The 71688-nt window shown below is 43.5% G+C and overlaps 3 protein-coding genes across 4 annotated transcripts; 2 read left to right on the top strand and 1 right to left on the bottom strand.

The window, feature by feature from the left end:
• The first annotated feature begins 4122 nt into the window (after positions 1-4122).
• On the top strand, positions 4123-16503 carry LOC308661835 (solute carrier family 25 member 36-A-like). Of its 2 annotated transcripts, none has more exons than XM_081317041.1 (7): positions 4123-4578; positions 12636-12807; positions 12938-13015; positions 13217-13317; positions 13515-13581; positions 14743-15026; positions 15126-16503. In XM_081317041.1, exons 1-7 carry the CDS (start codon positions 4518-4520, stop codon positions 15320-15322), a joined length of 960 nt encoding a protein of 319 aa, XP_081173167.1. In that variant the 5' UTR covers positions 4123-4517; the 3' UTR covers positions 15323-16503. The 2 variants fall into 2 exon arrangements, with proteins under 2 accessions (XP_081173167.1, XP_081173166.1); XM_081317040.1 differs by having other exon boundaries at positions 12631-12807.
• Positions 16504-18981: 2478 nt separating this feature from the next.
• CLSTN3 (calsyntenin 3) lies at positions 18982-60301 on the bottom strand (the record flags this gene model as incomplete). The annotated part of the gene is made up of 18 exons (XM_081317950.1): positions 18982-19373; positions 19454-19671; positions 22164-22299; positions 22413-22558; positions 25251-25421; positions 26643-26869; positions 28858-29006; positions 29188-29345; positions 29831-29887; positions 30718-30880; positions 30996-31108; positions 35094-35363; positions 37112-37297; positions 46517-46666; positions 47127-47335; positions 48170-48365; positions 54755-54877; positions 60217-60301. 18 exons carry the CDS (start codon positions 60299-60301, stop codon positions 19206-19208), a joined length of 2925 nt encoding a protein of 974 aa, XP_081174076.1. The 3' UTR covers positions 18982-19205.
• A 2065-nt stretch (positions 60302-62366) lies between these two features.
• RBP5 (retinol binding protein 5) lies at positions 62367-70029 on the top strand. Its single transcript, XM_081315595.1, has 4 exons — positions 62367-63138; positions 64200-64378; positions 66668-66769; positions 69481-70029. Exons 1-4 carry the CDS (start codon positions 63066-63068, stop codon positions 69532-69534), a joined length of 408 nt encoding a protein of 135 aa, XP_081171721.1. The 5' UTR covers positions 62367-63065; the 3' UTR covers positions 69535-70029.
• Positions 70030-71688: the final 1659 nt, after the last annotated feature.

Here is a 71688-nt window from a genome sequence, read left to right as displayed (position 1 = left end):
TATTCCTTCTGATTTTCCATTTGCATCCCCTTTCTTCAAATCTCAAGAATTGTATTATAATTATCAAAGCAAAAGTCTAATTTTCTCACAATGGTCATTGTGAGAAAGAGATGATTTGTCATTATTTTGGAGATTCCCCTAGGAATCCACTGTTTTAACATATATGCCCCTCTGATCTAAACAAAGGCACTTAGCCACAGACACAGCTTTATGTCCTTTTAATTTTAAGTGTCAACTATTAAGCAAATTTAGATTTGCTCAGCATTTCAAGTGTTTCAGAACATACTAGGTGCAATTCTAAAATAGTAATATCACATATTTGCTTAAGCAATTTATGGTAGGTGTAAAATATTTTGCTATCCGTTTGGAACTGGCCTCTAACTCTACTCCCTTGACCCTTTGAGTGACTGCTAGTTTATTTTGAAAGGGGCAGTTTCCATATGGCATGAATACACAACTTGGTGGTGTGTTGTTGCAAGCCATCTCCATGGAGAAGACATCTGACCTAATTTATATTTCTTTCCTACTTTTTGCAATTTTGGTATTTTGAAAGCAGAGGGCAGGAACCAAAGGACAGAAGAAAAAGGACTTCTTTTGAGTGGTTGCAGAGTAAAATATAGCTTTTAGCTCTTTGCAAGGAGTCACCTCCAAACTCTCTGCATGGTAGAATGGGAAGCCACTTCCCAGATCAGGTATATAGTTTTCCCCATGTGTAATACTGCTTATAAGGTCAGTTTTCATCCAGAAGGAAATCACTCTTGCCCTCAGCCCAGTTATTTAGGCCTAAAGTTAGCCGACAAGTCTTAGGAAGGGAGGCTTAGCCATATTAGAATAGAATTCGAATAGAATAGAGATGGAAGGTACCATGGAGGTCTTCTAGTCCAGTCCCCTACTCAAGCAGGAGAACCTATACCATTTCAGACAAATGACTGTCTAGTCCAGGGATAGGCAACCTTGGCTCTTTTATGACTCATGGACTTCAACTCCCAGAATTCCTGAGCCAGCAGTTGAAGTCCATGAGTCATAAAAGAGCTGAGGTTGCCAACCCCTCGTGATGGAGCACTCACAATTTCTGAAGGTAAGCTGTTCTACTCGTTAATTGTCCTCACTGTTAGGAAGTTTCTCCTTAATTCCAGGTTGCTTCTCTTTGGTCAGTTTACAACCATTGTTTCTTGTCTTGCCCTCTGGTGCTTTGGAGAATATTTTGACGCCCTCTTCTTTGTGGCAGCCTCTCAAATATTGGAAAACTGTTGCTCATTTCTTCTTTTCTTTACACTAGCCAAACCCAAGTCCTGCAGCCATTCTTTATATGTTTTAGTCTCAGGTCTTTGATCATCTTAGCTATCTTCTCTGAATTTTTTTCCAAGGTCTCAACATCTTTTTTGTAGTATGGTGACCAAAATTGGTTGCAGTATTCCAGGTATGGTCTTACTAGGGTCTTATAAAGCGGCAATAGTACTTCGCGTGATCTTGATTCTATGCCTCTGTTTATACAATTCAGAATCGTATTAGTTTTTTGGCTGCTGCTGCACACTGCTGGCTCACAGTTAAGTGATCGTCCACTAGGATTCCGAGGTCCCTCTCACAATTACTGTTTTTGAGCCAGGTCTCGCCTAATCTGTACTTGTACCTTTGATTTTTCCTGCCTAAATGTAAAACTTTGCTTTTCTCCGCATTAAAATTCATTTTGTTGGATAAGGCCCATTGTTCAAGTTTGTCAAGATCTTTTTGGATTCTGAGTTTGTCTTCTGGGGTGTTGGCTATTCCTGCAGTTTAGTGTCATCTGCAATTTGATGAGTTCCCCTTCTATTCCTTTATCCAGGGCTTTTTTTTGTCATAGAATGCTCAGAATGGAATTCCAGCACCTTTTTTGGATGGAACCTTGCAGGGTAGGCAAGGCAGGTTGTATGACATGTGTGAGTTCCAGCACCTTTTTCTTTTACAAAAAAAGCACTGCCTTTATCTAAGTCATTAATGAAGATATTGAAGAGTACTGGGCCTAAGTCAGAGCCTTGTGGTACCCCACTGCTTACTTCTCCATGTGGATGTAGTACCATTGAGGACTACTCGGTAAGTATGGTTTGTCAACCAGCTAGATTCATCTGATGGTGTTGTCATCTATCCCACCTTTTTCTACCTTACTAAGCAGAAGGTTGTGGTCTACTTTGTCAAATGCCTTACTGAAATCTATTAATCAGTCTCTGCAGACATTTTAAAGTTAATATTATAAACTTTATTAAATGTGCATTTTTTGTATTAAGTTATCCTCATTAACAGTATGAATGGAATAAAGTCAGCCTTATCTTTATGGTACACATGGTGGATATAAAACAGATAAATAGTAATCACTACTTTGAACTGTTAACAAACATCAGTTAGGCAGCTCCCTATTTGGGGAAATACTTTGAAAATGCACCAGAAATGGCCTTTCATAAATAATTGAGTCCATTAAAGGTCTTCACTTAGGTTTTCTCATTTTTGTTTACGCCTTTTGAGAGAACACGTTCAAATTTTGCAGAGTGGACTGGTGACACATGCATCAAACAATAAAGGTCCAATAGTAGAACTATACTATCCTCCAGAAATTCTACCCCAAACCCAACTGAAATCTTACCTCTCTCCTTGCTTCCCAGCCATAACGTTGACTTTATATTTAAACTGTAATATAGAAACTGTAATATAAAACATTAGAAACTCCTGACTTCTTGGCCTCTCCTCTCCAAAACAAATAAAAATCCCATCCTATCCCCCAAACCATCTTTACCGATTTGATATTAAATATATCTCCTAGAAAGATACTTTGGTCCCGCTCGTCCCCTTTACGTCAAACAGGTAAAGAGACCAGTCCAGCTCATAAAAAGGATGCCACCACCGTGAGTTCAAGGCGCCGTAAAGCAGTTTCAGCAGACGTTATGTTGCAATCAAGAGGCGGGGCTCCAGTCTCTGGACAACAGCTACCAATCAACACGCCCAAAAGAACCGGACCGTACCATTTAAGCAAGAAGAAAAAGGGAAGGGGGGGACGGGCTAGCTCAACCTGCCCCTCCCACCTTCAGCAACAGTGTCTCGCTGTAGCGGTGGCGCCATTTTTTTACTTTCAGTATGCATGCTGCTTAGCCTTGCTGGGAAATCCTTGTAAGGTCCAGCAGCCAGTGTGTGTAGAATAGGGGGTGCACCACGAGGAGGCTAATATATATATATTGCACCCCAAAATATATTGTATTTTGCTACGTCACACGAAATAAATGATGCAATAGCACTTTGGGATTATTATTTATTTTATTTTATTTTAATTCCATTTATATCCCGCCCTTCTCCGAAGAGTCAGGGCGGCTTACAAGCTTAGCAGTAGCCTTCATCCTATGTATATGCCTGCTTATTAGGGCTTTCACACACACCCCAAGCGGCATTATTACAAAGTCAGCTTAATTGCCCCCAACAATCTGGGTCCGTGAGGAAGGTACAACTAAGCACCGAGAACTTCCACTTTATTTGCCTCGGATCACCTGGTGGGGGGAAAAAAAGCAATTCCGCCCATCTGTGGCATTCCAAGCAGACCTGAATGGCGGCCCTCCTCCTCCCGGTGCCTCCATCTCTCCTTACTGTGGGGACCCCTGAGAGGTTGCCACAAAGAGGAAGGGGTCAACTGATTTTCCAAAGCACCAGAGGGCAGGACAAGAAACAACGGATGGAAACTAATCAAGAAGAGAAGAAGCAACCTGGAATTAAGGAGAAACTTCCTGACAGTGAGGGCAATTAGCCAGTGGAAGAGCTTGCCTCCAGAAATCGTGGGCGCTCCATCACTGGAGGTTTTTAAAGAAGAGACTGGACAGTCAACTTGTCTGAAATAGTATAGGTCAGGGGTAGGCAACCTTGGCTCTTTTATGACTCGTGGACTTCAACTCCCAGAATTCCTGAGCCAGCTATGCTGGCTCAGGAATTCTGGGAGTTGAAGTCCACGAGTCATGAAAGAGCCAAAGTTGCCTACCCCTGGTATAGGTTCTCCTGCTCGAGCAGCTGTATCCCGAGTGAGTAGAACAGGGGTCTTCAAACTCGGCCCTTTTATGACTCATGGACTTCAACTCCCAGAATTCCTCAGCCAGGCACACTGGCTGAGGAATTCTGGGAGTTGAAGTCCATGAGTCATAAAAGAGCCGAGTTTGAAGACCCCTGGAGTAGAAGAAGCCGCCCAGAGGAAGTGGAGCATAACTGCTGAAAAGCTCGCCGAGAGCTGCGATTTGCTCAGAGAGAAGGCGCCGTCCTGCGTCAAGCCGAGGCAAGGCGGGATTTACGACACTCCCTCGGCCCGCCCTCACGGCCAACCCGCGAGAAAAGTCACCGTTTACCGGCAGCATCGGACAAGGGCTTCCCGCAGGCTGCAGTGCCCTTCCCAAAAAGAGCCGGGCCTTGTCGGGCGCAGAGGAAAAAAAAAGACCGTATTGAAATCCAGGCTCCACCAGCCGTGCGTCAGAGAGAGGTGGACGGAATGAACCTTCGGCGGGAGCCCAGCCGGGCACATGGGCGCGAGTCGAGAGGGATGGCCCGCCACAGCACGACTCTGCATCTCGTGGCAGGCGGGTGAGTAAGCACAGCGAACGTCAGAGTACGACCCGTCGCGGAGATCATGCACGTGTGTGTGTGGCTCAGAAGCGTGCGCTGTTGGCTCAGCGGCATTTGCTGCAGCGGAGCGCAGGGGGCTGGGCCGGCCAGAGCAGCGTGTTCGGGTCCAGGCCAGAACACGTGCTTGCCAACTAGGTGACCCTTTTTCGGTCCCGGGCATCTCTTAATAAGCATGGCGGGGGTTTTGAACACCACTGTTAAATATTGCCAAAGCTGCGTGCCGTTGTGAACCAGTGACGAATGCATTTTTTAATAACGGCCAGAAAGTTGCACCAACTTTCGCCAGGTTATGCTAGCTAGAGGTATTTTTCCTTGGATAGCGTGCAAGTAGGTTCAAGGTTTGCAATGTATGGCAGTGAAAGCTGGACCATAAGAAAGGCTGAGCGCCAAAGAATTGAAGCCTTTGAACTCTGGTGCTGGAGAAGACTCCTGCGAGTCCCTTGGACTGCAAGGCGATCAAACCGGTCAGTCCTAGAGGAGATCAACCCTGACTGCTCTTTAGAAGGCCAGATCCTGAAGCTAAAACTCAAATACTTTGGCCACCTAATGAGAAGGAAGGACTCACTGGAGAAGAGCCTAATGCTGGGAAAGATTGAGGGCAAGAGAAGAAGGGGACGACAGAGAATGAGGTGGATGGATGGAGTCACTGAAGCAGTAGGCGTGAGCTTAAATGGACTCCAGAAGATGGTAGAGGACAGGAAAGCCTGGAGGAACGTTGTCCATAGGGTCGCGATGGGTCGGACACGACTTCGCAACTAACAACAACAACAACAAGGTTCAAGGATCAGTTGCTTTCTTACATCCGTTGCTGCTCAGCTTTCATTAGAGCTGACTTAGAATTTGCTGCACGCCAGCTTCTCTTTGGTGGGATGAGAGTTAAAAATGAGCCGGCAGCGACTCTGAAACGACTCCCAGAAATTGCGTCCCCCTCTACTCAAATGGCAGAATCAAAATGAATGTTACTGGTGGGAAACACTTCCGTAATTTTTGTTTTAGCCAGAGGTATCCTTTTTCATCCTGCTCTCCCAGCCGCATTTGGAGAAAGAGACCCGGATATACTTTGAACACGTGGGCAACTTTCCAAGTAGCCACCCCTTTCCCACTACTATTGAAATCAATAAAACAAATTTATTTTGCCCAATTTGGAGAAGGTTTAAAGCTACACCAGTAATGTGGGTGTGATTAAGGTCTAGACGAGATTGGCTATGAAGTCAGTATACACCTCCCTTGTGATTTCGGTGACTCTCCCGTGTTAACCTGTTCTTAACTTCCTGAAAGCAGTCGTTGGCAGCTCTGGCAGTTCTTCTCTGGCTGTTGATTTTTTATTTAAAAATTTAGAAATGCTGGGAATTGCTCTGAGGCTCAAGAAAAGCTCACCTAAGGCGAAGTACCAGGCATTGGAACCAGAAAAAAGGATGAGTCTCAGGTCAATGCAACTGGTTGGAGGAGACAGCTTTGAATTATTTCCTTTGAATTACTTCCTTTCGTTTTGCAGCATTGCTTAGAGCAGGGGTAGGCAACCTCGGCTCTTTTATGACTCATGGACTTCAACTCCCAGAATTCCTGAGTCAGCTGACTCAGGAATTCTGGGAGTTGAAGTCCATGAGTCATAAAAGAGCCGAGGTTGCCTACCCCTGGCTTAGAGCAATGCAATAAACCAGACATGTCAAACACAAGGCCCGGGGGCCGGATCTGGCCCGCGAAGTGGTTTCATGCGGCCCACAAAGCCATCTTGGAAACAGTGAGGGAACGGCCCCCACTGCCTTGGCCCTGGCCCTGGCCCAGAGACCCTCCTTCTGCCAGAGACCCTCAGATCTGTCCCACTCCTGCCCAGGCCCCTATAGGCACCCTTGATGCGAACGGTGTAGAGCTGGCCATGCCCACCCAGTAGGCCGTATGCACTCTAGCCACGCCCACCCAGTAGGCCACGCCCACCCTGGCCACGCCCACCCGGCCCCCTGAGGGCAACCGCAATGCTGACGCGGCCCTCAATGAAATTGAGTTTGACACCCCTGCAATAAACAATGAAAAGTAAGCTGTGAATGCTGTAAAAATGCTGAAAAAGAGGAGTAGATATCTGGAGAAATGTTAAAATATGGGGTAGTGTGTTGATGGAGGAGTTGACGTTTAATATGTATGTGGAAATTGCATCTGCTTGAGGATTAGAAAAATAACATTATTTTATCCCCTAGAATCAGTATTTTTCTACTCAAGACAACTTTACGTTTGTGGAATCTATTCTCAGAATTCTGGGAGTTGAAGTCTCCACATGGCTTAACAGAGTGAATATTAATTGCCATTCTTTGCAGCCTGAGTTCCCAGTATGAACTGCTAGAACAGGGGTGTCAAACTCAATTTCATTGAGGGCCACATCAGCATTGTGGTTCCCTTCAAGGGGCCGGGTGGGTATGGCCAGGATGGACGTGGCCTACTGGGTGGGCATGGCTAGAGTGCATATGACCTACTGGGTGGGCATGGCCAGCTCTACATCGTTCGCATCAAGGGTGCCTATGGGGGCCTGGGCAGGAGTGGGACAGATCTGAGGGTCTCTGGCAGAAGGAGGGTCTCTGAGCCAGGGCCAAGGCAGTGGGGGCCGTTCCCTCACTGTTTCCAGGATGGCTTCACGGGCCACATGAAACCACTTTGCGGGCCGGATTCGGCCCCCAGGCCTTGTGTTTGACATGTCTGTGCTAGAAAGTCTGTAGTGGTGAATCACGCTGTTACAATTTTCAAGCCACTGTTCTAGTCTGCTCTTCTGATCCACCATATTTCTCAGGGATTGGTAATTAATTTTCCCAAGGGACCATATAAGAAACTGGGACTGTTGTGAAGACTGCTGCCTGCTGCTCCCCCGCTCCCGATACCTGCCCACCCCCTGCTTCTGCCACCCACCTCCACAGGCCAAATGTAGCCCATGGTCTAATATTTCTGCTATTCTGGGGACAACATCCTTATTTAAGCTATCATGAGGACTGAAAAGATTCGATCCCCAAAGATAAGTTACTACTTTTAGCAGTAAAAACCAAACGTAAGCAGAGAGAACTTCTTGATAGCTTATTCATGTTTTCTGTCTTCTCACTAAATTTGCCATTTGAGCATAGGAAAGAGGAGGTGTGAGTAGGAAGAATCCAAAAAGCTATTCCAGCACTTTTAAGCAAAGAGTCCTCTAAATACAAATAATATTTTTCTGCTATAGAAATTACTCTGTCTAGTAGAAACTGTTACCATGGTGCCTATACTCATGCGCTACTATTTCTACTATTCATGACTGTGGTTCCCTAGTCTGATCTTACCTTGAAAAGCTGAGAAGGTTGTTGCCTTACAATTAGAGTTCCTTCTACACACATATCAACCTCTATTTCTTGTATTCCAGTTCTGCGGCCACATTTACTTTGCATTTGGACTGCACAAATCCCAACAATAGCTAGGTGGCATCCAAGAGACATAGGAAACTCATTCTTTGCAGTCATGTAGGTTGGATAGGCAAATGAACTTTTGGCAAAATATTGGGGGGTGGGAAATTGGATGGAACTTTTTGGCATAGCCCAACACATGTTCCAAGTGGCAATTAATGGCAGCTTTTCCTGTGGCTGATGACATTGGGCAGGATTGGAATTACTGTCACTTTCCTTTGTGTCATGCAATTCAGGTGGTCCTTGACTCACAACCTCAATTGGGATGAGAATTTCTATCACTAAGTGAGGTGGTTGTTAAGTGAGTGACATCCAATTTGTTTTTGTTTTTTTGCCATAGTCATTAAAAGAATCCTGTGGTCATTAAGCAAATCCAGTTTCCCCCATTGACATTGCTTGTCAGAAGCTGGCTGAGAAGATTGCAGGCAGTGATTACGTGAACCATCGAACCATGCGTGTTAGTTCCCAAGTGCCTGAATTTTGATCACGTGACCACAGAGATGCTACTATGGTCATAACTGCAAGGACCTGTCATAAATCACTTTTTCAGCACTATTGTAACTTTAGACAGTCACTAAACAAATGATCGCAAGTCGACAACTACTTATACAGCTATATGGAAAGGAGCACAGCAGAGCTCTACCGTGAAGGCATATTAAGGAGCACACTGTGGGGGAAGAATGATTTACACTGAAGTTGTTTCCTACAGCTATGGAGAAGGAAGCATGGCAAAGAGATTGTGGGGGCAGAGTCCATGGGTTCCATTTCTTCACTAATACCGTTAGTTGATTATACCTCTATTGAAGAGCTTCACTGGTATCTTGCTACTCTCTTTGCTTTGCACTGGCTGATATTGGGGAAAAAACAATTCAGTACTTCATAATTATAATTTCTCAATATAGCTTCCCATTATACTGAGGAAAAGAACAAAGAATGCTGTGAAACTTTATAGACTAATTAATGTGCTGCAGAATTCCTTCCCTGGAAATATTTAATCAGACACTATTGTAGATTCCATAGTAGTAGATTTCTGCACTAGATAGGGTGGGACTAGGTGATCTTTAAGGTCACTTCTATCCCTTACTTTATGATTTCTTGATGGTTTTGATGGTTTGGTATAGTAAGTTAATATACTATAACTGCTCCTCTAGTACTTGGCACTGAATTGTATTTTTGATGTTCATATTGTGCTACAATGCTGGTCAACATTAATGGAGGTGCTTCTGACCAATTTACATTAGAGGTAGTCCTCAGCTTACGACCATAATTGAGCCTAAAATTTCTGTTGTTAAGTGAATTTTGCCCCATTTTACAATTTTTCTTGCCACACTTATTAAGTGAATCACTGCAGTTGTTAAGTTACTAACACAGATGTTAAGTGAATCTGGCTTCCCCATTGTCTTTGCTTGTCAGAAGATTGCAAAAGTGATCACATGACCCCGGGACAGTGCAACCGCCATAAATGTGAGTCATTTGCCCAAGCATCTGAATTTTGATCATGTGACCATGGGGATGCTACAATGGTCATAAATATGGAAAACAGTCATAAGTCACTATTTTCAGCGCTGTTGTAACTTTGAATGGTCACTAAATGAACTGTTGTAAGTCTAGGACTATCTGTATTACGAATTTTAAAAAGGTTTTCCCAGGATGATGTGTTTTCTCTCCATTCCCCATCTTTCCACAGGATGCCAGGTTGATTTTTCTGTTATCTGGCTTAGAGCTACCTTTTGGACTTGACGCCATCTCTGTCCAAACTGCTGCCTTGTGCAACATTCATTCTTGATGACCCTGGAAGTCAGCCCGCGGCTTTTTGCCTTACGGTGCGATATTAAAAAGGAAAGAGCCTGTTGGCACCGTTTTCGATTTCCTAGATTAATGAAAACAGCAGTTAGGATCTTGTGCAACAAAAAATAATGGGATGGGTTACATTTTTCCCCCCTTTTTCACATGTTGCTAGTACATATATACAGATGTGTACAATGCCAAACTTTTTTTTTAAAATTCCATTTATATCCCGCCCTTCTCCGAAGACTCAGGGCGGCTTACAAACTTAGCAGTAACTTGTGAACTGAATCCTTCTTAAAGTCCTTGGATCAAAGCAGGGCCCCTGGGGTCTCTTTAGATTCCCTACGTATGAAATGGTAAGACATCCCAATCGGTCCCAGTGAGTTGTTATGCCACTGTTGAGCCTTTTGTCCTAAACCCCCTTCCCTAGTCTTCCTTGTTTCATTCTGCCTATGGAAGTGCATGTTCTCAGGTGATACATTAGAAAAAGAACATAACACTTTTGCCATTTCGTGACCACAGGCTTTCCTTTCTCATTTTATGAAGGGCGCGCTTTCTCTCCTGCCTTTTGTTGCCTTCTCTAGGCCTTCGGTGAGCTTTTCTCTGTCCCTTTTTTATACCCTCATCTCACCTACATGCATTCTCTCCCTCCTGAAAAGGTGTTGCTTAGATTCGATATTCTTGAGGCCGATAGGTCAGTGGTCCCCAACCCCCGGTCCGTGGACCGGTACTGGGCCGCAGCATGCCAGCAAGAGCACAAAGAAGCAAAGCCCCATCTGTGGGATGCAGGCAGCACACAAAACCACGCACTCTGCGGTCCGTGGAAAAACTATTCTCCATGGAATCGGTCCCTGGTGCCCAAAAGGTTGGGGACCTCTGCAATAGGTTATTCTACCTCTTCGACTGCCTCAGTGTTGTTAGTTTTGGTTCAGTGGTTGACCGCTCGTTCCTTATTCACTAACAATGAGAGGGAATAGCAGAAAAATGTGTAGTCCAGATTTCATTCCATGTGACTACATTTTCTTGCCATTCCCTTTTCTCTTCGGAGCCAGCTTGCTGAGGCCAGCTTAATGGAGGCTGCTCCTATCGCTGCTGTTCCTTCTTCCTACCATTCCTCTGCTAGCATGGGGGCAGAAGACAAAAAAAGGGAGGAGAGGAGGGTTAGAGGGTCAGCAAGAGTCCCCATCCTGCCAGAGGTGTTACCATTAGCAAGTTTTGGCTGAGCGTGTTAAAAAAAATACCCGGCGATTATGGAAATCCAAATTATAGTCAAGTAGAAAAAGAGTTGTACAAAGGCACCAAAAAGTGGTTTCTAAACCTGATTTTTTTCATAAACATAGGCAGATGAAAAAGTCAGCAAGGCTTTTTCTTAGAATATTTTTGCAACCAGCAAATCACAAGATAAAAGTTGAGCATTACGATTAAGAAGCTGGACTAGAAACTGAGAGATTGTGAATTCTAGTTTTACTCCGGGCATGAAACAGAACTGTCTCTCATTCCAGCTTACATCACAAGGTTGTTATTGTTGTGCAAAAAATAAGAGGAAGAAGCATTCTGTACGCCATATTGAATCGTATAGGACAGGGGTGTCAAACTCAATTTCGTTGAGGGCCGCATCAGCATTGCGGTTGCCCTCAGGGGGCTGGGTGGGTGTGGCCTGGGTGGGCGCGGCCTACTGGGTGGGCGTGGCTAGAGTGCGTATGGCCTACTGGGTGGGCGTGGCCAACTCTACATCGTTCGCATCAAGGGTGCCTATGGGGGCCTGGGCAGGAGTGGGACAGATCTGAGGGTCTCTGGCAGGTGGAGGGTCTCTGGGCCAGGGCCAAGGCAGTGGGGGCCGTTCCCTCACTGTTTCCAGGACGGCTTCACGGGCTGCATAAAACCACTTCACGGGCCGGATCCGGCCCCTGGGCCTTGTGTTTGACATGTCTGGTATAGGATAAAGTTGGGATATAAATATACATATATAAGATAGCAAAAGCTGCATTATTGCCATCAATTAACACCATCAATTCCATAGTACATATGTACATAGTACATATGGCCAAAGATTGAACAAAAAGATTTATTTATTGGACTAATACTGGTTATGGCTTTCCCTTATTTACTGGGGTAAAGAACAGTTGCCAAAGTGCACAGTAGCAGAAATCCTGCAAGCTAGGGCAAGGCATGCAGGCAGCAAAATAAAGCTGGTTGAGCAATTTCTAGATGCAAAGTTCACAAGTTTGGGTCTTTCCCCCCCCCCCTTTTTTTTTGGCATCTGCTTGGAAACACAGATCCAAGACGTCAGCATGTTAATCAACTGCAAATCTGGAAGCTGACGCATATTAATATAGCAGAGCGGCCCACGGAGAAAATAAAAAGATAGAGAGAGGAACATGGTGAGAGCTGCTTGTCAGTCCTGATGGACGTAGTCACGCATATTCCTACTTTCCCAATCGGTGTTCTTTTAATTGCCATTCTTAAACTGAAAGGACCTTCTCGTCCGATCTCTTCAAAGAATAAGATACTTTAAATATAGACACATTAATTGAGCTTGTAGGCAGAATAAAATGAGGGAATCTTGATGCTTTTTCTCTACATCTCTCAAATGATCTTTGGTAACCAAAGTTTATTGTTCTTTTGGGTAATCCACCAAACAATGACTAAATTTTCTACTGGACGTAACAGATAGCAGGTATATTTTTGTCTCTAAATATATGCTCAGTGAAAAGTCCCAGCCCATTTTGACAATTTTTTGGGTATAATACTGCATTGAAGACTGTCTTTCACCCTGGATTGGTGCATTTTTTTTCCTGTACTCCCACAGGTTAGGTGGAACAATAGGAGCCATTTTGACTTGCCCATTGGAAGTGGTGAAGACCCGCCTACAGTCCTCCACCTTGACCTCAAGGCCTGTATGCCTACCTGCAGTGCAGTTTCAAGGAGTGAATGGAACATTTGTCCGCCCAGGACTCCCCAGAATTGGCTTCCTTGAACTACTAAGGTGAACAATGTGGGAGAACAGATCTGTGTTGCATGGGAAGCTCTGCTGATGTTCTCCCAAATTTCCAACTCTCCTCTACCCTGAAAAAGAGGACAGAGAGTAATGTGCTCATTCACTCCTTTCTAAATAGAATCATTCTAGAGAAGGAAGGTGTTCGCTCCCTGTTTCGAGGCCTGGGACCTAATCTTATCGGAGTTGCTCCTTCCAGGTAAGATGATTTGATGGAACAGGTATGATCCAAGCATAACTTTACAGAGCTCCTCATTGTAACCACCTACACAGTACATCGTCAGAGAGTCCTTTCGATGCATGGCATCAATTGACTGTAAGAAAGGTTTTCTTCTTGATTTGTCATCCAAATTCAATGTTGCATGTTTTTTGAGATGCCATTTCCCCTTTCTTCTTCTAGGGCCATTTATTTTGCTGCATATTCGGGAGCTAAGGAGAGACTCAACAGGGTGTTTATGCCAGAGTCCAAGAAAGTGCACATGATTTCAGCAGCCTGTGCAGGTAAATGAATGTCCTATGCATACAAATATGGGTTTCTTCTGTCACTAATCATTAAATGCCTTAAGCTTGGTATACATCAACTTTTTTTAACCTTTTTACTCGGGAGGGCACTTTGAAATAATTTTCAGGCCTTAGGGAACTTTACAATCAGCGTTTTATGTTGGTCCCTTTGACTTTTCTTCATCTGCTTTCTGCAGGCATCACATCCGCCACTTTGACAAATCCTATCTGGTTAGTGAAGACTAGGATGCAACTGGAGCGCAGGTAAAGGCAGTGGGAAATGCACCTGTCCAGGACCTCACTTGAGACACCTGCATTGCTGGATCATTTCTGGGCATCATAGAAAACCAGTTTTTAAAACAACTAACTGCAAATGTAAAAGAAAGAAGGGAGGTTTGTCAACTGTCACGGCTAATCAGAGTACAAATAGAGGTAGTCCTCGACTTATGACCACAATTGAGCCCAACATTTCCGTTGCGACGTGAGACAGTTGTTAAGTGAATTTTGCCCCATTTTATAACCTTTCTTGCCAAAGTCGATAAGTGAATCACTGCAGTGGCTAAGTTAGTAACACGGTTGTTAAATGAATCTGGCTGCCTCATTGACTTTGCTTGCAGGAAGGTCCCAAAAGGGGATGACCACAGAACGCTGCAACTGTTATCAATGTGCATGAGTTGCCAAGGGTCCAAAGGTTGATCACGTGACCATGGGGAGGCTGCAACAGTGAAAAACTGTCATAACCCATTTTTTTCAGTGCCATTATAACTTTTGAACAGCCACTAAACGAACTGTTTTAAACCGAGGACTACCAGTAGACTATCCTGCACTTAAGAACAACATTCAGAGTCCTAGGAACTCCAGTCTTTTTTTAAAAAATTTCCCTTAAAGTTACAACTAAATGCTTGAATGCCTGGGGCATTTCAGAAGCTCAAGATATGTGCATAATATTTTGCATGGTTAAACTTTCAGTTCTTACAGAGTCTGTGCCTCCTGAGGTCTACATTATGCAAAATAGTAAAAACTGTAGAAGTTACATCAGTTTGGTATAGTGGTTAAGGTGCTGGCCTAGAAGGTGGGTTCAAGGCCTACATTAGCCATGAGAGCCAGCTAGATGACTTTGGGCCAGTCACACACACTCAGCCCAATTCACCTCACAAGGATGTTGTGGAGAAAATAGGAGGAAGGAGTATTATGTATATTCACAGCTTTGAATTATTTATAAAAAATAATTCAGTTGGGATAAGATAAATAAAATCTTCAGAAAGTTTTTTTTATGGTTTGATTTATCTGATTTAAACAGATTGCAGAATGTAGGTTTTTGAATTCAAGTTTTAGCTGCAGGGTTAGATACCCATTTTTAGTATTGAAAAAGCACAGCCAGTGATATTGGCAATATGAAGCAAAATCTTTCCTTCCGCCTTTCAGGGGCAAAAACGAGAGGAGCACCAGTGGCCTTCAGTGTGCCATGCGGGTCTACTACAGAGAAGGTCTGCGTGGCTTTTACCGTGGAGTTACTGCCTCCTATGCTGGTGTCACTGAAACAGTGATCCACTTTGTGTTTTACGAGGCTTTGAAGCAGCGACTCAGGGAACATCAGCTGCTGCTGACTCCAGCAGTTGTCTTATCACCCAACGCCCAAGACTTCTGCGGTCTGATGGCAGCAGCGGCTGTCTCCAAAACATGTGCTTCGTGCATTGCCTATCCACATGGTGAGTTGCTCTGAGCTCCATGCTCTCCTTTGAACCCGTCTGACCATAACAAGAGCTTCCTGCCATCCTTACACTCACTTTCTGTTTTATTTCCCATAGAGGTTGTTCGGACACGGCTACGTGAGGAGGGATATCGTTATCGCTCTTTTGTGCAAACTCTCCAGCTTGTGGCCAGAGAAGAAGGCCCCTTAGCTCTTTATCGTGGACTTACAGCTCATCTTCTTCGTCAGATCCCCAATGCTGCAATCGTTATGGTTACCTATGAGCTGATTATTCACTTGGCAACCCAAAAGTGATACCTTTTTATTCTTGCCAGGTGGCTTAAGCTGTTAAAGGCTTTGAAGGGTATAGTGGCTTAATGGGTACACTTCCCCATTCCATTACAGCACATAAGCAAAGCCTAAAAAGTTAGGAGCCTTCTGTAATGGGTGGTTTTCAAGGCTTTATAAGTGAAAGACATGTTCAGCTGCTCTTGGCCTTTATCAGACATATAAAGCCATGGACAAAGGAGCACATACAGATCACAAACCTGGACGGATGTGGAATTTGCTGTACAGAAATGTTTCAAAGAAAACATCTCTAGTGAATGCTTCCAGGGTCCCACAGGCTAGGTGATCAGTATACCCATCGTGCGGTTTGGTGCACTGAAAGTGTTACGCTCTACGCTTCCTAGAGCTGGAGCTGATCTGGTCAACTGAGTGTGAAAATAAGAGAGTTTTTAAGAAAAGCAGTACAAAGAAGACAAGGACATTTTATTGGAAAGGGATAAGTAATTTGGACCTCAAAATTGAACTCTCCATCTGTATCAGCCAGTGATCAGAACTTTACAGATACAGCAATGTTTCTCTTTTGAGCCTACCAGAGTAGCAAGTTGCTTATCTTCTAAAGCAGGGGTCCCCAACCTCTGGGCTGCTGCCGATTCAGAACTGGGCTGCACAAATGGTGGATGGGTGCCTGCACACATGAAGCTCCATTTGCAGGAGTGGTGGGTGCTCACCCTCATGTGCGAAGCCCGCCGCTTGAACCATTCCCCCCCCCACACACACACACACTTCTGGTCCACCAAGCCAGAAAAGTTGGGGACCGCAGCTCTAAATATTGGCGGGGTACTCGTGCCTTCCCACTCCATATTTTTCTCCATGTTCATAGGAAACAGCGACATTAAGGACTGCAAAATAAGTTTCTTGAGATAGACTGTTCATGGACTACCTTTGTGTTATCTTCTGGGGCTTTGTTTACATTTCTTGATTTGTAGATTTTACCTCTTAACAGGAAGGTAAAAAAAAAATCAAGTGGAGAAGAAATACGTTGGCAGCTACTATGCAAAATTCTTCATGTGGGAGAGAGCTGTACAATGTTGGTGAAGGGAATATCCTGAAATTGGAATCTAACTTGTGCTTGGATTTCTGTCTGTATGAGTTCTTTAAAAATGCAAAAAAAATATATGAATAAAATTGCAGTTTTGAGAGTTTGTTCATACGCACTGTGACGTATTTTAAAACACGAAACCGGGCCTTATGCTAATAGGATGGACTGGGTTCTTATCCCACCACAATTTTGCAACTGTTAGTATTTAAAATGAATTAATGAAGAGCCTCTCCTTTGACTGTTTCAGGACGCATCCACAGAAGCAAGCTCTGGCCTAGGAATTTCTACTTGTGAAAAATTAGAAGACTAACCTCTTTAGCTCAAGTCTTCCAGGGTCCCCCTGAGACTTGGACTGTCCTCCCTGTAGGAACCTTTCATTCCTAATAGGTGCTACCCAATTCTGGAGCAACATATACAGCAGGGATTTTCAAAGTCTGCTTTCCATTGAAGCCTTGGGTTCTGCAAGAACTTGATGCTGTTCCCTAAGAGACTAAAGGCAAAGAGAAAAAAGTTTGCTTGAACATCACAAATTTTCTACTCCTACGGCTTTCTTTCTAGATGGGTTCTGAGTTTATATTTTGAAAGAGAGATACAATAGACACGTATATAACTGAATATGTAGTGATAAGTTTGTTGCCTGTGATGTGGGAGATGGGTTCAAATTCCAACTAATACCTGCCTTACTAGTAGGGGTTCTTAAGCAAAGACCCACTAAATAAAACTTCACCTGCCTACCTCAAAATATGAGTAACGTGAACTAGGAAAGCTATGTCAGCTTGGACATTGCCTGGATTAACAAAGCCCATGTCACAAGTTGAGGAATCAGGACAATCCGGAAGTGGACTACTGGGGCAAACTACACTTAAAAGACTAGAGAACCTGGAATTGATGGAATGCTAGTACAACAGCAGACGTAATGAGGGATATATGAAGCATATGAAGGAACTAGGGATAGAAGACTTGCATCCATACTGAGAAACAGCTAGTTATCCTATGGTTCAACATAGTGAAGAGGAAGCTGCTATTACAACTTGAGATAGGCCAACTATACATTATATCCCAGACTCAAGAACATCCAGAAAAATAACTGGATTTACAGCCAACCCCTGAAGCTGGAAAGCCACTACCAACTTTTCCATTGAGTAGGAGAAACTGGAGAATTACCAGGGACTGAAGAAGGAACTGGAGAGGATGTAGGAAGTTCAGGCCAAAGTGGTCCCAATGATGGTAGGAGCACTTGGGGCTCTGACACCTAAGCTGGGAGAGTGGCTCCAACAGGTTCAAGGGGTGATGTTCAACCTCTCTGCCCAGAAGACTGCAGTGCTGGGAACAGCTAAGATAATGTGCATAACCCTCAAACTCAGAGTTCTGGTAGAAGGCCAGAGATTGAGGAAGACACACACCATCCACAAGGGTGGGAAGGGTGGTGTGTATATACACTATATATGGTATATAATCAGGGCTTTTTTTCTCATAGAACGCTCAGAACGGAGTTCCCAGCACCTTTTTTGGATGGAACCTTATAGGGTAGGCAAGGCAGGTTGTATAACGTGTGAGTTCCGGCACCTTTTTCTTTTACAAAAAAAGCACTGTATATAATTATATACTTCTGACATGCAAACATAGATGCATATACAAACACACATATGTATATAAATATTCTGGAATACACACACCACACACATATAAAACACACTTCTGACTTAGATTACCAGTTTGACCAAAGTCCTATTGCCCACCTTCTCCAAAAATGTGACTGTCCTTTCCTCTGCACATTCTACTCTTCTGCTTGCCAAATAAATCCCGCAATTCACAAGACTTTAGGCCAAGGAGACTTCTGAAGTGGTCAACTGTGAACAAAACTCTGCTGACTTGAATCCCTTTACCCTCTTTTTGCCGCACCAGGTAGGAGCATTTGCAAGACAAAAAAAAAAGCTTGTTTCTGAAGAAAGAGGCTCCAAAATCCAGAGTGTACATTTTTAAAATCCTTTTTTTATTTTAAAATGTGTTCCATTCCCTTTTCCATATCATATTTCCTTCACTTGCTTGAATATTATTGACAATTTTACAAAGCGACACAAGCTGCAGGGGGTATTTTTTGTTTGTTTGTTTCTTTGCATCAAACAATAACAACATTGAAAAAATATACAATATTATATATATATAGTATTTTGGGAATTCTGATGTACCCCATGTGTTGTCCCTCCCTGCTCCTTTCTCCTTTCTCTCTGCTTACGTAGCATGCCAGTTGATTTTCTCCTCAAGTGTAGCGGCAATCCTAAACTGGGAACTGAGTCGGGGGCCCCGGCCCCACCAGTTCAAGCCAAAAGCTTGCAGGTTGAGAGGAACTAGGAATCCCAAGAGAGAGAAGGGCTCTTGTGAGCCCTGCTGTTGGGTTGTTTTTAATGAGGATCAAAATGGATACACTTTGGGCCCAGGGAAGCACTAACCTCAAGAGGCAGACCAGAACCAGAGCAAAATTAATGGCTAACATAGGATTAAAATATACAGTAATGCTCTCGCAGAGCTCCCAATTGTTTCCATGAGCTTTGGCTAAGGAACTTCCTGGAAGATTGACCCTCCCCCCACCCCATGGTAATTTAGAGAGAGAAGATGCCAATTAGGTCTTTTGCCTCATGCACCGAAACTGTCCTCACCAGTCCATTGTGCAAACAATGGAGAAAACAAGGAAGGGGAGAGGGGTAAAATGTAAATAGAGAAAATGTGTAGAAACGGGCCATATCCCCAATTATTAAATATAAGCATGACCTTTTGGTGGTGGTCTGCTTTTGCCCTGTCCGTTCTATCCCGCTAGTAGCGACAAGAGGCATCATGCTTGCCCACAATGCGCCGCTCATTGATGGCATTGCTGGTTAGGCTGTCAGGTGATTCAGAATCGCTGCTGTCTTCCTCTTCGGCTGCTTCCCTGGCTTTGGATTCATCAGCCTCTGCTGCTCTCTCCTGGCAGCTCTGGTACGACTGCGGAAGGGAAAGGATGCAGGGACTGATCCAAGTTAAACATGGCCTCTTCCCACCCGTCCACCCCTTGTTTCACTCACCTCCATGGGGTTGACAATAATGGTGAGGGCGGAATCATCCCAGAACATCTCGTTCTCCTTGGCCCTGGCACTCCCCTGGCTTCCTGCAGACTCCCCAGAGCCCTCTCGTTCACTCCCTCGCCTGTGCAAGGAATGGATGCGCAGCACACCTAGGATTACCATCAGTGCAAGGAAGCCCACGCACACCACAATAATTATAGTGGCAGCACTAGGAACCACTGCAGAATAGAAAAGAGAAGAGAGGGAGAGCCCAAATCAGCTGGGAAATAATGTTTGGTGGGCACTTTTGAGGGGGAGGGTCATATAGAGTGCATAAACAACTTTTTGCAAGAAGCAAAGATCTACAAGAGAATGGAAAATGTAAGCGAGATGGAATGAATATACAAATAGGATCCCTAAATCGGTGGTAGGTACCAAGGACTGACCACTGTTATTACATTCAGATATTTTGGAAAGCAAGGAAAATGTTACTAACAAAAATTGGAATAGCAGTAGAACTGTTTAAAAGCTTTCAAGAGGGTGCAGTTGCTTGTGCCTGTAAAGAGTAAAGGAGTCCCTGCAGATTTTACTCCACCAATTGACTATAGGGGACGGTGCTCATCTCCATTTCAAGGGCCACTGAACCAGTGCTGCCTGAAGACGTTTCTGTGGTCATGTGGCTGGCACGACGTCACGGAGCACTATTACCTTCCCAGCAAAGTGGTACCTATTTATCTACTCACATTTGCATGCTTTCGAACTGCTAGGTTGAGGGGAGCTGGGGTGGGGATGGGAGCTCAACCCATCACATGACTCGGGTCTCAAACTTGGGCTGCCAGGTTTCCAGCTGATGAGCCCAGCATCTTAACCACCGAGCCTTCGCACCACTTTCCGTGTCTGTTAAGCAGGTGTGGAAAAAATAGTGGGCAAGGGAGGGACCCATTTTCCTTCTCCCCATTTTACTTAAAGAGCAACTCAGAGGAACATTTGAGGCTAAACCACCCACACAAAATCCAGTTGCCTTCATTTTTCCAAACGGTTACATTTCTCTTCACCCAGGTATACAAAAATCAGGTCACGCTGTCTTCAAAGAGACAGTGACAGTAAAAGTGATTACAGTAATTCTGTAATGGAGAAAATAAATGTAACAAATAAAATTTGGTTTAGTGGTTAAGGTGCCAGGCAACAAAGCTTTGAGTTCTAGACCCACCTTAGGTATGAAGCCTGCTGTCAGACTTAGGAAGGAGACAATGGCAAACTATTTCTAAAAACCCTTCTCAAGAAAACTGCAGGGACTAGTCCAGGCAGTCACAAGGAAAAACTGACTCAAGTGCATAAAAATAAAACCTTTTACCTCCCTGTCTTTCGGACATGACCAGGGTCCATCCGAGTTCCTTTCTTTGCTTAATTCTATCAGACCCAAACGGATCCCCCCCTGCAAGCCCACATAACCAAAGAACATGAGCCACACATCCAAGGAATTCCAACATCCCACATTCAATCAGCCTGATGACCTCTGTTAGGCATATGGTGTTAGCCTACAATGTTGGGTTGAAAATATATTAACCAAGATATTATGTCTTTAAGAGGTTAATTGGCCAATGGGTGTGTAAGTGTTCTCATGGCCATAAGAGGGAGCTAGGAACGTAGCTTCTTTCTCTCTCTGAATTCACTGCTCTCTACTATTACTGTTTTTGCTCTGTTACCTGAACTGTGTATTGACCTCTGGACCGGTAAGAAGACTTTGTATTTTGGATTACTCCTTGGACTGTTGCTACTGTGTATGACCTGGACTGTTTATTTTTGACTGTGCATTTTTGATTTTACACCACCTCAAAAGTAAACTACTTTTTGCTTTTACAACTCAGTGTACTCTTGTGTGACTTTTACTACTCTCAGTACCCTTCCTTGTCTGTGCAACTCTTTGGTAGCACAAGGAGACCTCTGCACAACAAATTCCTTAACAACCTCAACACTCCATCTCCTCCTCCTGTTTCCCAGCCCTGCTACTGCTCCTGAAAGGGCAGTTTTGCCCAACCATAGAAATAACCCCAGGTACAGAGACAAGGACCCGCCTAGCTTCACTTAAATTGCACAGCAAATTGGATTTTCCTTCCCCTTCTATAAAAATCTTCACTTTGTTGTTTGAGGGTCCCTCTTTCTTCTAAGGAACCCAACTATCAATGCAATAAACATGATTCTTCCTCCTGGACGTTGGGTTCGATACCTCTCAAGACAGTTCAACCTCAATGTTATGAAGGGTTATTAGACTGTTAAATAAGAACTGCAAAAAAGATAAAGCCATAGATAATTTCGATAATCATTTAAGTGACTATCATGCCGTTAAAACATGAAAATGCTTTACGGCAAAAGGTTTCTTCTCTCCAGCACCCAAAGAGTAATCACAGCAATGCAGTTTTGCTCAAATATATTCTGAATGCAGTTATTGGCTCTTCGTGAAATCTGGGCAAATGGTTTTATTTTACCTCTACACTGGGCTTAATTTATTTCTTGATGCATGTAAGACTCTCTTGAGGGATTCTTTCTCAGCTTACAAGCCTCCTAATGTATTCCATCTCCTTTACTATAATTGGTCTGAATAAAATTATATGGAGGAATCCATTTGAGGTCTGCTGGGACTCATCTGTTTGGGACTAAAATTTTATCTGCTAACCTGTTTTCTCTTGTTACCATTTCATAGTCTGTATTTAGTATATCAACTGGTACATACTGGAATTACGGTGGACATTAGCCAGACTGTGTCCAGAAAGCTCTGGAGGCAGATGGTGGCCTCGATGTGTGAATTGCTGGCCACTCATAATGTGGTTGGGATGAGCCCCTCGATTCATATTATGGAGGACATTCACCTGTAGAGAGAAATTAAGTTCAAATTACTTTATTATCCCACTGATTATTATTATCCTACTTCAGTTATTCACAAGAGACTTTTGACCATCCTGTACTCCCTTGTGAAACTTACCTCAACAGTGAACTCATTGCTGGAGTAACGCCCATTCATCTCAGTGCAAGAAAGACGAAACTTTCTTTCATAAAGGGCTGCACCGTGGCGGATACAATAGGAGATCTGGTGAAGGATTTCTTCATACACAGCTATGCTCTCCACCCCTACATGTGAGAAAAGAACAGCAAGACTCAGGTGTGAAAAAGGATGGCAGGTGGACCACGTTCAGACTTGACTGTTTTTCTGCTCTGTGTTTCATGAGATGTTATTATATTTTACGGTATATTAAATTTATAAACTGCCTGGGATGGGATGGGATGGGATGGGATGGGATGGGATGGGATGGGATGGGATATGATGGGAAGGGAAGGGAAGGGGATTAGAAGGCTAACTAAACTTAACTTACAAATAAAGAAAATGCGTGGAGTGAAATAGTATGAAAGACATAATGGAAAAATACAGGAAAACAGCTACTTAACCTTTAACTTGCCACTGTTGTTTCATTCCCTCCTCTCTTCATATTTCCCACGACAGAAAAATCTAGACTCTTTACCTCACTAGCATCTAGAATCCTGCAGCAGGAAATGATCTATGCAGCCAATCTACAACTGTTTTTTTATCCCATCATTTAATTTTTTCACAAGCTGAACACGAGGCCACCCAAACTTGTTCTTCTAATGCTTTTCCCCCTCAATGCTCCATTTCTCCCCAAGACCAATTTTATTACTGTTTTGAGTTAATTGTGACTTTTAGGTGCTGTATGGGGGTGGGGGGAGGCAATTTAGTCTTAAGGAAGCAACTGGAAAAACTTTTAATCAGGAAACTGAAATGAAGCTGGAAGAGACGTGAGGTAGAGAGAAAAAGCCAGAAATCAGTCTTATGGACAAGCCAATAAGCAAAGCAACTGTAATTGGCCTCCTGGAGAAACATAAAGACAGAGAAAGAGAGACTGCATTAATAATAACCAGGGTTTTTGATTTATCGAAATTGAAGACCAGATGAGTTTGTCTGTAGTACTTTAATGTAGCTGCAATAGCTCTCTTCAGTCCAATTGGGGTTGGACTAAAATAACAGCAGCAGCCTTGGCATAAAGAAGTATTGGGATTTTCTGTTGTGCTAAGTTGGGAAGATGAAAGTCTGGGTTATGTGAAAAATCAGTCAAGGAATTAATGTAGAGATTGAAAAGGGAAGGGCCCAAAATAAATCCCCGATGACTCCTTTTTGTAACTTATTGATCCAGATAAAGTCCCTTGGGGGATACACCTAACTTTTAAGGACAAGTTGAGACATAATTTTTGTATGAGGTAGAGGAAGCGTCTAATGGTACATTTTAATTTTTCCCAGAGGGCATTTCCCTATATTGGATTGAAGGCTTGTTCAAAGTTGAGGAAGGCCATAAAAAGATATTTCTTTTCAGATGTATATTTTTGTACAAAGTGACAAAGCATCAAGATATGATCAATTGTTGATCTCCCTTCCCTGAATCCAGCCTGTCTTTAATTATGCCTTCTGAGATTATCCGGTCTTGAGGTTTGTATTTTAGGTGCTTAGCATTTAACTAGCTAACAATACTCAACAGACTTATGGGACTTTAGATACATGGGTCCTTTTTATTCTCCTTTTTATAGATAGTTACAATAATTGCCATTCCCCAGTCTCTTGGCATATAACCAGTCTGGTTTATAAATGTGAAGAAAGATGCTCATAAGGGTGCCCAACAGCTAGGGCTCTTTTTAATTATTTCTAGTAGAACACAATCAGCACCAGGAGTGCATTAATAATAAACTTTCCACCAATTCCTCCACAGAATGTCTACCGGTAGCACAGTTTGCAAAGCATAAGGCACTTAGGAAGAAATCTGAATGTCTCAAAGAGAAGAATAAGAAACGAAAACTTCCTTCTTACTTTTATCCTGATAGTCCTTTTGTTAGTAGAGCTTTGAGAACAGTGAAGCCTCTTAACATTCAAGCACTCTGACTGTCAAGGCAAGACTGTACCACCTAGCTGACATTCTCAGTCATGTGAATTATACATAACGGTGCAAAAGGTCCTTTCTCTACCATTGCCATACTAATGTTGGAGCAGAGCACTAACAGATAACTATCAATACAAAAAATAAAGAGTAGTTGTGGTGGCGTTTGGAATATAACCGATTTGGTTACCTCTTTCCCATTGCCTACCACCCTAAAATGGAATTTCTCTTAATGGTTTGTTTCCAAACCATTATTGTACTGGAGTTAAGCTAAGGAGAAAATAAGACTAGAGAGAGCGATACTTTCCACACATACCCCATCAATACAATTTATTTGCATTAACATTTATAATGTGTACCATATAAAGTGTAATGAGATATGATATGTGACATGATACAATATATTATACAATATCGCTTTGTCTAGAACAGGGGTAGGCAACCTCGGCTCTTTTATGACTCATGGACTTCAACTCCCAGAATTCCTGAGCCAGCCAAGCTGGCTCAGGAATTCTTGGAGTTGAAGTCCATGAGTCATAAAAGAGCCGAGGTTGCCTACCCCTGGTCTAGAACCTTGACAACTTTAAGATGTGTGGATTTCAATTCCCAGAATTCCTAGCCTGCATGTCCTTGGGTAGCATGCTGGCTGGGGAATTCTGGAAGCTGAAGTCCAAACATCTTAAAGATGTCAAAACTGAGAAACACTGGTCTAGAGGATTGGAACAGAGACGGCTTTAAAACAATGCTATTATTGCTGCTAGTTTGACGGTGTATATGCAACAGTTGCTAGTTGGCAGAACAAGAGTTTTAGTGTCTTTAGGGATGTTGACACAAAGGAGACGAATAATGCCAGAAGGAAAAAAAACTATTCAGGTGATGCATACCTGTGACAGTGAGATAGGCTGAAGTATTCATGAGCTCCAGACCTCGCTGCTGGAGGGAGGCTCCGTCCAAGAGCAGATATTCTCGTTCAGGATCCAGTTCTTCTCCAATCAGGGAGATCTCACAACCATCAAGGTTGTGAACAATCTCGTCTGACATTCGTGTATCTGCCACTGCCAGGAAGAAAAATTATGAGGAAAGATAATAAAAATATGTAATTGTCATATGAAGGTTTAAAAAAACCCATTACCTTTATAAAAAGCTGAGGCACTGGAAGTCCAGGCTAATCATATTTTGGGCAAGATAAAATATTTTAAGTATCAAAATAATGGCTTTAATGACAACACAATCAATTTTTAGTTGCAAGACAATAATTACCTGCTTTCCTGCACTTTTACAAGCAGAACAAGCAAAATGTGCCACCTCTGAAGCAGAACAAGCAAAATGTGCCACCTCTGAATTTACCAAGATAATAGAATTAACTAAAGCACTGCAGGCAAACAACAGCTGATTTCATGCAAGCCATTGTTTCAAATTTTAACTTTCTCTTTATACTGTATGATCATCGTCATATTGTAAGGATCACTGTCATAACAATTGTAAAATGCACTATATAAACAGTAAGCATTCTTACATGCTTTGGGAAGTCTGGCTAACTACTAATGTATCAATATATCAATTTAAAACATTTACAGTAAAATGTGCTTCTTTGTAACATGATGGGATCACTCAAAAGATTTCCTATTGTTGCTGTGTTCCCTTTGCTACTGCCCCTATCTTGCCTCTCTTTTTCTTAATTTAAGCACATATTAATTTCATATCTTGCATAATCTTGCCTTTGTGGCTCCATCCTCACTTTCCTTCTGCTATTGGCAAGCTTAACAATAAGTTCATTGTGCTTTATAGCCTTCTGCTATTTTCTGTTTCCAACCTTCTTTCTCCTCTGAGTGGAAAGGAAAGGCTAGGCTTAGTTTATATGTTTCACTAAACCACTGTTTGGTTAGTTATGTTTTAGTTACACTAAATTAATCCAGAGCAATCCCAAAACTTCATCATCCCCCAGCTATTTCTTGTGGTTCCATGAGCACACCTTCAACATTTGGAGACCCAACTTTCAACTGTGCAGTGTTAAACCCTTTTTAAAAATAAATTAGCTCTCAAATAGCTAGGCTAAGTTTCTGGTAGGTTTGCTTTAAGTAAAACATCATCCGCAGCCAAAGGGCTTCTTCCAACTCATTCCACAGCATTAGTGCTCCTTGCTACCACTGCTACAATCCTATGACCCTCCAAAAAGAGTTTGGGGTCTTTCAGCAAAACCACTTTTGCTTACTAATGCCTGGTTCTTCCTTGCCCTGCCATGTCCCACAGCATCTGTGTCAGAAGACTCAGCTGACCTGTGCCATGCCAGCTCTCATCTTTCTTGGCCTCCACCTGGTGTGAAATGGAGCAGGAGATCTGGAGGTCGGGAAAAAGGAGGACTCCGTCCTCATCTTCAAACTCAGAAGCAGGCCGGGCAAAGTGGGAACTGCCACGCAGTGAGATCTGTGGAGCATCTGGCTGAAGCACAACCACGTAGCCTTCCACGTCTGGTATGGAGACACACGATTCTTCACTAAAGCACCTAAGAGGATGAGAAAAACAAAAAATCCCTAAGCCCTTCCTTGCCTCATTATCTCTGCCAAGGTGACTCTGATCTAAACTGGGTGTCTGGCTGTTTATTTTAAAAGAAAGTCTACAGCAGACATGTCAAACACAAGGCCCGGGGGCCGGATCCGGCCCGCGAAGTGGTTTCATGTGGCCCACGAAGCCATCCTGGAAACAGTGAGGGAACGGCCCCCACTGCCTTGGCCCTGGCCCAGAGACCCTCCTTCTGCCAGAGACCCTCAGATCTGTCCCACTCCTGCCCAGGCCCCCATAGGCACCCTTGATGCGAACGATGTAGAGATGGCCACGCCCACCCAGTAGGCCATACGCACTCTAGCCACGCCCACCCAGTAGGCCACGCCCACCCAGGCCACACCCACCCGGCCCCCTGAGGGCAACCGCAATGCTGATGCGGCCCTCAATGAAATTGAGTTTGACACTCCTGGTCTACAGTGTATCCCAGCCTTGGCAGTTGATAGCACTTAACATTGACAAAAATCAAATAAAAAACAAATTCAGGTTAAAAGATAAAAACAGAGAGAGAGAGAGAGAGAGAGAAGTTTAAAAACGAAGGGAAAGCTACCACAAATAGGTAGATCACACAGTTTAGCCTGCTGAAGCCTTTGGCTTATTTAACTATATATTGGCTTTCATCCTGCTTTTTAAACAATTTTTGTATACAGATGGCTTACAATCTAAGCAGATCAGGGTTTCTGGAATGCAAAATGAAGTGATTATACATAAATAGGCATTTATGTCTACTTTGGCCTGAGCTAATCGTTCTGAGCTGGAGCTTTTTGCCCGACAGTTTAGCCACAGAATCTTGGCTCCTTGGCCAACGACTGAGGCTAGAATGTTCTGCTCAGTCCCGTGGCAATCACCATTAAGTGCTGCATATTCTTCTCCAGTCGAAAAATAGTCCTGCTTTTTTTTTGTTTAGATTGTTTGTATAAGAACTAGAGCTATCAGTCAGAGGAGAAGGAGAAGATTTTATTGGTCTATCTTCTCCTCTGCTTGTTCAGTATAGATTCTGCACTTTCACCTGAAATTCTTTTAGCATTCCTAATCAAGAGAGCCAGTTTGAAATCAGGATTCTTCCTTAGGCATGAAAGCCATCTGGGTGACTTTGGGCCAGTCACTCACTCTGAGTTCAACCTGTTACTAGGCATATAAGCCCTTGAGCAAAGGGAACAGAGCAAAAAAAAAAAGACAGGATAAAAATATAAATATAAATAAAATAATCAGGAGCAAATACAATGCAGCAAGTAAGACACAAATAAGGAAACACACACATAAAGAGTTTTGGTTTCATTCCCATTTGTACCATAAACCCAACAGCTAAATTTAGAGCTTTGACTGTCATCTTTTAGCTCCAAGTGGCTAAACAACAGTTTTAGGGTTAGGATTTAGGCCAGGGAAAGACCTCCATCTTTTTACTCCCTTGTTTTCCCAATTCAAATCTTACCAACCCTCAAGAAAATAAGACAGAGAGAGAGGGAGCTAAGTTCCATCCTCTGATTCCCCCGCTCAGTCCTCTGGAGGCTTTGGACTGAAAACAAACCGATTTCCAGTATCTCATTATCCTGGCACATCAGTAACATGTCCCTAAGATAGGGGGAAATACAGAACTCACATTTTTCACAGATGTTGTTCTAAGAACAAACAGTCAGTGGTGAAAGTCTGTGAACCTCACATGATTTCTCACATTTTTTTCACCTCCCATAAAGAAATCATTACCCAAAGATTTGTTTTCCTTTTGCCTCCATCCTTTCCCCATACATCCCCCCACCACCACCGCTTTCCTCAGCCTAAAAAGTCCCGGTTGCCTCTTTAAAGCACATGCACACTGCAAGCAAAGAAGTGAACTGACAATCGGGGTGACAGAACAGCACCGGCTCTGAAATGTAAACAAGAGTTACAGCTGCCAGGAGGCTGTTGCGCAGCTTCAGTGACGATCCTACTTACTTGACAGCAGTGGTCAGTTTGAGAGGCCGGACTCCAGGAGTAGCAAAGCGCAGGGAGTTCATATAGGCCACATGCTGAATTGCCCGGTTGAACGTTTCGACATCGTCCCCCTCCAAAATGAGAAGGGACTGAGAGGGGTTGACATGCACCTGTGGGGAGAAGAGGAAGGAGGCTGTGAGGCAGCCTTTGCTGGAAGCGTGAAGGACTGCCGTCAAGAGACACGAGGAGACTCTCCGGTGGGCAGGAGCAGGCACGATCCGGGAAGCCAAGCCAAGGTGCTAACAGGGCAGGAAGGAAGGTCATGCCACCAGAAGGCAGGGGAAGGTATACCTTCATCCCTTTGCCAAGGCTGTCAAAGTCGCTGTAGTCCAGCCCTTCACGACAGGCATAGAGACACTCTATCACCTCCCGGCTCTCAAGGCTGCCAGGGCGAATAGTGAAGCCAGCCAGATAACCATGGAAGAAGTGATGAATCGGCAGAGAGTCTCCTAAAGGAGGATACAGGAGGAGGGGTGGTGTGAGAGGCAGGTGAAGAGACAGGAGAAAAGAGAAGAGAAAAGGAGGAAGCATGGGAAGAGCGACAGCAAGGTGGGGAGGGAAAGAGTCTTGGATATGCAGCCAGATGAGAAGCAGAGCAACTGCCCCATAGAAGTTGGAGGGTGGCATAGTGCGCAGAGCCTGTCTTCTCTGGGTGCTTTCAGAGAAGAATCGGTTCCCCAAAGCTATCCCGCCTCCTAACACCTGCCATAGCTCAGATTCGGTGAAAATTTTAACCGTGCTCTGTGTCAGCTTCAATCCCTCTCACAAGCTGCAAAACCACCCTCCTGTCCAGAAGCTGCTACACTGCTAGATTATCGTGGTGCCAAGACTTCCTTCCCGGATGTGAAGGGAAGGAAAAGATTGTGGGAAAGGGAAGTCTCATGCACGAACAATGATGAGAGCCATGCTTGGTGGCACAAGGAATGTCGTGTACCTTGTCCCAAATCAGTGGAGTTCTCATTCCCTTTTATTTTTTCCTTGTTTCTCTCCTCTGCACAAGGAAAAACAAAATCAAAACACTGAATGAGAGTCATCCTGTGAGGATTGTCTGTGACCGAGGAGGGCTTAAGATATCACTAAAGCTAGCTGTAAACCCTGGAGATCTGAGAAATGAGCTTGCTGCTTTTTAAACCACTAAAATTATCCAGAGGCACTACATGGTGTGAATATGGGAGGGGTTAGTGGGGAGAGGCCACAAAATCTTTCCAGAACTTTCTACTTCCAAGCCAGGTTTCTGGAAAGGTGAAACGTTTTTCTGCTAAGAAAACACAGCACCGATTGTTTCCATTCCTTGACAGACAATTTGGTCCTAGATATGTCACTAAATTGACTAAAACAAACTTTCTTTCTGGAATTAACCTAAACTGTGGTCAGTCAATTACAGTATTCTATGGAATTGGGCTTCAATAATACTTGTATGACTATTGAAACCATTTCATTGCATTATCTGCTACAATTAAGCCTTCCTTGATTTTTAAAAAAAACCTACTTGCAAACCTAACCAGCACCACCCCTTTATCCACTCCATCTCTGGGAATATTTATATTGTTTTTGTAGTAAAACACCCAAGAGACACATCTTCGTGTAAAACTAATGGATGTGCTGATCCCTAGTGAAACTATTCACAGTGTAATTTATGCTCTTAACTGGACAAATATACTTCACTTTGGTAATGGTTTCCTTCCTTTCCTTTCTTTTTTCTTTTTGAAAAAGGTTCTGTTTACTTGCTTCTTTCCTGGAAGTGGGTGTTTTTTTTTAAATCTTTACACCTTTCTTTCCTTCTGGCTGCTTTTTATTTCTGCCTTTATGGACCCTACTTACCAGCCCAACATGCTCCAACCATGAGGGAAGATTCACGCCGTGGTGGGTGGATGAGACCATTGTCATGGATCAGAGCGGGGTCATAGGAGACACCGTCTACATAAAGCGTAACGGTGGGGGACTCCAGGTTCAGAGCGTAATGGTGCCACTCGTCATCGCAGACCTGCGGCCAGAAAAAAGGACACACACCCCTGTGAGCCTGGTACAAGCAAGCAAGAGAAGGGCGGCCATGGAGACAGCAAGGGAACACAGCAAGGCACAAGCAGACGCCTTCTCACCTGCTCCAGTTTCCAGAGGAACTTGACGGGTCTTGCACTCTCCAGCAATGGCCAATACAGGAAAGCTATACGGCAGCCATGCACAGTTAAGGAGTAATGGGAGTACCCATCTTCTGCAGGTAGAAAGAAAGGACCCCGAGTGAATCAGCAAAATGGTGATCTCCTTGTCCCAATTTATTGAGATTATTTGCAGTGACATTGATTTTAGTTCTCCTTATTTACTAGGAACAAGCTGTGATGTCTGCTACTTGAGCCCAAAATAACATAGACTGCTCATTTTTAGAATGGTAGAGGCGGTAGACCTTCTTTTTCCTTAAGCTCTCAGAACAGACGCTCTATATGTCACGTCCTTACACACAAGGCTTTACATAATTTCCACTCTGAATGGGAGCAGTGATATTTTTTTTTATTGTTACAGTATATCTCTCACTGGAGAAAACAATTATGTATGGAAGAGTTAGAAGTAAAAGGAAAGTAGGCTGCCAAAGAACAAGATGGCTGGACACCATCAAAGCTGACATCAGCCAGAGCACAGAGAAACTCAAAGTGTAGTAGTGCAAGACTGGAAGACGGGAAGAGACCCTGGCCCACAGAATCACCAAGAGTTGGACAGGATTGAATGGGTAACATCAACATCAACAACTGTGCATTTCATGTGTGGTTTTACTTGTCTTGACCACCAGGAGGCAGTGCATGAACATTTTTGTCCTATTTGGGACTCACCAGATATACAGTAGCTCCAGATCCTTCTATAGCTGCAGCCCACTAGTGGGCTGTGAGGCAACCGGGTCACAGAAATGGTTGGCGAGCGCACACACATGCACGTGCATCCTCACTTTTGTGAGCAGCATGTGAGCATATGTGTGTGCTCCATGTGTGTAAACAGCAGGCAAGCCTGCACGCTGCCCACACAAATGGAGCTGCGTGCACACGTGTGCTTGCCAGCCGCTTGCATGGAACCATCCTCCCCCCCTGCAAAGCTGGAAAAGTTGGGGGTCCCTGTTCTAGGGGGCTCAAACCCTTTGGAACTCATGGGCCATTAAACTTTAGCTATATAGGGCTTTAGTTTTAGGAGTGATGCTAAAACCTTGGTGCTCAGTGGTATTGCAGAAAGGCTTACTATACAGGGAGAGATTATCTTTAGGATGGTATGTACAGTCCACCTTCTTTTTTCTTAAACTCTCAAATCAGAAAGATGTAGATGTTATACATATCATGCCCACATGAGGAAAGGGGATTTTCTCTACTTTTGTATAATGTATATCTGTGGTTTTCCTATTTATATTCATCATCAGGAGCCAGTACGTGACCAGTTTAATACTGTTTGGGACTGCTTGTTGTAAAATCTCATATAAAACTATGAAGGGTAGTGGAAGTCACCTCATGCACGAGGGGATGAGATTCATCTTCATTTCTCTGAGTGCAGGGCCCAAACAGGATGAAAGCAGCTGCATATTGCCTCCTAGTGGTCAACATAAGTATAGTTTGACTATACAGTATTTGCATGCTTTCATGCAGAAAGACCTGAATGCTAGAATTGGCTCAGTAATGACAATATATAATTCCAGTGGTTCGGCCTGCCTGTTCCAGAAGCAGAAAAAGATATTTAACTACAAAGTACAGTAAAGAATAATCTTCAGCAGCATGTAACAGGATAAGGGAAAGCTGAAAGAGTATACGAGCAGAAAAGTATTGTTTGCATTTCATTTTGACCCGGGTAATGTTGAACTCTCATCTTCTTGCAAGCGGCTCATTCATTTTCACAATACTAGGGAACATTCCCTTGCTTTCAGTTAGGTGGAGAATGAAATTGAGATAGAGGATTTCAACTTCCACTCTGCTTCGAACACCATTTTCACTGATGTCACTCATTTGTGGGCATGGCAACATGTAAAAAAAGCAAGCAAGCAAGCAACCAGGCTATAACAAAGCCTGTGCTTGGTTTTCAAGGAAGAATAAATGTCCATTGTTAACAAAGACGTTAACAAGAGGCTCTTATTTTATCTTATTTCACCGTACACATTTCACAATGACAGGTAGTCCTCGGTTTATGACCGTTTATTTAATGACTATTTGAAGTTGCAGTGGATTTCAATAAATTGGCTTACAACCAGTCCTCGTAGTTCCAACCAGTGCTGCATCCCTACAGTCAGATGATCAAAATTGGGGCACTTGGCAATCGGCAAGTATTTACAAAGACTGCCGGGTCCCAAGGTTACGCGGTAGCCATTTCCCAGAGATTTCCATCAAGCAGAGCCAGTGGAAGAAGCTGTACTCATTTAATGACTGTGAAATTCACTTAATGGCTGCAGTGATTCGCTGAATGGCTACAGCAAAAAGGTTGTGAAATCAGGCATTTCTCACTTAACAACTGCATCACTTAGCAATGGAACTCCCAGCCTTAATTCTGGCCGTAAGTGAAGGACTCCTACGTGCACTTGCACCAAAAGCCTAGCAAAATGCCTCCTGAAGACTGAATGTAATTTCCTGATCCTCCTCGCTTTTATTGAGTCATGGTTCCATATCTACATGTTGCAAACGTGTTAGGCGTGATAACCAAGAAACCTGAGGTGCAGAAACCCATTTTGATCTGATTTTAGCATACCAGACAGAGATAAGGGCCCTAGTCTCAAAAGTAGCCAAGGCGCTGCCCTGTGGACCTGCAAATGGTTTTTTACCCACATACTAGCACACATGCTTCATTTGCACAAAGTGCAATTAGCGTTCATTGTTAGTGGAAACTATTTTAACACGCATCACATTACAGCACTGAGAATTAATGCACTATCCCTCCATGTTCCTTCCTCATAGCAATCAGGTATTAAAAAGCATTCACTTATATCAATTGAGATCACTCCAAAGCTTCACTTAGCTGCAACCTCTCTGTGGCAGGGAAAGAACCAGCCACTTGGAAGAGCTGGGGAACAACCCACAAAAACTCCTGGGTTCCTACTGGATGCCACAACAGCAAAGGGAAAGCATTGTGCAGCACACTGCCAACATCATCATGTGTGCCAAAGCTGTGGGAATCCATGCCAACAACCACAAATGGTGTTATTCAATAGCAGAGTTGAGTTTTCATGGGAGATCAGCACTTTGGGAAAAGGTGAGTTTTTTAGTAGTTGCCGCCCCCCCTCCAGTGAAATTGCCACTTCAATAAAAAGCTTTAGACAACTTGCACTCATATGGGTAGTCCTGAACATACGGCCACAACTGAGCCCGAAATTTCCATTGCTAAGCAAAACAGTTGTGAGTTAAGCCTCATTTTATAACCTTTCATGCTACAGTTAAGTGAACCGCTGGTGTTGTTAAATTAGTAACACGGTTGTTAAGTGAATCTGGCTTCCCCATTGACATTTGCTTGCCAAAAGGTCGCAAAAGCTGATCACATGACCCCGGGACCCTGCGGCCCTCATAAATACATTCCAGTTGCCAAGTGTCTGATGTTTGATCACGTGACCGCGGGGAACCTGCAATGGTCATAAGTGTGAAACATGGTCATAAGTCACTTTTCTCAGTGCCATTGTAACTTCAAATGGTCATTAAACAAATGGTTGTAAGTTGAGGACCACCTGCAATGAGAGCTACAGTAACATTCAGTTTAATAGACCATATGCGACAGGGAAGTGTGTCTGTTAAATCTGGCTGTCTGTTAAATATGAATGTCTTATCACTGACATAATTTCTATCAGTGAGCTAATTGATGCTTTTATGCAGAACAAGTAACTTGATGCAAATGATATAAAACACCCTTAGAATGAATTTGTATAGTTCTACTATTATATCTAAACCACAGCAATGCACGTGTAAATAAAGTTTCATAGTATGGCCAGGATTCGTTTTTTTCACTATATCTGCCTATGCTCAATCTATCAATGTGCTTGAAAGGCTGGCTACTTTCTATGGCCCAGTTCTCCCAACATCTTAACTGGGTAAATAGCCAAGTTAGTTTACTGTGGAAACATAAGGCACTGCCAGCCTTAAAGTCCTCACTTCAATGGGAATACCCAATTTTCCAATAAGTTAATAGTCCCTGAATCCGCTGACCTACCATGTAATCTCTTCTGATGCTGGTCTAGGTCAATAAAAGGGTCTTACCACTTCTCATGGTGCTGCAGATGACCGTTTCCTCCTCCTTCTTGCCCTTGTTTGGCATCACCCCATGTTTCATCCACAGGGACAAGGTGAAATGGTCACTCAGTCCTTCAAGAGCTCCGGTTCCACTGCCCATGGGCACCTGGGTTGCCTGGCTGCCATTGAACCAATAGATGAGGCTGCTGTCCTGGCTGTAGTGGACTGAAAGGCGTGCTGTCCAGTTGGCCATGGGACCTGGCACTGGCAGAAGGTCTACCTCACCTCGGGCAGCACCTGGAGGGATGAGAGAGAGAGGAGACTCAGAATGGAGAAGGTCCACCTGATGGTGCCTTCTTTTGGGATAAAGCTGACCGGAAGATTTTGAGGCTTAAGATGGCTTAAGAGGTTTTCTACCTCCTTCTACAAATTAACATGAGGCAACTTTCATTCTTAAGCAACGATCTCCAAACTTGACATCTTTAAGACTTGTGGACCTCAGCTCCCAGATTTCTTGAGCTAGCATAGCTAGCAAAGGAATTCTAGGAGTTGAGGTCCACAAGCCTTAAAGCTACCAAATTTGGAGACCCCTCTTCTTAAGCAACCCCTATGAAATTACAGCAGTGGCAGAAAATAATCCCCAGCACAAAGAAATATCCTGTTGCTTTGGGTTGGATTTGCACAGGGAAACTTCCCAATACGTTGTGATCTTCAAATCTTATACAGGTAATCCCTGAGTTATGAGTGTTCACTTAACACTCATTCAAAGTTATGTGATGAGCACCCCCTAGTGCTTACGAGCAAGTCCCAAAGCTACAAATATTGCAGCACCACAGCAGTCGTTTGCCCTTACAAGTGACCGCAGTGGGTCTGCAACATTCACCCTGTTATTCCTTCCCTCCCCATTCCTGCCCCAGGTCTCCCTAGGCACCAGGCCTTCAATAATCCCCGGGCGAAGATCGAGATCCTTCGCTTTCTTGGCTGCTCCAGGCCTTTGGTGCGTTTGCAGAGAATGGAGGCCTAAAGTAACGCAAGATCATGTGAGATCAGTGGGGCGAGATCTCATGCTACTGATCTCACATGATCTCATGGTACTTTAGGCCTCTGTTCTCTGCAACAAACAATGGAACCAAAGCTGGGGGATGCTTCCACGTGCCTCCGGAGGCTGGATTGTGACCCTGGAGGCCTTTTCCAGGCTGCTGCGGCCTGGATTTGAGGCTGATGACTGTTTCTGCGATCACCCCCCGTGGCCCAGTCTGGGCTCTGGAGCCATTTTTCAGGCCACTGCCACCCAGATTTGAGGCCAGCAAATGCTTCCGCATCCCCCCCATGGCCCAATCGGGCCTGCAAAAGGCCTCAGGAGCCCAGATCGGACCGTGTGGGGTGCGTGGAAGCATTTGCCAGGCTCAAATGCAGATGGCGGTGGCCCAGATAAGGCATCCAGAGCCTGGATCAGGCTGGGGGGGTGGGGGGTCGTGGAAGCTTGCCCCAGCCTCAAATCTGGCAGCAGCAGGAACTGCGGCAGAGAGCGATCTTTCCCAGGTGAGTCTGGCACAGCAGGAAGGGAGGGGGAAGCATGCAGTATCTTAGTGGGTCAGGGAGGTCTTGGGGGCCAGTTCCAGCACTGGGCCCTCTATGGCCTTCTCCACCCTGAGATACCTCATATTCGCTTAACAAGCCACATGTGTTTTAACGAGCAAGGGAGTAATCTTGTACCTTGAACGAGATTCGCTCTACGAGTTTTCGAATTACGAGTGGAATGGGCAGGCTCCATTACACTCGTAACATGAGGACTACCTGTACTCATCACTTTTAACAATGCCCCAATGTCCTTCTGACCATCCATATTTTAGAATCTACATCATCTGATTTTTCTGGATGAAATACTCTGGAGACCTTGATTCATTGCCTATTACTGAGAAGGTTGACCTGATTTAGGTAAGGATTCTTTTAGAATATATTTCTATCCATTCTCTCTCTCCCCTCCCTCCCCTCCCCCCATATTTCTCCTCCAAACATAACTGGATAGGAAATGAATACATTACCACAGAGTTTACGCAGTGACTTCTCGGAGTAATTATCCCGATCACAACCTTTGGCCACATGATTTGTCTGTAACTCTACAGTAGCTTGGATGTTCCACAGAGGCTCATCACATGTCTCCAGATGGATGCTGGGGAAAAGGGCAAGGCTGCCTGTTCCAGGGATGTACTCAATTCTCTTATTCCAACCTGTTGCAGATTAAATTATATTAGAACATAGTGCTAGAGATTTTCCCCTGCTAGCTACTCCAGCCTAGACAAACCTCTGAGCTTCCTTTTTTTAAAAAAAAAAAATCAATTCATCACTATTCTAATTACATATAGATTATATTTTACCCACCCTTCCCTCTAGGAAACTGTGGTAGCAGCCTTTTCAGTTCTATTTAGAAATTACAGAATTCATTTATGTATTTTAAAAAAGGATGTTTCTGCTGGTAATAAAGACATACAGTAATATTGAAGACTCAGTCTTTTGACTGAGAGTTATAAGGACATTAGGGTATACCAGTGCTGCAAAGTTTGATGTCAAGAAAGATCAAGTCCACATGTGAAGGTCCAATTAAACTGATTTATTGCTCCTCATGCCTATGAATGGGAATATTTTCAACTATTTTTAACTCTAATCTTAATTTATTTTAATTTTTAATTTTAATTTATTGTACAGAGATCTTTAATTTTGTTGTTGTTAGCCGCCCTGAGTCCTTCGGGAGATAGGGTGGGATATAAGTCCCATTAATAAATAAATAAATAAATAAAGCTGCTAGGAGTTAGATAAGAGTCAATGGAATTTAAGGGGAAGTGGACTTAGCTGATTTTATTTTATTTATTTTATTTTATTTGATTTCTATACCGCCCTTCTCCCGAGGGACTCAGGGCGGTTCACAGGGCATATATAAATAGCAGTACAAAAATTAAAAGGAAATTAAACCAGTGCCCAATTAAAATACAACAATAATAGAATAATAAAAAACCAATTAAAAAACCCATATTCCCCCATCAGGCCAGACCAGCTAATTCAAATAAGTGGGTCTTCAGCCCGCGGCGGAAGGATCGAAGGTCCGATGCCATCCAGAGCTCAACCGGCAGTTGGTTCCATAATGCCGGAGCACCCACAGAGAAGGCCCTCCCCCTGGGGGCCACCAGTCGACATTCCCTGACCGGAGGCACCCTGAGGAGACCCTCTCTGTGGGCACGCACAGGGCAGAGGGGAGTTGACGCCGGCAGCAGGTGGTCCTCGAGGTATCCCGGACCCATGCCATGTAAGGACTTAAAGATCATGACCAAGACCTTGAACCTCACTGGTAACCAATGCAGCTCGCGGAGCAAAGGTGTAACATGGGAGTACCGGGAAACTCCCAAGACAACTCTCGCAGCCGCATTCTGTACCAGTTGGAGCCTCCGAGTGGTCTTCAAGGGAAGCCCCATGTAGAGAGCATTACAGTAGTCTAGGCGAGAGGTCACGAGCGCATGAGTGACCGTACACAGGGCATCCCGGTCCAGATAGGGCCACAACTGGCGCACCAGGCGAACCTGGGCGAAAGCCCCCCTAGTCACGGCCACTATATGATCTTCCAGAGTAAGTCGTGAATCTAGGAGGACTCCCAAGTTGCGAGCCCTATCCACGGGGGGTAAGAACTCACCCCCCATAGAAAGCGATGGAACATTTTGAATGTCCCGGGATGCCGGAATGTACAGCCACTCAGTCTTGTCAGGGTTGAGTTGAAGTCTGTTCCTCCCCATCCAGACCCGAACCGCGTCCAGGCAACGGGACATCACAGCGAGGGCATCACTGGGGTGGTTTGGGGTTGAAATGAAAAGTTGGGTATCATCAGCGTATTGATGATACCCAACTCCAAAACCACGAATGATCTCACCCAGCGGTTTCATGTAGATGTTGAACAGGAGAGGCGAGAGAACCGACCCCTGAGGAACTCCACAAACGAGAGACCTAGGGGCCGATCTCTGCCCCCCTGCCAACACCGACTGCGAGCGTCCCAGGAGATAGGAGGAGAACCACTGAAGAACTGTGCCTCCCACTCCCAATCCCCTGAGACGCCGCAGCAAGATACCATGGTCGATGGTATCGAAAGCCGCCAAGAGGTCTAATAGGACCAGGACAGAGGAATATCCCCTATCCCGAGCCCTCCAGAGATCATTCACCAGAGCGACCAATGCCGTCTCCGTGCTGTACCCGGGCCTGAAACCCGATTGGTACGGGTCCAAATAATCCGCTTCATCCAGGACCAGAGGGAGCTGATGCGCCACCACACTCTCAACAACCTTCGCAAGAAAGCGAAGGTTGGAGACTGGACGAAAGTTGTTCAATACAGCTGGGTCCAAGGCAGGCTTCTTGAGGAGAGGTCTCACCACCGCCTCCTTCAAGACGGTGGGGAAATTACCCTCACTCAAAGAAGCAGATATAACCGCCTGGAACCAGCCTCGTGTCCTCTCCCTAGCTGCATAAACCAGCCAAGAAGGGCACGGATCCAATAAACATGTGGTGGAGCTCAGCCTCCCCATAATCCTGTCCACTTCATCAGGGGTCACAGAATCAAACTCCTCCCAGATAACATTGACAAGACCGCCCGTGTCCTGATCGTCAGACTCTGCCCAGCTGGAGTCCAAACCGGTCCGAATCCGAGCGATTTTATCCGACAGATGTTGACTAAATTCCTCGGCACGACCCTGCAAGGGATCCTCCCTCACCTCCTGATTAAGAAGGGAGCGAGTCACCCTAAACAGGGCGGCCGGGCGATTATCTGCGGACGCGATGAGGGTAGAGAAGTAATTACACCTCGCCGCCCTCATCGCTGCGAGATAAGACCTAATATAGGTTCTTAACCGCAACCGGTCGGATTCGGATCGGCTGGACCTCCAGCAGCTCTCTAGGCCCCGTTTCCGACGCTTCATCTCCCGGAGCTCCGCGGAGAACCATGGAGCTCGCTGGGATCTGCACCGGGTCAGGGGCCGCAAGGGTACAACCCGGTCAAGTGCCTCAGTGGCTGCCCTTTCCCAGGCTTCCACTAAGGCATCCGCCGAGTTGTGAGCAATGGAGGCAGGTGGGGACCCCAGCGCCACTTGGAATCTATCAGGATCCATTAAGCGTCTGGGGCGGTACCATCTAATTGGCTCTGTACCCCCACGGCGGGGGGTGGCAAGACGGAAGACCAGCCGCAGGAGGTGATGATCGGTCCATGACAGGGGCATAATAAATGGAGAGCCCCCACCAAGATCATCCAACCACCGTCCAGATAAGAAAATCAGGTCAAGAGTGTGGCCTCCCTCATGAGTTGGTTCAGAAATTACTTGCGTCAGGTCCATGGCCGTCATGGAAGCCATGAACTCCCGAGCTAGCTCAGATGAGCCTCCCAGGGATGGTAGATTGAAGTCCCCCAAAACTATAAGTTTGGGGAACTCAATCACCAACCCCGAGAGGATATCGAGCAGCTCGGGCAGGGCTGCCGCTGCGCGACTAGGCGAAATGTACACCAGCAGCAAGCCCAACTGCGCCCCAGAACCAAATCTCACAAAGAGAGACTCACACCCGACTATCTGAGGAACGGTGGTCTCCCGCGGACATAAGGTCTCCCTGATAATCACCGCCACACCCCCACCCCTACCTTGAGCTCGTGGCCGGTGTAGCACCCGGAAACCTGGTGGGCAGAGGTCAACCAAAGGGACCCCACCCTCTGGGCCCAACCAAGTCTCCGTGATGCAAGCCAGGTCCGCGTGCTCACCCTCAACTAAATCCCTAACGAGGGGAGCTTTGTTAACCACGGACCTGGCATTCAGGTACACCAGCCGGAGCTCAGGAGGCTGCACATCCTCGCTCCCGGAACCTTGGGGAAGAAGCAGAGGGTCGGAGCGCCTCACCGCTTGCAAATAGCAGAGACGGCCCTCCCGGTAACGATACGGCCCTCTGTCTATCCACCTGCTGCCGTTCCCCGTCGTGGGAATCGGTAGTCCCACGACCCGCTCATGAGCCTCGGAGACAACCACACCCTGTTCTCCCCCCGCGCGGTCAAACCCAAGTCTGGCCTGAGCCATGGTTGATTGGCCACCCCCCATAGTCAAACAACCCCCATCTCCCACCCCTCTCCCTAGCCCCATAAAAAATTTCGATAAAAAATTAATCAGGGGCCTCCTATTAAATTTGTGTTGACAGCCCCTGCCCCTGCGGCTATGTAGAGATTCTAGGCTGATTCCTCTTTTAACTCCACCTCCAGGTTCTGCCACTCTTTCCTCTACATTTGTTATGCAGTATAGGACTGACCTTCTCTGGGTTCAAAAGCTTACAGGATTAGGGTTACTTTAGCTTCCCACTAAATTTTACCAATCAGAATTCAGGGAGACTTGTTCTTGTGATTAACTGCTTCCAGTCCATTTTGCCACCCAAAGATTAACATTAATCTCATCAAATTCTATGAGGGGCAATCTTCTTTGAGTTCTTACACTCTATCAGAGTGCCTAATTCTCTTCCAATGCCACTAACTGTTGGACAAGTCTCCCATAACTTGGTCCAATATAAAAATCAATGGGACCTACATCAGAACCAATTGATTTGCACAATCACCCAGATAACACAATAGATGGAACAAATCCAACCACTGTTGGCTTCTGTTGCAACATGACATTTCTTACATAAGGCATTCTCATTGCATTCTGACACACCCAACTCCCACTTCCATATAACTAAGTGGGCAGAAGTATATTCTTATATATAACCGTTTTATGCTTCTTTCAACAACAGCAAAAAACATTTTTCACAACAGATTATTTACCAACCTCTACCTTTTAACAGCATTTACATGTCTTAGACTTTGCACACCTGTTTCTCTATCTTTAGAAAACATTCTAGCAAGGAAAACATATTTCCTGTAATATTTTGCCATCTATGTATTATTTGGAATATTCCTTTCATTTTTCCCTATCAAGTACCACTTTATTTTCAGATTCATACTCCTTGTAAAGGGACATCACCCAGTCTTACATGATTCCAGGCTCAATGCTGAATCGCTCGTTAAGAATTCCTTTTATTCTCATGTATAATTTACTTCCAATCACATACCACTCATATTCCGTTCAGCAATCAACTTTCAGCTCCATAAACATTTCATAATTCAGGTCTATCCATTTTGCCATGCGAAGAAATGAATAATTACATCAGAACATAGACTGCACGCTGCTACTTCATAAATCTTGTTCATTTCCCATTCCTCTGATAGGAATTCTACCATGCATCTTTTCTGGCATGCTTTAATTTTGTTACCTTCCCATTCGGTTAAGGAAACAATTCTGGCATTCTTCTAATCATCAAGCAGGGACATAGTCTTCACCCAGAGACACCCTCCAATTATACCCTGTACAGTTGCAGTCTTTTCATTTTTCAACATGCTCACAGCATTTGTTACTTCTTTTTCATCGTTGTTTCTTGAATACTAAAATTTACAGTATTTGTTTTAATTTCACTCTGACATATTGATTTATGACCACATTTGGGACAAGAATTTCCACTGCTAAATGATGTGATTGCAAAGCATGACTGCATTGCTTGACGATGGCAATCCCTGCAGACCTGGTTGCTGTCTTTAACTGAATCCCATGGTAGTTAGGCAAGGCAACTTCCTGCTGACTTCTCTTAACCAAAGACAGTGGGAAGCTGGCAGGAAATCACAGGCCGGCAGGTAGCTAAGTGCTTGCTGCTGGGTTGTGCAGGAAATGAGGGGCTGTGTGGGGTGTGCAAAAGGTGCTGCAGAGGTCAGGGAGGGTATGTTTCTTGGCAATGCACAAGAAACATCAAGTGGGTCAAGAGCATGTGAGATGGTGTGTTGGGGAAGGTGCACAAGTGTGCACGGGATAGTGTGCAGCAGTGGGTGTGAGGCACCAAACACTTTGAGGAAGGTGCGTGGGAATGCACCAAAGGTGCCATGTGAATCAGGAAAGGTGCATGAGTGTGTATGGAATGGTGTGCAGGGGTACACATGATGCGCCCCACAGGTTGGAGAGGGTATATGAGAAGGCACCACAGGCAGGTTGCACAGGTAGGAGAAAATACACTTTTGTCTTTTTGCAATCTTCCCTGCCCACTTCCCCATTTATGACATGGCCACGGGGATGCTAGGATAACTGTAACCCTCAGGATCACTCAAAACCAGTGGTGGGATTCAGCCAATTCACACCACATTGGCAGAACCGGTAGCTAACTTTTTGTTGCCCAGGCCCAGAATGGACTTCCAGAAGCGGCATCCACACAGAGAACCGGTTGAAATTAATATTTGTAATTCCTTTGCTCAAAGATGGCCACCTTGAGGTCACCAGAATATCCTGGTGTTCTTTGAATGCCTTTTGCCATTCTGATGCCAGCATCAAGTTCCTTGGTTCTTTTTTTTAGTCTGGCCAGTTTATCCAACACAATGTGTGCCCAGAGCTGACACATTAAAGCACATGTCATATTAAAGAATGACACTGTGGGGAACATTATAAAGTTGTGTTATAGTTTGCCAGAATAGATTTTGGGAAAGAATTGGCATCTGAGTTAATTGCTATTGGTGTCAGAAAGAAATATTGGTTCTTGATAAGGGCAATATCTTTCTCCTGGGGCAGAGTGAAGAATTAATAGAATTTTTCTAGCTTCAGGTTTCTTCTTTTCAATGTCACTGGGAGATATAGTGAGGCATAAAAGCCTCTCTTTTTTACCAACTTCCCAAGACACATGGCTTTTCCTCACCTTTTGTTCTATCTCCATTTAACTTTCTTTTTGTTGACCTTTTTTAAAAAAAAATCTGAAATACTTCCTTTAATATGATTTGCTGGTGCTGTTCTATTTGAACTGTTCATATGCTGATAATTTCATTTGCTGGTGTTTTAAATGTTGCACTCTTAATTGACATGCTGTATTATTAAATGCTGTGTGAATCCTAGTGAGTAAGAGGTGAATAGAGCAACACTCTATCCATTATCTATTAACAGACCTTATTTTGTCGAGATCAGTGTATATAGCTGGTCTGAGGTGGACCAAGGGCTACTGTGAAGATGTACTGTAAGCATCAATATGAAATATAGGGTAGTTTCCATTAATGTTAAACAAGTCTCCTGCTGGAATGCAAACATTTATTTGTTTATTATCTATCAAAATTATATGACAGAGTGACTCTATGTGAACAATAAAACCAATAATTAAAACATTGTGCAAAAAACACTTAAAATAATTCATAGCCCTGTGTTGACCACCAAAGTCAAAACACTTCATCTCCCGGAATTTGATATGTTGGGAATAGCTCAGACTGGGAACAGCAGTTTTCCATAGTGGGATGCACGACCCCAAATCATATGCCTGAAAACCACAAGTATCATTTTGGAGTTCAAAAGAACAAGAATGAGATTCAACAAAGACAAGGTTTCAGGAAGTTGTAGGACAATATTTTGTTAATTTCTACCTATAACTAATTAAAACAGTTATTCACAGCAGACAAATAAATGTTCTGTTTTTAGAATGCAAGACTTACCTTGTTGCCTTGTACAGTAAACATAATCTTTTTAGAAACTTTTTTTAATGGGGATGGGATTGAATTAATAATAAAGATTTGTTAAATGAATGCATGGAATACATTTGACCAGACTACCCACATATAGAACTTTTACTTCAAGTGCTGATTCCAAATCCAGAAATTTTAATTTAATCCTTTCTTAAAATGTTTCATAAGATGCTGGAGCAAACTGTTGGTATCACAAAAGGTCAGCAAATAGTTAATTCCTTAATTTATTTTTATAGGTAGTTCTCACTTAACACTGATAGTTGAGACTAGAATGTCCACTGGTAAGAAATCCAGGCAGTCCCTGATGCCATTGTTAAGTGAGGGTTGCAGATTGTTAAGTGAGGAGCTCCTTGTGACTTCCTGCCAGCTTCCAACAAGCAAAGTCAATGGGGAAGCCGATAGGAAATTGCAAGTTTCAGGCACCTTGCAAGCGGGAAGGAGGGCAGGTAAGTGACTGCTGCAGTGTGACATGAGTACAACCAAGTGTGTGTGTAGAGAGATAACTGCTGCTTGTTGCAAGAGGGTTTACTGGTATCTGCTGCAGCGCTGGGTGAGTGTAGCTGGGTAGGTGTATGCTAAGACTGTGTGTGGGGTCTTGCTGTAGGTTGGTGCATGCTGCAAAGTACAAGAAATTAGCCAGGGTCCTCAGGAGAAAAAGTGATGAGAGCCAGAGCCACATACAGGAGCAACTTATGACATCGCCTGCAGGTTTTCCTGTTGAGTTTATTTTGGATGCAAAACCATGGTTAAGTGCAAACCAGTTGCCAAGTTCCTGAACCATGATCACATGACTGTGGGGTGATGCTGGAAGAGCTGAACTTCAAGAACCGGTCGTAAGTAACATTTGTTTAGCAAAATTGTATTGTAGAATGATTACTAAACTAGGGGTCATTAGCTGTATGGTATTTTTACTGTCAATATGCAAAGTGGTACTTTCAAAACAAGTTAACTAGATTTTGATACTGTGTATTTTGGTAGACAGATGTTTTCTACTCAATCTTATATATCAAAATATTTTAGGCAGCCACTGAGATACAACAGCCCTACTAAGGACACCCAAAATCTTTTTAGTACTTGTTATTAAGTTTTTTTTAAAGAAAACCACAAATCAAATAATTTTTAAATGCATGTTCTGTGCAATTTAAATTTGAATAAATGTATTCCCTCCTGAAAACTCAAAACATATCCTTTCTTACAATCCTTTTATACCTCTCTCCTGAATAAAACAAAGGGGAAATTCATATTATTAAACAAGTGGACAAGAACTGAATTAAGAATGAAATCAAGCTGCCCCACTATTTAAAATATCTATGGCTTCATCATCAGTAACCCCAAACACGATATGATTAGTTTGCTAGAATGGACTTTGTTTCAAAAATATTTATACCATAAACAGAATTAAGATTGAAAAATATGGTCAATTTATTGGTTGGATTACTCAGTTAATGAATTAATTATAGTTTTTAATTGATTAAAAATAGTGGGATATGATTCAGGAAACAGATTTAAAAGTATTAAAAAAGAATGGTAAAAATGTCAATTGCTTTTATAACATAGTTCATTATCTAAACATTTACACACACACACACACACACACACAGAGAGAGAGAGAGAGAGAGAGAGAGAGAGAGAGAGAGAGAGAGAGAGAGAAATGTATGTATGCATCTATCCACACAATCTTATATAAATCCATATACTGTATTATGTATGATAATGCATGCCCGCATGTTTGTTTATAAAAAAACCTGACAGTGCACAGCGAATAATCACTTCTAAGTAAAGGAAGAAAAATTATGGCAAAGGATTCAAATGACAGTAGATGGAATCAAAGGGTAAACAGGTCGTGTATATGTCTCTGAAAACAGCTTCATACCTTGCCAGCTAGGTTTACAGGTGGGCTTCACCTGAATTTCAACCTCAGCATCATCAGAGGCTCGTTTCTTGCCACAGTCATATGCTGTCACTGTGAACTTATACAGGCGCTCTCCACTGTACTGCAGTTTCTCTGTGTTCTCAATATTCCCTGGTAGAAACAGTACAACCCCAACATTAGCGGACCAAAGAACACCACAGGAAGGCAAAAGAGAAAAAGGAAAAGGCAGATAAAGGAGAAAAAAAGCAAGAACCATTTAAAAGAGCATACATGAAAAGAAATTTCATGTTGAAAGCAAAACAAAAGACTGTTCTTTTAAGTCATATATATGTGTGAGTGAGTGGATTTAGTCTGTGGAAGTGGAGAGAGAGAGAGAGAGAGAGAGAGAGAGAGAGAGAGAACAGCATTATATTTGCTTTCCATTTTTAAAAAAACTCACAAAGATCTAAAACTTTAATTTCCACTTTTAAGGAGGGGGGGGGGAAATCCCAAGCAACTCTGACATTCATGAGTGTTTATGCTTTACATAGGCTTGTTCCACAGCTGTGCCTAAAACTGCTTTCCAACATCTGGATCAATTCAACCTCCAGAAAGTAATTCAGTTTCTCACCGTCATTGTCAATCAGGAAGGGCACATTAGGAGTCAAGATCTCATAGTAGCAGATCTGGCTGTACTGAGGGGAGCAGTCACCATCAATAGCTTCTACCCGCAGGATGCGATCGTAGAGTTTCCCTTCCGTCACGGCCACACGATAAAGCTTATCCACAAAGACTGGAGCAAACTCATTGACATCGTTCACCCGCACGTGCACTGTGGCCCTGGGTGGAGGAAGGGGGAGTAGTAAGCAACTAGATTCAAAGACCCTTTCTTAAAGGAGAAAAATGCTAGGCTATAGCAGTTCCTCCACCTACCCGTGTACTACTAGTGTGCGTTGTCCCAAAGGTGTTTTTCAAAAGGCAACTGGAGTGAAACTGAAGAACTGAGAACTGAAAAAAGCTTCTTGGATGAGAAGCAAAACATCTTCAAGGCAGGAAAAAAACCCCAAGAAAGTCCAGTTGCCTTTGGAAAAGCACTTGTGGGACAACCATGATCTGGATTATTGAGAATCTCCATAGCCATTTTTTTGAGAAGACAGCTTTTAGGCCTTCCCTTCCCATCAAGAGACTTACTCTTCCAGCAAGGTTTACATTTTTCATGCAATGCTTTGAAGGTAGTCAAACTTAGGGAGAAATAGTCTTAGAGTGAACTTTTCAAGAAGAAAATCATGAGCATAGGAGGAGTTAAGCCCTTCTTTAACAGCTAGCATCCATTTTCATTTGCAGGCCTTCCATTGCCATATTGAAATGACAGCGGAAGACATGGGCAAGACCTTCGCTTAAATGATAAGCAATTCTTCATAAGCTTTGAACTGTCTTGAGAGAAGCATTTTAAATTAAACACTAGCTTCTACTGATATACACATTATGTTATGTCAGCTAATGTGATCAATAGGAAGAAATCACAGATTTAAATGCAAGAGGCTCTTAAACATCTCACTGCAAGCCAAGAAGCAATTCTACCTACTTCCTGAATGTAGACCACACTAGTACACTCCAAGAGACTTAGCAGGTTCAAAGGGAAATCACGACAGCACTGAATCCAATATGTCTTACTTGTGGGACTTCTTGGTGTTGGCACCATCAGGACCCTCACCACAGTCATAGGCCTGGATGGTGAAAGTATGTTCTTTATGAGCTTCACAATCCACTGGCTCTTTTGCCCGGATCAACCCCTCGCCTGTGGCTTTGTCAAGGATCACTGCTTCAAAAGGCACTCCTGCCCCATGAATTCGGAATCCACAGATCTCACCTAGTGTCCCAAAAGCAAATAATAAAAAAAGAAGAAGAAATGAGATATTAAGAAAAAAGGAAACATAGGAATGAAATGTTATCTTTTAATTCTCTTCTATCCTTCTCTCCTCTACCCTTTTCATTAGCATGAAATAAACAACCTTCTCAAATAGAAAAACTGGATGATATTAAAATTAGTAAAGGAAAAGGCTGGAAGTTCAATCCATACATAAGTGTATTCCTTTGAAACATTATTATGCCCAAGTCCCATTAAAACTTGGCAAGATTTTGAGTACTTCCAGGTTATTTCAGCAGCGTAAGTGCTAGGAAACTTCTTAGTAGACTGCTTGACCTAGTGGAGAAGCACAATTAGGCTTTGGCTGATTTGCTTTTTTTTCCATTCAGCAATTCAGTACACTGCAAGTGTTGAAAGGAGCTAATAGTGTCTTCTGACATTGGAAAGTTTTAATAACACAGAAGTACAATTAACAAGAGGCACCCTTACTGGGACCTGGGAATTGCCTCCTTCTGTAGTTGTTATTCAGTACCATTTCCTGGGAAGCCCATTCATCTGAAGCTAATCAGTATTGATTCCTTTCTGATTGAGAATGGACAGCTAATTCAATCACTATATCTAGATCCATGGGAGGAGAAGACAATGACCTAGATCTAGTTCACAAATCACTCTAGGACAAGACTTTTCCAACTCCGCAGCTGGCAACATCCATCAATATTAAATGAATTTGAGCAATCTCCTATCCAGACAAAGCAGGAATGAATAATTTGCTAGGGTAAGCAAGATTGGTTTAAGCCCCCTCTAAATCACTGGGAATCCCCTGCTACCCCATAACCCACAATTTGAGATGCCCTGCATTAAGATTATCTGATATAGGACTTCCAGTTATGCATCGTGGTGTGATGGGCTCTTCCATGTTCGATTCTGCCCCGCTGGGGACCCTAAAAAGGGTTGAAAGTTGCCCTGGAGAGGCAACGAAGAAGGAGGGGGATCCTCGTCGATTGCAGACGGGTGGCAGCCCTTCTGAGAAGCCCTCCAAACTGGTGGGGGAAAGACTGGTTACATTCGTGTGGCCAGTCAGAAGCTGCTGACAACCAAAGATAAGCACTAACTAGCAATTTTTGAGCAATGTGGATGGAACTGGGTGAGACTTTATCCTCTTTTTATGATCTTAATACTACTTTCCTGGAAAAAAGAATGCCCAAAGCAAAGAATCCTCCCCCATGAGAGAGAGAAGGGAAATTTTTGCCCCGCTCCCTCAGGAAAGAAAAGCAGAAAATTAATTGCTTTGGGGGAAAATAGAGTAAACTACAAGATCAATTTGGAATTAATACAGATATATATAGCTTTGAAATTTGGGGACTAAAAGTACCTTTGAGACTTTTTTTTTAGAAAAGATATTTGAAAGTCTGTAAAATAGACTTGGATTTGGAATGCTGGAAGACGGTGTCAATGACATCTAGTGGCAAATCACGGCAATACAATTGGAAACTTTCACTTTTGCAGACTGCAGTTGGGGAAAGGGGGGAAAAAACCTCTTGGGCTGCTTACCTGTGTTGGGGACCCTATTGGACTATAAAGACTACATACAAAAATAAAATGGGTGTTCCATACTTAGCCTCAAATGAGGAAAAAACCATCTTTAGCACTTGTCTCCAAAGCCCCCAGCTTGATAAACCAACAAGAAAATGTTAATGAATCTCAGAAAGAAATTCTTTCTATGTTGAAATCAATCCAAGAGACAATTGTTTTATTTCATGATGAGACTAAAAATAATGCAAATGAGATAAAAGAACAATTTTCTAACCTAAATTTACTAATCCAGACAATGACTACAAAGAAGGAACTAGTAACCCAGAAAACAGAAGGAAAATTAGAAAAAAATGGATCCAAAGATGGAGGACCTAAAGGAAGGAATTAACAGACAGATACAGACAAATGAAAAATTGGAAGATGCAGTGATAACACTGGAAATGGAAAAGATATCTACTTGTCAAGATCTCAGAACACATTTGAGGATAAGGAAGAAGAGCTGATTGAATGGATGAAAAAGTTGTTAGGATAAATGCTGAAAATTGACAAACAAGAAATGAAAAGAAAAACTGAAGGAGAAGGATGGAGGCTGTTTAATGAACATAAATGGCTTTGAGCATTCTTCCAAAAATACTTCCATCAAATTCTCTTCCTCATTCCAAACAATATATACAAAAACAGAGGAAGAATTACTTGATGATTCAAATGCACTGCCTTGAAAAGTTATTTGGCAAAGGAAGAAAGACTGAAGAAAATAGGGGTTTTGACCTATTAGTTGGGATATTATACTAAGATGTTTGAATATAATTAAGAAAATAGATAACTGTTAGAAATAAAAGTATTATAATTAGAAGGATAGGATTTGTAACTAGAATATTATACTTTATTATGAGATGGGAAATATGAAAAATCTAAAAGGGTTTGAATAAGGGAAGCTTTTGGTTATCCAAATATAATTTACTATGAGAAAATTATAAGCGATAGAGATATTCTGAACATTGATGGGAAATTAAAATTTTAAAAAAGTGGGAAAAATGGGATATTGATTGAACAAATGGATTTTAAGTGCAAATGCAACTGAGAGATGTTTTGGCTAGAAAAGATATTATAAACTGACACTATTGATATTATGTACAATACCAGAAAAATGTGATGAAGATGTCTATACTTAATTGTATGCATATTAACAGTAACAAAAATTGTATTTGCCCAGTGTGGAAAAATGCATACCACCAGAAAAAGAGAGGATCAAGGAAGCACTGGATGGTGTAGTATTGGAACTAGACTGAGAAAGTTAATATGTACCACTGAATTACCTATGGACCCAGACAACACATTGTTTATTAAGTACACATAATTGTAAAATTAAAAAAAATAATAAAATATTTATATATAAAAAAGACTGTCTGATATGGTATAGGTTCTCCTGCTTGAGCAGGGGGCTGGACTAGAAGACCTCCAAGGTCCCTTCCAGCTCTATTCTATTCTATTCTATTCTATTCATAAAACATGGTTTGATTCAAGAGAGGGAGAGAGGGAGAGAGAGAGAGAGAGAGAGAGAGAGAGAGAGAGAGAGAGAGAGAGAGAGAGGTGGGGAAACTGCACTTTCACACACACACACACATATACAGTATATATATATACACACACACACATACATATATACATACATATATACACATATACATATATATATATATATATATACAATATATATACATACATACATATATATACATACATACATACATACATACATACATATACACACACACACACACACACACACACACACACGTAGGTCTTGGTCTATTTGGGTCTTTTCCCATGTAGGATTGGCGACGTTTCAACGAGGTCCCATTTGTCATCTTCAGGCTGGTGTCTTTGGTTTTGTGCTTGTGCGAGCGAAGCACGAAACCGAAGACGCCAGCCTGAAGATGACGTGTGGGACGTTGAAACATCGGCAAGACACCCTCAATCCTACACGGGAAAAGACGCCAAGACCTACATACTGTACCTATACCCGTGAAAATCTACGAATACACACACACACATTTCTCTTACAAGATCAACATTAGTCACTGTTGTTTATGGCTCAGTAATGGAAATATGTGGGAAACCCAACTAGAGAAACACATCTTGTAATCAGAATTAAAGAATGGATATATACAATAATTTCAAATGCTCAGTCCAAATTTGGTTGGGGTCCTCTCTTTGTGTGGGGCCTGAAGAAATGATCCCCCTGCCCTTCACAAAAGCAATTTAATGAAATTCACTGGTTCTTTGTTCATTTCTGGTCCCAGTTTGAGAAGTTTGCCTAAATTTATACAAGATTTAACATCACTGGTGCTTCAGTGTCTAGAGCACTTTTTTTTTCCATTTGTTCCATTCTTTACTCTAAGGCAGAATTTCCCAACCTTGGCAATTTCCAGACATGTGGATTTCAGCTGTAGCTGTTGCTGGCTCTTGGTGGTAATTTAAGCCTAGCACCTGTTGCTATTCTGGTATCAAAGATGATTTTATTCCCTCAAGTCTTTTTCATATATTAATTGCCTATTGCAATAGAGGGGCATTTTTATTTATTTTTTCAGTGTATTTCTGACTTTTCTCTCCCTTCAACAGTAATCTCTATTATGTTTTACTGTTGCATCTTAATTACTTTTCTTTTTAAAAGTATGCTGCGCTAAGTATGCTTTGGAACCTGTTTAAAGGTTTCCTGTTTTACGCACTTCCTAAAAGAAAAGAAATAAAACATGTGGTGAGGCAGATGCTCCATGCTGCTCTCTTTTATGTGGAGCTATTTCCTACATAAATGGGCCTCTGGCACATCATGCCTCCCAACACAATTTATAAAGCCTGTCGAATAGTGTTAATTGGAAAGCACTATTCAAGCATTCAGAAAAGGAGAATATACTCGCTACAAACATTCCCAATCAGCTCTGCCTCAGAACATCTCTGTATTCAACACAACTATCTGCAGGGAAAATGCCTTTATGTTTGAATGTACTGTGTTCGTTTCCATTTGAGCAACAACCCTGATAATACAGGCCTTTTGCTTGTGTAGAGAGCAGAATGTTTACAGTTGCACATGAACAGCTTCTGCAAACATCCATGCTGTATGTCCTATGTGGCGAACGTCATTCAAAAGGACAACGAGCTTAGGATTCAGAGATAGCACTCACATACAGAACAGGCTTCTTTGACAAATGTGCGAACGCAGCGGTAGTCCGGAGAGGGAAATGAGTTTGCTGCCACCATATTTCCTATATGTCAGAAGCTTCGCTCTTTTTATCAACCCCTGACTTGATCAGGAACAGTTTTATGTATCCATTAGGGTACGTCACTAAGATGTAATATTTGAAGACGGTTTATATTATGGAAAGTACTATAGCTTAGACTATACACTGGAACATTTCAATGTTAAAACTGTAGCTTTGGATCTGCAATATTATGTGAAATCTCCATGGAACATCACAAAATACAGCTCCTAAGGCAAGTCACATTGTCAGAGATTTCTACAGCTGAGAAGTCTAATGACTTCAAGGATTTTTTCATTCCTCGCTGCCAGGCAATTTCACTAATCCATCTTAGTCCATCATATTTATTGATTCTGCTCTGCGAATTTAATTATATAATTCCACAAATTATCTTGAACTGCAGTTTTCTTGAGCTTCCTAGGAAAAGAATTAGTCATTTTTGGCAGGAAATGCAGACAACTCTGTTGACATGTTTTAGAGGAACAGTAGCAGAATTGTCATGGGTTTGGAGGACCAGTGTGCAATCTTTGTTACATGGGGAAAAAAAGATAGGAAATACTCTGTTAGTATACATGCTTTATTAATGCTGAGACGCTGCTGACAATGGTTTTCGGAGGGCCAAGTCAACTTAAGCCATCCACGGAACATGAGATGCTGAAACCTTGAGAGGTAATGTCCCCATAAACACAAAGGCTTAGCTGTCCTTTGAACCAATACCTTGTGCTGAATTATTACCCTTGTTCCTTATGTATCGTTGATTTCTTATATTTGTACAGATTTACTCTCTATCTGCCTCATACAGAACAAGCTACCAAAGGATATATTTCTAGATGGAGACTATTCTTTCTTAAATAACTGGGTTAATTAGGTGTTAGCTTTGGTTTCTAAGAAAACAGATTACAGTAGTGATGCAAAAAGACTGAAAGATTACAAATGAAAAATAACATTTAGTGTTGCCATGCTATACTTGAGGCAGGACAACTGCTAAATAAATAAAAGGATGTCTGAGCTGGGTCAAAAAACTGGGAACTTAGTCTAAAGGAAAAGAAATTGAGTCTTTGGTCCATATCTTCAAATTTAACTCCTTCTCCCAAAGCCCTAACAAGGGAGAGGAGGGAATGGTAGTAAAAAAAAGGTTAAAATGTTGAGACCTGGTAGACTTCAGGTCACAATGACCATGGCTAATTCCCAAATTGGGATGTTAATCTGGATCAGGCTTCCTTACAGCTATTCTTTAGTAAGAAACACACACACACACACACACACACACAGAGAGAGAGAGAGAGAGAGAGAGAGAGAGAGAGAGAGAGAGAGAGAGAGAGAGAGAGAGAGAGAGAGAGATAATTCGTTATTTAGTCACATTGTATTTGACCCTTCCTTATGGAACTTTAGTAACTGATTTCACACAAGCTTCATCATAGCATTTCTGTTTGGCTTCGACTTGGTGCATGGACCCATACATTCAGGTTTGTAGACTATGGTTTAGGTTTTGGTGCAGGGCATTGGAACAGGTGCTTTCACAAGCCACAATTAAACTCTGGCTGTGTCTGTACTTGAATGCAGCTAATGAAAAACCGATGAGCTCTCCTGCCAGTCACATACCTGCATAGCGCAAGGGTGCATCCTTGTCCAGAGCGAAGAGTGGAGGGTTCAGTAGGACCGTGTTGTCATTCTCCATGACAATGCCTTGATACTCAGCTTCAATCCAAGGCTTGTGCTTGTTGGCTAAGAGCATTGGGAGTGCAAAAAGGATGATAAACAACACAAAAATCAATATCCTCTGAGTTCCCATCCAATGACATTTATAATGCCTCTCATTATACCTCACTGACAACAGTGAATCCTCTTAATTATTTTCTCAAGTTGCATTTCATTCTGCCCCAGACTGAGCAGAGGAAACACTTGAAAAACCCATACAATCCTACCCTCTCCAATAACCTTAGTAATAATTAAGGCTGCAAATTGTGCATGGTTCATTCAGGGAATGTGTGTGTGGGGCCAATATTCAGTAAGAACTATTGCAGCATAACTGTTCTGGCAGTCCTCAACTTACAACAGCTCATTTAGTGACCATTCGAAGTTACGATGGCACTGAAAAAAGAGACTTATGACCATTTTTCACACTTACGACTATTGTACCATCCCCATGGTCACATAATCAAAATGCTTGGCAACTGACATATTTATGATGATTAAGTGACCCTCTGTAACCCTCTGACGAGCAAAGTCAGTGGGAAAGCCAGATTCACTTAATAGAAATAGCACTTAGACTTACGTACCGCTTCATAGTGCTTTACAGCCCTCTCTAAGCAGTTTATAGAGTCAGCCTATTGCCCCCAACAATCTGGATCCTCATTTTACCAACCTCGGAGGGATGGAAGGCTGAGTCAACTTTGAGCTGCTCAAAATCGAACTCCTGGAGTGAGCAGTGAGTTAGCCTGCAGTACTGCATTCTAACTACTGCGCCAACACATGGTGATCCACTTAATTGTGGCAAGAAAGGTCATAAAATGGGCAAAATGAGGCAAAATCACTTAGCAAATGTCTCACTTAGCAACAGCAATTTTGGGCTCAGTTGTGGTTGTAAGTCAAGGACTACTAGTAGTTAGATGGGGGACTCAGAACGGGAGATCCTACTAGTCAAATTGGATCAATGGTCCAAGTTCTGTGCCATACTTTCCAAGCCTATCATCTATCAGCAGAGGCTGGAGCAAATCAAGGAAAGATTTCCCCCCCCCCCTCCTAATAGAAGCTCAAATGCCCCTCAGTGACAATGAGCCTCTCTGGAAAGTACCCCAGTGTTTGTGCTGACATTTAAGCTAATTCACAGGGTCTGGGTGAGTTTAAATGGAGAAGCAGGTCACACCATGCCACCCTGAGCCCCCGTGGAAAGGATTAGAAAAATGTATCATAATCCAGCCCAGAAAGGAGTGGTACATCCTGGTTACATCCTAAATCCTGCTGGTTTCCACTTGCCAGAGCAGAAAATATGGGGGTATTTACCAAGGCTTTTCAGCTCAGAGAATTGTTATAGATTGGAACAATGTCAATAGCAGATTTTCACTTGCAGAACTCTGAGTAGGTAGGGCCCCCCCCATCTGGCAGGGAATCAAGAGAAGTATCAAGGGATTAGGAAGGTATTTTAATTCCTTAACGTGTTGCTTAAAGGGACATACATTATTTTACAACAGCAGCTTTCTCTTTTATTGTAGCTTGAGGTTTTTTTTATAAAGGACATTACGGCTAAAAAGCAAAGAAACTGCCTAGGAATTAGCTGATGATTTTATATGGCTGTCACCATGTCAGATTCTTTAAAAACGTATTTAATAATATTTTATAGAGAAAATATTCAACATTATTCAGAATCGAGATAATTTGAAAAATATCACTGCATTTTCTTTGGTTTCTTAGGGACACACACTCAGACACATGTATACTTTCTGTCCAAATAGATTTTTAAAGTATAATTCAAAAGGCTAAAATCAACATAATAAGATTAGTATTAATGCCTAGGTAGTAATCACAATACTCAGTGTATTTCTACACATGATAAATCTTGTAAGTTAAATCTTTTCTGTTTGGTGAATATTTAGAAATACGTACATTTAAATTCAGGGTTCAGATAAGAACAAATACCTGAGGGAGATCAAATTAGAAGGTAGCTTAAAACATCACAATTTGCTCTGACATAATAACTCTAAAAAGAGAGCTTTTGACAGACACCTTTAATGAATGAAGGCAAATATTTGTGTGTCCCAGGATAATGTTGCAGGATTCAGTCTGGGTCGGTCACCAGGAGAGAATTTCCCTGAGGATGGGCTCCGGCACAAGTCCAAAAGCTCGGAAGACTCTGGCCCAGGCTGGATCCTGCAGACACATTTATCACCCGCATTTAAAAAATTCCACCAGGATATGCACATTTCCTGCTGATCATATTCATCACAAAAAAAGCCCTTTGCTCTCCAAGAATAAATCATCTGAATTTCCATAGTAGGGGTCACAACAGAGAGATATGAAGGCAGAAGAAATAAAAGAGGAAATGAAGTTACTTATATTTAGTTTTCTTTCATCATGACAAAATTATCTTAAGGTTTCAAGCCAAAAGCAGGTTTCCAACATTCCCATCTAAGAGGACCCTATTTCCATGGCTCAGGTATCTTCACTTCTGCCCTCTCTCTATTCTTCCACAGTCCTTGTGTCTCCTGCTCTCTCCTGGCATATGCCATTTTCCTTCTGGCCTCACTTCATGGCCTGAAATGCTAATCTTGTTGGCTGGAGCCACTCCAGGCTCTACAGTGAGGCAGCAGCCAGCAAGAGGCTCCGAAAAATGTCACAAGCCCAGAAATAGCAAATTAATCTTCATCTCACAACCTCCAGGGCAGGGAAAATGGAAGATGGAGATGAGAGAGAAGGGGAGAAATCGTTATAAATTAACACTCCTCCTCACTAACCCATCCCTAGTAAACTGGGTCTCTTGAATTAGATCACGGTGTCCTAGTTACAACCCCCATCTCTCCACATGAAATCCTCCAGATAGAATTGTGTTCCATTCATTCATGACTGAGCAATCCTATGACTACTTTAGGGGCGTTCGGAATTTAAGGACATTTTTCCATATGAGATTATTCGGAACTTTAGACAAAGCATCAGCCTGTGCAGCAGAACCCCATCTCTGAGGGTCACGAATGTCAGTGGCAAATCAAACAGCTCCATGAGAATATTTCATGTGACATCATTAGAACTGACCCTGTAATGTGAGCAAACCATCTCAGAAAAAGGACTTAAAGAGGTCAAAGTGGAGGCAGACATGTTGCGCACAGCAGTCATCTGCTTTAAGTAAGACCATGGAGGGTTTATATGGTTAATCTTCCTGGCAGGCTGGTCAGTGTTTAGCATGAAGGAAATGCCATTTGGTTTTTCCAGCTCAAGTACTTTGACGTATCTCATAGTACTCTGTGCCAGTTCCAAGATTATTTGCTGCTCTTTTATCCTTGGTAATTTCTTGAAGGGTTATTTAGCAAGAAAGCAGATTCTTGCATGAGAAGTAAAGCCAAAGTTTACTTTGTGATAGCATGTGTTTGGAATCAACGCTGTGGACCAGCAAGAACCATGTAGTCAAAATGAAAATCTCTCACAGGACACAGAGAAATAACATGTAACATGTTGTAGTATTAACTTCAAGATAAGAGCCATGGCTACTAGCTCCAGTGGCTTTCGAACTGGCTTAGGCAAATCCATTCCTCTCAGTGACAATTAGCGCTAAACAGCAAAGAGAAGGCCTAGGAGGACAATGATGGAGACAAAGAACAGGCACAAAACATCGTCTTCAGGTTCTGCCTGTTAGTCTCCAGAGGCTTCCAGTTAGCCAGTTTCAAAAGCGGTTGTGGGACTAGGTGGTTTAATTTAGCCAGGAAGTTCTTTTGAAGCACTTACGTTCACCCGATAGTATAGCTGAATTGAAAAGGTGCCTAGAAAGGGCTTCAGTTAGAGAAAATCTAAAGCACCGGTATATCTTTGCAGCCAACCAAGACTGGAAGAGTGGAAAATAAGATAAATCAGAACGGGAGAGGTTTAAAAAATGCTACACTGCAGCGCAGAATCTGAAGCTTCGGGCTTATGGCGTATGAAAAGGCAGAAGGATGTAAACTGGGGTATTCATCTCGCCAGATTGTTTTCAGAGCTGCCATATTTAAACAAATAAACGATCCAGCCCAAGTTGCATTCTAGTTCACTCCTCTCGCAAGTACAGTGTGTCTCTAAGCTGGTATCTAACGCATATCACCTGCCGGCTCTTCGGTACCCTTGTAGCACAAAGCTCTGGTCCTTGGCCCTCGCTTCAAGCATGGAAAAGGGGGATGATTGCCATGTAAGGACAATGAGCTGGTGAAGGGAGAAGAAAACCTCTGCCGTTCCTACCACCAGCCACCTGAAGAGCCCTGGTTTGATGATTTCTCAAAGGATATTTTAGCAAGGAACACAAGGCCAAGTCACCCCTCAGTGGCTACGTGCATTTAGAACTGAGCACCAGGGAGAGAAACTCCACTCTACTGTATCTGCAGAACCAACAAGCGCACTGAATCCTAATGCTGCTGCATTGCCCTCCCCCCCTCCCCATGCCAATATTTAAGGAAGAAAGCCAGCCACGGTAATAGAAATCAAATGCTTTTTCACACTCCATCTCCTTCCTTCGCTGCAAGATGACTCAATCTCCCCCAAATCTGCAGGACCTAGCTTCAGCCCCTTCCTTTCGCTTCCCCGCAAGGCTATTTCTCAACAACTCTTGCTCTTGTGTGAAGACCTGCAAGCCTTGATCAACCTACCCATCTCTCTCGTTTTCAGGCGCACAGATATGTCCTGCACAGATATGTCCTGCGTTCGTGTTCAGAATACTGAAGCTTCTGTAGAGTAGCAGCCCCCTGTTCAGCAGTTCGCCCATTTATAAATGCGTTAATGGTTTCCCTCTCCTTTGCTTGAAATTAGTAGATTTTGCAATAATGAACTAGACGGACTGACAAACCAAGTAAGACCCTAAGGCTGCAAGGAAGGGAAGATGGCAACTAGCCTAGAAACAGAGGAGGTAGCAAAAGCAGCTTCATCACGTTTTGATCCTAAGAGACTGGAATACAGAAGGAGACCTGGGAATTGCTGGGCGTGTGATAAATGACAGGCGGAAAATGAACGTAGGGGAGAGATAAACAGGAGATGTAGAGGTGGGTTGGTGTGCCATCCGAGGAAACAAAGCAGGAAAGGGGGGGGGGAAGGGATCTGGCGCTACAGAAGGAAGCAGGTGAGAAGATCCAGCGGAGCAAAAGAGCAAAAGCAGAGAAGCCGCGGCTGGCCCCAGGAAGGCGGACAGCCCCACGTTTAGCTCCAAGCCCTATTTCTCCACCCGCTCTCAGCATTCCCGGGGAATGGATGGGATGGATTAGAAGGCAGGAGAAGAGCTGCGCTCCAGCTTTGACCAGATGGGAGAGGCACGGAGGGCGCTCAAAGAGCTTCCCAGCCACACACCCAGCCCAGCCCAGCCCTCTCCTTGGGGAGTCCGGGCGCCTCGACTCGCTCACCTTTGTTACCGAGGGCGCAGGAGACGACGAGGAGGAGGAGGAGGAGGAGGCGAGGGGCGGAGGCGAGGGGCATCCCCCAGCCCATTTTAGAAAAGCCTCGCAAATGCCGCTTCGTGGCCGGGAGAGGCTTGGTCTCGCTCGCCGAAGGAGAGTGCCTTGACTGCTGTCGCTACGAGCTGCTCCCACCCAGACCCAGGGCTCGGCTGTCGAGGCACTGCTCGGGACGGGGCGCCAGCTGGAGCTCCCGGACGCCTCCTTTCTCGGGTCCGGCCCAGCCTCTGTACTGCAGCATGATGTCAGCAGCGCCCGACGCTGATTGATGGGCCCTCGCAGCCAATACGAGGGGCGCCCCAGCCAGGTGCTGCAGGAGAGGGAGGGGACCGGGACTTAGGGGTAGGGGTGGGGGCGTGGGAAGGCCAGAAGGGAGGGAGGGTTTCCATTTGCTGGGGGAGGGGGGACGAGGGCGGGGCACGTGCATGCACGCGAGCGCCCTGCCGCGTGCAGGCAGATAGAACAAGGAACTTTAGAGGGGCTTGCAGTTGGACATGAGGGGTCTTTCTCCCTCCGCTTCCCCATCCCCGTTTTCCCCTCTGATTTGCTAGCAGGGAACTGGAAGAGTCAGGGAAAAGAAATGCACGCCCAGTTCGCGCACCACAAGTTGAAATCCAAAGGATGCTGCTGGAAGGGAGATCTCTCTTCCCCCCCCCCCCCCGCGATCTACTCTAGGTTGGGCTGGCCACAGAAGCATCTCTCTTAAACTGGTTTAGGATCAGACAGTGGCGTGAGAAAGTTCGCGGTAAGGCTTCCAGGTGTCCGCAGCTGTTTTGCTACGATGGGGAGTACGGAGCAAATGTTGGTTCACGCATGAATGTTTCCAGGCTGACAGCTTACCGTGTGGTGTTGGCAGATGAAAGGGTAATAGCCCTCTTCCCCACCCCCACCCCCGTGAAATAAACCTTCCTGTCTGTGATCTTTCTCACACAAACTCCCATTTGCAGTCTATGTTCCCTTCAACTGGTAAACCAGATGCGTGTATCAGTGCGTAGACCAGACTTCAGTTGGCTTTGGAGGCGAGCCAGTCACTCAGAGGCAGAGTAATTTCCCCACAGCCACGTACAAGCTGGGATGACTGGAAGGGAGATTGAAATCTGACTGTGAATAATTCGCAGAACTATTGTCTGCGGTAAGTTGCATCCCTCTGATTCATTCACACATAAATACCTCAACCGATGTGCATATGCATGTGTAAATCAGCCTGAAGAAGGTGCAAATTTTGCTGGAGGGGGGTTTGCTTTCTTGGGCAACCCAAGATAGCTGTGATTTGACCATGAGCAGAACAGTTTTCTCTCGGCTGTAAATTCAATACACAGAGTTGAGCCACTCTCTCTTTTCACCTTCACTCCCCCGCAGAGATACCAACGGCTGCCTTTACTAGAGTGCAGGGCATTTTTTGTCATAGAACGCTCAGAACGGACTTCCGGCACCTTTTTTGGATGGAACCTTGTAGGGTAGGCAAGGCGGGTTGTATGACATGTGTGAGTTCCGGCACCTTTTTCTTTTACAAAAAAAGCACTGCTAGAGTGTATTGAGGTTACCCTATAAATGCACGTGATATCTTATAACGATTTTAAAATGCAATCTATACATTTGAGAGAGGTAAAGTCAGCCATGGAACCCAGTTTCAGAATTCTTTCCAAAAACGATGAAGAAATGCTCTGGTTTACTCCGGTTTGGGAAGGAGCAGAGTGCTTCTCCCTCTTCAGGACAACTTCTCCCCCCCAGCCATCCAGAAGTAGCCACAAAGATTTGCGGAGCTTCTGGGGACAGCCTCACCTACCATATCACTCCTAGAAAACTGGGAAGCCATTTTGATGTTGGCAGTGACCAAGCCTGGGTAGAGAGGTTATCTCAAGTGAGCAACATCTTCTCCTCAGGCCTGTCATTAAACTCTATGGCTGTGTCTTCACAATGTGCAGATGACCCATTGGATTCAAATCAGAGATGACTGAATTGGTGGGATCACATAGCACAGTGAACTATGGCTAACTGCACAGACGGGGTTGCTCAACAGCATGAATGCGAACAAATAGGTGCCCTTAGGCAGACAATTATTTGGAAAGAGGAAGTGAGCAGGAGGCAACAGTGGTAACTGCTGTCACTCTATATGGGATTATTGAAATAGTTAGAAATTTCTGCCTGCTGATCTAGAGTAGTCTTCCAGTTAAGCTTAGCGGCTGGTGACTTCATGGAAACCTCAAGGCAGTTTTCTTGGGAAGAGCACGGAAGCAGTTTTTGACCTTGACCTGGATGCCTTGACCGGGATGTTGTTCAACGTACCCTTCTCACATAGCTTTGGGATTTACAAGTGGTCCCCTGTCCACGTAGGAACCAGCCTGTACCCTGATTAACTTGCGCTTTGATAAAAAAAAGAGTGGAGCGATTGGCGATTTGCAAAGGTCGTCGTATTTCTGGTTTTTATTTTTATTTTTATTTTTCGTCGGGATAATAATCGGGAGAAAAGGAGAAGGAGAAAATTGAAAAGAAAAGGCTCCTCTCGCGGCTTCCCCCGCCCACGCGGACTGGAGCGGAGTGACTCTTAGGGCGGCGGGACTCGACACTCCCGCCGCGCTACATAAAAGGCCGACGGACGGACGGGCGGGGAAAGAAGTCGAAGCGGCGGACTCAGCAACGCGCCGGCTGCGGGCTCTCTTCGGCTGTATCAGCTGCCGCCTCTTTTCTCCCCGTCCTTCCTTCCTTCCTTTCCTTCCTTTCTTCCTTCTTTCCTTTTTGCGAGCCTTCCTCCCGCTGCCCGTTCTCTTCCCGTGCCTTCGTCCTCCTCTTGCGCTGCGATGCCTCCCAATCTCAGCGGCTACTACCGCTTCGTGTCTCAGGACAATATGGAGAATTACCTCCGTGCCTTGGGTAAGCAAAGCCTTCCTCTCTCTCTCTTTGTTTTGTTTCTTCCCTCTCCCGCCAAATCGCTCCCCTTCAGTTGGCGATGTTGGTGAGGAATGCTGGTGGGACTGGTTGGCGCCCAGAGCGCTTTTTCAGCTCCACATGATTGGTTTAGACTAGAGTAACTGTACCAACTCTCGGGTGTCAGTAATCTGGGCAGAGTTAAACTCCAGGATCTCTCTTTACTCCTAAAAAGTTATGATGATCTGGTCTTCCTAGGAGTTTTCTTGGTGGCACCAAGTTAGTCCGCCTTGCCCGATTTCAGAACAGCTAAACGGAGATGCTCCTGGCCAGAACTTGGGTGGCAAAGCCCCAGGGAGCGGCAGAACTGATCTTAGACAGAATACAGGGAAGTGAAATGCCTTGGCAAACCACTTCCATTTTATCAAGAAACTTACTGGGATGAGTTTACATCATCACCAGGAGCAGTGCCTGATTCATGGAAATCTTCCCCTTCCCCAGCAATTTATAATCAATATCAATTTATGTTCTGAACCCATTGTGCTCACTGTGATCCTCAAGGAACACAGCACTTTCAAATGCAACCTGGCAGCTGTATCATGCGGTAGATGGGAGAGAGAAATCTGCCTGGAGGCCTCCAAATTAATTCCTGGCAGAAGTGAGATTTAAATGGGGATTTCCTGATTTGTAGCTCAGGCATTTAGTCAGTGCTTTTTTTTTTAGGGCAGCTTGGTGAGAAAACATGGTTGTTTAAACAATTGGGTTAAAAGAATGGTTTGTCTTTGATTCATACTGGTATGTGTGTCTTTTATTACATGTGCTGCCTTGAATTGGTGGGGGGAGGAAGGGAAGAGATAAGTTAAACTAAGAGAGTTGCATTCTTGTTTCCATCTTCCTTTATTACTTGGCCAAAATGAGGAAGAACTGAGGTAACGCATACAGGGGAAAATGGATAGCAAGGACCTGGTTTCATGCATTGTTACTTGTTACTTATTCCCACTGCCTTTGGGGTTCATAGACAGCATCCTTCATTTATTTAACTTTTGTTCTTGTAATCTCCTGGTTAGATATCAATGTGGCCCTGAGGAAGCTGGTTTGTCTCCTGAAGCCAGACAAGGAGATCATTCATACTGGTGACCATATGACTATTCGCACCTTAACTTCTCTGCGAAACTATGTCATGGACTTTGACCTTGGGGTTGAGTTTGAAGAGGATTTGGGGCCAGTAGATGGACGCAAGTGCCAGGTAAGAGACAAAGGCTTTGGTGAAATGCAAGGAGAAATTGGGTCAGTGCCTTTCTGTAAGAAAGAGCTTCCCTGTGGAAGAAACACATTGTTAACATTCAGATTCTTCATCCAGAATTGAACGGGATCAACAAAGTTCTTCAGAAGCTGATTTCCTGCCAATTTCCAAGCAAGCAAGAGGGAGTTAATTCACACATTAATTCAGTCTTATTTATACAACTAACCCAATTTTATGAGTAGTCAGCTTACACCAGGACTTTTAAAACTATTCTTATGAACAGTCTCTGTGCTGGTTGCAGAATTTCCTGTTCCCAAGACCTTTAAATCTCTCATGATAAACTGCTCACATGATGAAATAATTTGGACAGGTTTTTAATGCAAGCTAGAGCTTATCCATTATGTAAAATAAGCTCCATTTTAGCTGGCAAAAATTGTGATTGGTGGTAAAATGCATGTTGTAACAGACACTTTAATAATGTCCCTTTCTTTCTGCAATACCAGGCAAGCACCAAAGAGGAAATGTATTAAAATCTTGATAACTCTGGATTGAATTCAGACTAGTAGTTTGAGTAGTTTTAGAGGTAGAGCCAGGAACACCACTACAGCTTAAGGAATGCTTTAATTTATTTTGTGAATAAATCATTCATTTTCATAAATGAAATCATTTTCATAAATGAAAGACAGATACACTATTCATCAGCTAAGCCAACCTAGCCATCTTTAAGATGTATGGCATTACAGTTCCCATCATTCTCAGCCAGTTTGCATAGGCTAAGCATACTGTATTGCCTTAAGAAAACTTTCTTGAAAGGAAGTTACAATGCAAGGGAAAGGACAATGAAAAACCCCTAGATATATTTTAGGGTTTAAATAAAATGTGTCAAGTATTTAAAGTGCCTAGAATTATTATGAGAATCTTCAACAACTCTGGAAGTTAGCCAGTATTTCTTCAGATTGCTGACGGAGTTCAGAGAAAATGAATGGCTGAACTAAGAAATAAAATTTGAATTTTAAAAATGATTAACCCATATATGTGACTTTGAACCTTGGAAAGGTTAGCAGTGAGTATTGTTAGCATGTCTACTATTTTCTGGCTAAGAGCTAAACTTCATACCCAGCTTTGGCTGTTTTCAAATCAAAAGAAAAAGTCACAGTTTTAGTGGGATAGGTCGCACGTCACCTGTAACCCACATTCAGCACATACCTCTCTTTCCATAGATCAGCCTTCCCCAGGCTAGGATCCCAGGGCCCAGAGTGTCTACAGTTTAATTGTATTGCTGTGCTGGCTCTGAGTGTCAAAAGTTGGCTCAGTGGGTTAGGATGCTGAGCTTGTCGATCAGAAGGTCGGTAGTTTGGCGGGTCGAATCCCAAGTGCCACATAACAGAGTGAGCACCTGTTACTCATCCCAGCTTCTGCCAACCTAGCAGTTTGAAAGCATGTAAAAATGCAAGTAGAAAAATAGGGACCACTACGGTGGGAAGGTAACAGCGTTCTGTGCGCCTTTGGTGTCTAGTCACGCCGGCCACATGACCATGGAGACGTCCTTGGACAAGCATTGGCTCTTCGGCTTTGAAACGGAGATGAGCACCGGCCCCTAGAGTTGGAAACGACTAGCACGCATGTGAGGGGGAAACTTTACCTTTACCTTTTTTACCTAAACCAAAGATTTTCACTGTAGCATGGATTTAGAGAGGGGCATTGCCTTTATTTTGTTTTGTTTTTCTTGGTTAAAGAATTGGGGGGGGATTAGAATCCCTATTTCAAAATAAAAACTTACGACTGAAGATGGAAGACAGTATTAAGACTTCTCTCCCCTCGTCTGGAACAATGGCTTTCTTTTGCATTATTATTTTTTTTGCCTAATTTTTTCTTAACACGCTCAGTTCAGGGGAAATCAGCACGCCCTGAGGGGGGGGGGAAATCACAAGAGTTATGAAGACAGATGTTTGGAAACTTAAATTCTGTCATGTGTAAGCTTTAGTCGTGAAGCAGAAAGGCAGTTTATTTGGGGTCTGCATCTATTGGGGTTTAGGCAGAATAGTCCTCATGGGGATTTGCACACATAAGACTTTTAGGCCTATCTTTATTCCCATTTCTGTCTGTAACAAAACAGTGCAGTTAACACTTTCTCTTGGTTCTCCTGGATGGCTGCTTGAACAGGGCCTGCTTTACACTGAGCTGCTTTTATTTTACGGCATGTTCTGTCTTGTTTCCAGCAGAAGGCCCTTTCCTATTTTAAGTGATGTCATTGCCCCTTTCTCTTTTCTCTCCCCCACTCCCCGCTTTCAGACAACTGTTTCCTGGGATGGAGATCAACTGGTGTGTGAACAGAGAGGAGAGAAGCAGAACCGGGGCTGGAGGCACTGGCTAGAAGGGGATCAACTGCATCTGGTGAGGAGGAGGAGGGGAGGGGTCCCTAATCAATTATTTCTACTTCCGCTCCCATTTTCAAAAGCACAGAATGGGTCTTCTTCCCCACTTCCAGCTCAGAAAAACCAAGAGGTCAGCCAACTTCTGTGTGCTTCCTCGGGGAGGCAATGGCCTCTTGACAAAAACATCCTTCCCAAGAGTTCAAAAGTTCAGTCGGCTGAGCAAGGGAGCCACCCATTGTCTGCACTCTTTTTGGAAATTTGATCACGGCTCCTGGGGCATCAGGGAAGGAGCGGAAATCAAAGCAGAGTCAGAATTTTAGCCTTAGTGCTAGTAAACAACGTGTGAACTGCAGCTGCCCTCAGGTAAAGGGTTCCAATGGCAGCTGGGCAGAGATGGGCTTTACGCGCCTTTCTCAGCAGTGTCCTCTCTCTGCAGTTCATGGCTTTTCCCTCTAACACAGGCTGCTGGGTCAAGTATGTAGGGAATGCTGACATCTGGGCTGAATAAACACACTGAAAAGCTGGGAAGAAAAACTGAATTGTGATGATTGTGCAGAGAAAAAGTGGGTTCTGGTATATTCTGAGAGATAGCCCGGTCTTACTGAAAAGGGTGCCACAAATTTCCAGCCAAATATAAAATGCCTTGAAAGTCAGGGGTAATTTGATGAGACTGTGAGAAAACAGATTATTGGTTGTATAAGGTAAACATCCCTCTTCCCCAATCCCCCCAGCCAATAGCCAGTTTTAAGCATTCTGTACTTAAAAATGCTTAAGTAATGCTTTTTGCATTTTTAAAATAACACATTAATTTACAAGTGTAATTTACAATAATGCTAACTTAATTATGAGGCCACATCTTTAATAAGGAAATCTTAGGTTGATAATAAGAGCACTAAATAAGGCATTCTCTTCAGTCTCAGAATGGACTGAATTCCCCATCTACAATTCTTCAGTGTTCTTCAGCACTTTGGTACTCTCTAAAAGCTGGAAAGTTAGAAAAGATTAAATAAATCCAAGCGCAACCAATTGTTGACTTCCCCCAGAGAACAGTTAGGTGAAAATTCACTTGCACTTTTCAGCATGATAGGGGTTTCCCCAGCCAGCTGCTGGGGAATTCTGGGAGTAGAAGTCCACATGTCTTAAAGTTGCTAAGGCTGAGAAATACTGCTCCTCTAATGTTGCCATCTAAGAGTCTAAGTAATTTTAGTCTCTGAACTTCGTAGTTTTATGCCCCTTATCTATAGAGGAAAGCAAACTTGTGCAATAAGCCAGCTCTGGTAGGCATGGGCTTGCTCCAGAATCCTCCCCTGGTGGCATTCCTGATTGAAACAAGCTGTTCCTGCACTATAGTACAAATCCTTGGATCATACCTTCTGAAAGAAACAATAAAGTACTTAAGACCGTGATGGAGGGGGACAAATCCACCTCATAAGTTTTCCTTTGAAATTAAAGTGAATGGGCATGAATACGCTTACAGATTTTTTCTTTTCTTCAATGAATGTTGAGCTGCTCAACATCCTAGTGCAGGGGTAGGCAACCTCGGCTCTTTTATGACTCATGGACTTCAACTCCCAGAATTCCTGAGCCAGGAATTCTGGGAGTTGAAGTCCATGAGTCATAAAAGAGCCGAGGTTGCCTACCCCTGTCCTAGGGGATTGTCTCTCCTGCTGATGGTGGTGGAGGGGCAACAGGTTTGCCTTATCTAGTTGAATCAACTAGATTCGGTCAAGTAGCCACTTTCAAAGGCAAGCAGGGGCCCCAAGCAGGGTGGAAACTCAGCACAAGACACATACAACAGAAATGTCATTTGGTTGACTCTTTCCCCTTATCCCTGCTATCTTAGTTTAGGATAATTAGATTACTTTTGTTGATTTGAAAGCAGCCAGTTACTGAAAGTATCCACAACAAATCTTTTTGTAGGCCTTTGAAGTTTGCCTTGTATCATCCCCTTTCCCCAGTATGTCACACAACAGCCTTGTGCTTCAAAGTTGTTTTGTGAATGTGTCCATTTTACTTAATGTATCTATTTCGAGCAATACAAACAGTTTTTGTAAACTCTTTTTTTTCTGATGAAATGTAGCTTGGGACGTTGTTTTCAGCATTTCCCCTTAATATATGCATACAGAATTGTATACCTGGAAAACTGTGAATGAATGAAGAAGTGCATATATAAGGTTGTCACATAAGGGATGCGGTGGCTCAGTGGGTTAGGACGCTGAGCTTGTGGATCAGAAGGTCGGCAGTTTGGCGGGTCGAATCCCGAGTGCCGCGTAGCAGAGTGAGCGCCTGTTACTCGTCCCAGCTTCTGCCAACCTAGCAGTTCGAAAGCACGTAAAAATGCAAGTAGAAAAATAGGGACCACTACGGTGGGAAGGTAACAGCGTTCCGTGCGCCTTTGGCGTCTAGTCATGCCGGCCACATGACCACGGAGACGTCCTCGGACAAGCACTGGCTCTTCGGCTTTGAAACGGAGATGAGCACCAGCCCCTAGAGTCGGAAACGACTAGCACGCATGTGCGGGGGAACCTTTACCTTTACCTTATAGGTTTGGAAGGTGAAAGTAGAGATGTTCACACTGAAATTTCTGTTGTATTTCTATTGATGGCAATTGTTTTTGTGCCAGGTACAAATAAAAAAAAACCAACCTATTTGATGGCTGGCAGATGACAATTTTCTCTAGGGGATTCAGGCATAACCGTACTTCTTGCTTCTTGACCTTTTCTCTTCTAGCGCATGACAGCAGAGAATGAGGTTTGTGTCCAGGTTTTCCAGAAAGTGAAGTGACCTCAAACATCGTGCCTACCTGTGAGATGTGCCAACTTCCAGATGGACCTGATACTGGAGACCAAACTAGATGCAGAGCCAAGCAAACTATTCATATCTTTGCTTAACCTTTTTCATCTTTGGATTAAAACAATACAGATGACCAAAAGTGTGCATTTTCTATTGATAACTGAGACATATAAGCAATATGCTTTCAATAATCTTCCTGCTTTTCACATTAAGACGTCCATGCTTATCTATTTCTCTCTGAAGTGGCAGACTGTATTTTTATTGTGTCATTATAATTTGGAGTTGTTGGGGCCTCGTGCAGCTAATTATTTATCCAAACCCAAACGTCTTGCAATGTAGTTGAAGTTTGATCATCTTAAGAATATGGGTTCTCCTGACCATACAAAAAATTATCTTTGCATATATACTGTTACAGAGCCAGACTTAGTGCTGAGATAAGACAGCATCCCACATAAATGTGACCAGGTAAATGATAATGTCTTTACATTAAGAAAAAATTAGCAAGACAGCTTATGCTGGCAACCAAACTGTTCTGTAGGTGAGGAGGGCTTGTGAATAGGTTGCAGAAAGGAAAGGACTTTATTTTTGAATAGGCAAAATTGAGCACGTATTGGGGGAAAAAGGAAACTGGTACTTTAAGAAAGAGAAATCCTTTCAGAATAAGAGTTCCGCCATCCTAAGCAGGAGAAGGAAGTGATTTATCACATCAAATTCTCTGCCTGAGAACTTTGGTAAGAGGAGACTGTTAAATAAGAAATGGAGCCATGAAATCCTTTCAGCTTAGGAAGGAAACAGAGTAAGACCGATGCTCCGTAAATCAGAGATGGATAGCACAGTGCTAATCTGGAAGCTTCTTAAAAGTTTGCTTTGGCCAGGAACAGGAATTTTGCACAGGGCTGAAGGGAAGCTGAAGTTTACCAGCTGGCATATTGGATCTGCTGCTTGCTGAAGTGTATGGCTCTGTGGTTTTCAAGAAGTCTATTCCTTGCTGCTGCTTTCAGTCAAAATTGATCGTCATTCAAATGCCTCTGTATGTCCCAATCACTGCCTTGACTCCACTGGCCCTGCTTGGCTAGTCTTGCTTGAGTTCCTTGAAATAAAAGTTACTTCAAGCAAATCATTCAGGAGTATTTTCCAAAAAGTCAAAATGGTGGTTCCGATGGTGTGATTGAAGCCCTGTTTTGTTTTTATAAGCATTGCACAGATGGCACATAAAACAGGTTGAGACTGGATTGTACTATTGTGGCCATTACTTTTTTTTAACTGCATTATGCAGACATCTCTGACTTTATTCCTGTCACTAACATTTGGCAATTCTGCCTCCTTTTTCCTGTAACTGTTGAATCTACCTGTACAAATACATCTACATTTACCAAATCTCCAGCCTCTATGGAGGAACAAAAGGCATTCATCTCCATTGTTTCTTTTCTAAAAAAAATGTTAGCCACTGAACTCTGATGTTTGTGAAGTGCTATCGTGCCTGATAACCAACCTTATTAACAATAACAAAAAATCAACAATTGATAACACAACCGTACTCAGCAGCCAGTCCTCATTGAAACTATCTACATAGAGGGAAGCATGTAGTGGGTACCTCAAAATTCTGTCTTAGGCCCAGTACTCTTCAACATCTTCATAAATGACCTAGATGGGGGAACAGAAGGGCAACTCATCAAATTTGCAGAGGACACTAAACTGGGGGGAAATGCCAACATTTTAGATGATAAGCTCAAGCTTCAGAGGAACTTTGACAGACTCAAACGCTGGGCCTTACTCAACAAAATGCAATTCAGTGCTGAGAAACATAAGGTCCTACACACAGGCAAGAAAAACCAAATGCACACTTACAGAATACGTGGTACCTGGCTCAATGGTAGCAACTGTGAGAGGGATCTAAGTGTCCTAAGAGACCGCCACTTAAGTATGAGCCGGCAGTGGGCTCCAGCTGCCAAAATGCTAATGCAATACTAGGTTGTATCAACAGAGAGATAGTGTCAAAATCACATGAAGTGATAGTACAATGAAGTGATACTGCATTGGCAAGATCACACTTGGAATAATATGTCCAGTTCTGTTCACCACAATAAGAAAAAGATGTTGAGACCCTAGAAAGAATACAGAGAAGAGCAACAGAGATCATAAAGG

This window comes from Vipera berus, assembly GCF_964194415.1.
Source record: "Vipera berus genome assembly, chromosome: 2".
Classification (NCBI taxonomy): domain Eukaryota; kingdom Metazoa; phylum Chordata; class Lepidosauria; order Squamata; family Viperidae; genus Vipera; species Vipera berus.
This window is presented reverse-complemented; position numbering and strand designations above follow the sequence as displayed.

Coding starts and splice junctions, on each gene's coding strand:
- RBP5 (XM_081315595.1), top strand. CDS start 63,066: ATGCCTCCCAATCTCAGCGGCTACTACCGCTTCGTGTCTCAGGACAAT. Junction 64,379..66,667: donor TAGATGGACGCAAGTGCCAG/GTAAGAGACAAA, acceptor CCCCGCTTTCAG/ACAACTGTTTCCTGGGATGG. Junction 66,770..69,480: donor AAGGGGATCAACTGCATCTG/GTGAGGAGGAGG, acceptor TTTCTCTTCTAG/CGCATGACAGCAGAGAATGA.
- LOC308661835 (XM_081317040.1), top strand. CDS start 4,487: ATGAACCTTCGGCGGGAGCCCAGCCGGGCACATGGGCGCGAGTCGAGA. Junction 12,808..12,937: donor GGCTTCCTTGAACTACTAAG/GTGAACAATGTG, acceptor CTTTCTAAATAG/AATCATTCTAGAGAAGGAAG. Junction 13,582..14,742: donor AGGATGCAACTGGAGCGCAG/GTAAAGGCAGTG, acceptor TCCGCCTTTCAG/GGGCAAAAACGAGAGGAGCA.